At 40.7% G+C, this 72,089-nt stretch overlaps 1 protein-coding gene across 1 annotated transcript; it reads right to left on the bottom strand.

Moving 5' to 3' along the window:
• Positions 1-18,573: 18,573 nt before the first annotated feature.
• Positions 18,574-55,797, bottom strand: LOC124595614. The gene is made up of 4 exons (XM_047134432.1): positions 55,549-55,797; positions 54,793-55,260; positions 45,200-45,343; positions 18,574-18,731 (listed from the first exon to the last, which is right to left on the bottom strand). Exons 1-4 carry the CDS (start codon positions 55,640-55,642, stop codon positions 18,652-18,654), a joined length of 786 nt encoding a protein of 261 aa, XP_046990388.1. The 5' UTR covers positions 55,643-55,797; the 3' UTR covers positions 18,574-18,651.
• Positions 55,798-72,089: the final 16,292 nt, after the last annotated feature.

The raw sequence follows: 72,089 nt of genomic DNA, 5'->3' as shown, positions 1-72,089 counted from the left end.
TTGTTTAAGCACGGGGGCCTCGTCCCAGGGGGTGGGGGCACGTTTGTTCCAGATACAAGAAGAAGAAGGAAAAACAGTACCCAAAGTCACCAGCTTTGCCAGCAGAACTTTATCAGAGGCAAAAAGATCATATTCCGTATCAGAACTGGAAAGTTTAGCAGTAATTTGGGCATTTAAAAAATTCGAGTATTTTCTTTGGGGTAAAAACATTAAAGTCTATTGTGACCCCCAATCGTTATCTTTTCTCTTAACATGTAAGCTGTTACACCGAGGACTAGTGAGGTGGTGTTTGTACCCGCAGGAATTCAATTTTGAAATAATATACATAAAAGGCAGTCAGAATATTATCTTAGATGCACTATCCAGATTGCCGCAGGGACTAGACGAGTTAAGTGAACTGTCTGACCACGATTCAGAAATGCAAACATTATTGATGCAAAGTAATACACAAAAATCAGACTACAAAAATTTTGTAAACAGATGGGAATGATACAACATCAAGACAATAGGTGGAAAAAGGTAATACAAAATCTTAACCAGAATACAAACCATAAAGTAGGTAAATGGTATCAGGTGTTTTGTTTCACCGGAAGCACAAAAGTTCTAACCATTGGTGTGTATGCCTTCCAGAGGAATATATCGACAAATTTATCAAACATCCATATGAAGTATGAGGACACTACAGAGAAACAAAGTGTACAGACAAGATTTCCAAACTTTGTTACTTTTCTAATTTATGACGACATGTTTCACAAATATTAAGAAAGTGTGCTATTTGCCAAAGAACAAAACAATCTAATGTGTCAAAGTTTACAGAACTACACCCCATACTAACCAAAGCTCCACTGGAAATGGTTTCTCTGGATGTTGCAGGGCCACAGCCCAGAGCAAAAGGAGGCGTCAAATACATAATAGCTCTTTATGAGAGTTTCAAAAAATAACATCAAACTTTATGCTATCAAAACCACTACAGCCAGTAGCACCATAAGGAGCATTGAAGAGGATTACTTACGAAGAGTAGGGAAACCCAAAGTAACATTAACAGACAACGCAGTCTATTTCGTAGGAAGAAAATGGAAACAATTCATGAATACACAGGGTGTTAAACACATCTTGGTAAGTTTTTTCTACCCAGAAGCAAGTCCAGTGGAGAGGGTGTTTAAAGAATTCAATAGATTTATAAGGACATACGCTCATAATAACCCTTCACGATCGATTGAATACATGACTCCATTTATGCAAATAGCAAACAATCTCCCCCATTCTTCCACAGGTTTCACTCCTAATGAACTGATGTTCAACACAAAGCAAACTGGCGAATGGGAATCACCCATGCCAAAATTACCTATTAAAGAGTTAACTTTACGGGATAAAATCAAACAAGCGGTAATTATGCTAGAGAATAGAGCAGATTACGGAAAGAGAATATACAACAAAAAGTTAAAACAAGTTACACACTTTTTTTGAAGGGCAACGAGTCGTCTTGAGAACACATCCCAAATTATTAGTAAACTCTTCCGGGTTAAGTTGCCGTGGTCGATCTGTAGAACTTCTTCTCCCTGACGTTTCGTTCTCAACTGCGGAGAACATCTTCCGAGGTGAGTCACGACTCACCTCGGAAGATGTTCTCCGCAGTTGAGAACGAAACGTCAGGGAGAAGAAGTTCTACAGATCGACCACGGCAACTTAACCCGGAAGAGTTTACTGATAAAGACGCCGGCCGTGAAAGCCTACATGGAATGAACATCCCAAATTGACAAAGATCGGTAAGTTGAATAAAAAATGGCAATTACTATACTCAGGGCCATATACTATTGCAAAAATACCTTATCCTGGAATTTATAGGTTGGTATATGAAAGAACAGGGAGAGAAAAAGGTCTCCACCCTCACAAAGACTTAAAACCTTTTCACGAGTAGTGACCCAATATCACAGCAGTTCTCTTTTCAGAAACTACAGGGTGTTACAAAAAGGTACGGCCAAACTTTTAGGAAACATTCCTCACACACAAAGAAAGAAAATATGTTATGTGGACATGTGTCCGGAAACGCTTACTTTCCATGTTAGAGCTCATTTTATTACTTCTCTTCAAATCACATTAATCATGGAATGGAAACACACAGCAACAGAGCGTACCAGTGTGACTTCAAACACTTTGTTACAGGAAATGTTCAAAATGTCCTCCGTTAGCGAGGATACATGCATCCACCCTCCGTCGCATGGAATCCCTGATGCGCTGATGCAGCCCTGGAGAATGGCGTATTGTATCACAGCCGTCCACAATACGAGCACGATGAGTCTCTACATTTGGTACTGGGGTTGCATAGACAAGAGCTTTCAAACGCCCGCATAAATGAAAGTCAAGAGGGTTGAGGTCAGGAGAGCGTGGAGGCCATGGAATTGGTCTGCCTCTACCAATCCATCGGTCACCGAATCTGTTGTTGAGAAGCGTACGAACACTACGACTGAAATGTGCAGGAGCTCCATCGTGCATGAACCACATGTTGTGTCGTACTTGTAAAGGCACATGTTCTAGCAGCACAGGTAGAGTACCCTGTGTGAAATCATGATAACGTGCTCCATTGAGAGTAGGTGAAAGAACATGGGGCCCAATCAAGACATCACCAACAATGCCTGCCCAAACGTTCACAGAAAATCTGTGTTGATGACGTGATTGCACAATTGCGTGCGGATTCTCATCAGCCCACACATGTTGATTGTGAAAATTTACAATTTGATCACGTTGGAATGAAGCCTCACCCGTAAAGAGAACATTTGCACTGAAATGAGGATTGAGACATTGTTGGATGAACCATTTGCAGAAGTGTACCCGTGGAGGCCAATCAGCTGCTGATAGTGCCTGCACACGCTGTACATGGTACGGAAACAACTGGTTCTCCCGTAGCACTCTCCATACAGTGACGTGGTCAACGTTACCTTGTCAGCAGCAACTTCTCTGGCGCTGACATTAGGGTTATCGTCAACTGCACGAAGAATTGCCTTGTACATTGCAGGTGTCCTCGTCGTTCTAGGTCTTCCCCAGTCGTGAGTCATAGGCTGGAATGTTCCGTGCTCCCTAAGACGCTGATCAATTGCTTCGAATGTCTTCCTGTCGGGACATCTTCGTTCTGGAAATCTGTCTCGATAGAAATGAACTGCGCCACGGCTATTGCCCCATGCTAATCCATACATCAAATGGGCATCTGCAAACTCCGCATTTGTAAACATTGCACTGACTGCAAAACCACATTCGTGATGAACACTAACCTGTTGATGCTACGTGCTGATGTGCTTGATGCTAGTACTGTAGAGCAATGAGTTGCATGTCAACACAAGCACCGAAGTCAACATTACCTTCCTTCAATTGGGCCAACTGGCGGTGAATCGAGGAAGTACAGTACATACTGACGAAACTAAAATGAGCTCCAACATGGAAATTAAGCGTTTCCGGACACATGTCCGCATAACATCTTTTCTTTATTTGTGTGTGAGGAATGTTTCCTGAAAGTTTGGCCGTACCTTTTTGTAACACTCTGTATATTTATAACTAGTGTCAGTTTTATATGTAAAAAAATTTATTATGTGCATTTTTGAATGAAATTGTATAGACTTAAGTAATTTTCTTATTTTGTAAGCAAAGACAAACATTTGAAAAGAAGGACGTGTAAAAACACAGCTTCACGCTAAGTGAAATGCAAACTGGAGCAGCGCATGACCCAGCTGTGCGCCCTCAACAATGCATGATTACGTCAGTACTAGGGAAGAGATGTTGACCTTGCGCAAGCGCAACAGGCTAACTCGCGGTGTAACCAAATAGAAATAAATGGAAATGTCGTGTGGCTAGGGCCTCCCGTCGGGTAGACCGTTCGCCTTGTGCAGGTCTTTCGATTTGACGCCACTTTGGCGACCTGCGCGTCGATGGGAATGAAATGATGATGTTTAGGACAACACAACACCCAGTCCCTGAGCGGAGAAAATCTCCGACCCAGCCGGGAATCGAACCCGGGCCCTTAGGATTGACAGTCTGTCACGCTGACCACTCAGCTACCGGAGCGGACACCAAATAGAAATGCGAAGCTGGACAAGTATCAAACTCAATTTCAAAATAAGTAATAACATGTAACAACTTTATTTACTATCAGGGAACGAAAGAATATAATATTGTATCAGCATGCAAAGTTGCGTCAATACTGGGATATATACATTGTAACTAGAATTATAAGAAATCATTACAACGAAACATACAGTAAGTGTTAGCTAGCAAAAGATAAGATACCGTAGGAGATGTCAAAGTAACTTTCTTTGCAGGGTAAATGAATAAAAAGAATAAAAATACAAGTGAATACATATATAAACAAATAAGAATTAAATATGAAAAAGTCTGCGAACGAATGTGATGACCGAGTATGTGAGTGGCCTATGAGCTATGAAGCATAATTAGTTTTTAAGTCAGTAATAAACTTTTCTTTTATATATTGCAACGACCAGTGCACTGACATGGCGCAGAAGAAGAGATTTACGACGGGTGTTACAGGTGCCAAATGAAAAAATGGGCCACACCTCAAAGAAATGATTTAGTTATTAGTATATCTATGTGTATATCTTGGTCATCAAGTACAGGAAGAATAAGAATATAAATCTTCGCAGTGTGACTACAAAATATTTACCCGTAGCTACTGACTATGAAGCGCGCATAAACATGGAGGCATGTGACCTCAAATAAAACTAATCAATTCATATTGTGTGACATGTGAATATAAACGACAGCATTTCCATGTAATTGTAAAGAGATAAGCACGACGTAATGCAAAAACTTCTGCGTTATGAACACAAAACTACACATAAATAAATACAAGCAACACCATGGTATATAGTACATGGGTAAATCGTTAATATGTTTCGTTTCCATGAAAAATGAGTTTCCTGATAAGTGATTTAAGAAGAACAGCATTTCCTCAGTAATACATAAACCAGTAGAATAGTAATTCCTTATTCCCTCCCCAATGCAGGGGTGGCGCCAAAGCGTAGTTAAGCCAGCAACGCGTAATGTGGAATCCTGATGTAAATGTTTTTCTCTATTTCTCCCTAGGAAAATATTAAACTCTCATGACTGGAAAATAAGATGTGGATGCATTAAATGCATATATAGTAACACAATGTAATGAAATTTAAATAAGTTATTTGTATTTATGTACAAAGGATTTTTTTTTTTTGAGTTAACAAACTATAGAAACCAGTAACTGTAATTGAAGAAGGAATTTTGTAATGTTTTAGTATTTAAGAATTCTCTACGTTTGATACAAATAATGGGTGGAAAGTCAGCCTTAGATGTAAGCCATTGTAATATGTAAAAGATGAACTTGAAAAACTAACAAAAAAGGAAAAAAAACCCTCAAAGACTAAAATAATTCTCACGACAAAGTGTACAGCGAAACATATAGTGGTATCCAAAAACGTGTGCAATAGTGCTACGAATCAATTTTGGTAATGTTATGCTATGCAACATCTGATATATTAATCAGCAAACTACAGTTGTGCAAGTATCACTTACCTTGACGTTGGGTGTTGATGTGCAGTATTCACCCCACTGAAAATGTGGATACAACGGAAAAGATTTCTTCCTGGGCCGTATTAAAGGTGAATTATCTGCAACAGCATTGGTTCTTGAAGAGTAAACGCACATGCACTGCACTCACCATGGGTAACCATGCCACAGCAAATTATTCAATGAATAGTACGGCACACGGTGTGAAAATAACACTAAAAGTGCGAGTGGAAGCGCGAACGACCGTATACAGTAATACATGGAGCATTAACGGCTGTTGCACAGCCAACAAATATATTTTGTGTGCATGCCCACAGAGACTGACAATGTTGCCAAAAGGACAAGTAGCTGCTCTCGCAGCGCTCTCATGTAAATACTTACTGAATTATCATTCCGCATGTATGTTATGTATTTCCTGTAAGATAATGTGTAAGCAAGACAAGCTGACATCTCCAACTCAATATAAAAAGAAAAATACGCCAACAAATAAAGGTCATTGTACCCCTTTCGGCAAAATTTAAAGCTGTACGAGTGTACATAAAACACTGTGCGTCTCCATTGCATGTCACCACACAGTGTGGGGGCAATTGTATAGGTACATAGGGAAAAGCCCTGACACACACTACAATAAAAGTTATTACCAATGACAATAAACACTAGTGTGGCCACTGTAAGCGTCGGAAAAGATGCTATGCCGGAAGGCGAATGACAAATGATGGAAACTCCATTCAATTTTTTGTCAATTTATTAGTAGGCTCTGTCTTTAGTTCTTGTGGGGAGAAGACGTATTCTTGTGAGAAGTGTGTAATGTACATTGTGTTGTCTGAATAATAATTCTTACGGAAGTATGAAGTGTGAGAGTTCCTTTTTAGTGCAAAACCACGAAAGTTTTCTCTTCTTCTGAGCATTATGCTAATGTCATGTCACTATAGCTTCCTGCATCTGAAGAGGAAGTCCAATTAAAATCAGTATTGTACTCACAATCTTTAATGAGAACTAATTATGGCGGAAGAAGAAGCATATAACCAAACTGCGTAAATCTCAACAGCATAGAGAATACAGGAATCGATGTAAGTTAAAAGTGAAAGACAATTCATTTGCTGAAAAATTCATAAAAATCAAATGTGTCAATAGAATAATTAATTTGTTTAATTACCATCGACACAGCATCACCACTGAATTCCCAGCCACGCGGCTGGACCAAACGCTGGGGCTACCCCTCAAGCTCAGCTAACGTTCGGCACCACGTGGTTGCTGCTGGGCCACGGCCCGCCGAGAGGCCCCCATGCGGCCACGCCTGCTCCAAACTTAGAATATTTCCAGGGCGCCACAACTCGCCCATTACCTCACGACCTAGGCTGCTTTCTAAAATCTGGATGAGTCCCTGTAGACTACTCCAATCAGTAACATGATCAGTGTTAGTGTATGTCATATAGGTTGTAAATATTTTCTAATCTTTAAATTTATGTCATCTGTACAAATGCAAATACTGTAAACTGTAGTCATGAAGATGGCACAAAATGTGTAATTATTATTCTGCTTTTTTTAAATTAATAAGAGTAATTGTTGTTAATTCCTAAGAAAAGTGTCATGATTTAATGTAAATTTGTTTTAAAAAAAGGGTAAGCTATGATCAACACAATGATGTAGCAATCCTCTTGCTTTTTAACTAGAAAACTGATGTAAGTTGTTGAGAAGAGCATGAAGACAGTAATCTGTACGTACACATATTTCTTACAGTTTTATGTATGTAAACTTATTTATATTGTAGCAGATATACAATTCATAATCATCACATAAATTCATGTTGTCTCATCATCTCGCAAAAATTGACTTGTCCAGTATCAATTTGTAACTATGCACAAAAATGATGAAACGGACCAATAAAACAATCAATCAATTAATCATGTGACAAGTCTTGGTGTTACCATTCAGTCTTTCCACGAAACAACAAAGAGCTGAAATTCACATTAAGGTTCAATGCTTTCATGATGTAACCGTCACTTAAGTCAATGTATCAACAAAAATAAATTTTTGAAAATAAACAGAGGGTTCGAGTCCCACTCGGCACAAATTTTCATTGTCGTCATTCCATTCTACAGCTGATGGTTGTCATTATTCGCAAGAGCGAATACGTTTAATGTATTATAATTAAAGTTACAGTTTCAGAATGCTGTAGAAAGAGAACCACTGTTCACAATGATGTCAAGTTAGAACAGCATATTATTGACACATGGGGAAACATCATGGGGGGGAAAAAAAAACTGAAAATTTCACCAATAGAACACGACTGTTTCTACAAAGGATCGTATGCTGCTGGTAAAGCTCTTTTCAAGACAGGTGTGTGTTCCAGTAGCCCTGCATAAGTGCCAGACACTCTAGGGTTTGTGTCCGATGTCTGCTAAGGATGTGGACAAAATGATTACAAAATTCACAAAAACAAGTTCTTTTGAAGTGCAATGCGGAACAGGGAGGAAAGCAGTTGATCCGATATCTGTTGAAAGTGTGGCCACAGCACTGCAGAAAGGGTCAAGCAGTGGCGTGATAACATGCAGTGCACAGAGAATTGCCTGAATGTTAGGCATACGTGTGAGCACACTGCATAAAATCCTATGAAACATCCTGAATTGTTATCCTACATCATCATCCATGTTCCGGAGTTGCTTCCTGCTGACCTGCCAGCAAAACAAACATTTGTTCTGGAATTTCTTTCTTGCATGGAAGTGGACAATGAGTGACCGTGGAAGTAGGATTGTTCCCTGCAGAAAGTTAAACTGAATATTCACGTGTTTGGGACCTTACTCATGCACTCCACCAAGTAATTATGACTGTTTTATATGCATTTTGACACTATATTTTCTCTTTTCTAAGCAACTCTTCACAATGTATGTAAATGATCTGAAATCTTGAGAGGACCAACATGAATTCTACCCATTTTCAATACTGCCACACTCCCTCTCAACACACACTTGAGAGGCATTGTGTGGAGGAATGGAATGTCCTACCACAAGAACTAATTACAAACCTTGTGATCAGCATGTGAGAATGTTGCAGATCATGCACTGCCCCCTGTGTTGATCACAGCCCGTATTAAAAAAACATGTCTCACCTTTGTAAACTCCAGGGGACCATCACAAATTGCATTAAATGTATTCACAATTGCGAATAATGACAACCATCAGCTGTAGAATGAAATGACAACAATGAAAATTTGTGCTGAACCGGGACTCGAACCCAGATTTCCCACTTATCATCAGTGGGGGAAATCCGGGTACGAGTTCCAGTCCAACACAAACTTTCATTGTTGCCATGCCATTCTACAGCTGATGGTTCTCATTATTCGCAATTGCGAATGCATTTAATGTATTCGATAACGGTTGAAGTCGCTACAGTGCCTGTTCCTTTGGACGTGCATGCATGTCCAACAGAACTTTACATTGTAATCAGAATAACACAGGCACTGCAATATCGTATCACAAATTGTGGTGACAACAGTGTAATTATTGCCTTTGAATAAAAGTGTCATTTCTGTTTGTCTCATTGTGTATTTCTTCCATTTACCTTCTGTACTTCACTCCAACAGTTCTTTCTATGCATGGTCCAAGTTTCATCGAGTTATATTACTTGGGGAAAGTTACTTTTGTCCTTAAGTTTTGCATGCCACTATACATTGGTTCTGACCAATTATTGCTACTGGCCATTAAAGCTGTAAACTATGAAGGCAATATGCAACAAACCTGGCAATGGCGAGAAATGCCGTACTGGCTTGGATATGCAAATGATTGGCATATTAGCACGGCTAGACAAAGTGAGGAGAAGTAACACAATCAATATGCTACACGTAAGGAAATATTACACAGTGAGTTTCTCATTCATAAGTCACATCTGAGTTATTTATTTGTGAGAGGGTCATGTTATTCCTCAAATAAGAAGGAAAAAAGGCTATCAGTACATGTCTAAAATTTTTGTTTGTTTCCTTTTATTTGGCTACCAGAATTTGTACTCTGTTTCTCTATATATGTCAGAATTTGACAGCGGGAGAATTGTGGACTACTGAGACTGTGATTATTGTACCATGATGTTGCACGCTCAAGTTGCTCGGGAGCCCTTGCTTGGGATCCCACGACTGTTACACAAATATGGAATTGATTGTGTCAGGAGGGCCATACACAATCCGCTGCAGGATCTGAATGGTCCCAAGCGTACCGCTCCTTAGAGGAGAGGCATACTGTTCACTTGCCTGCATAGGATCGTACAATGTATCTCGAGTTAGGAAATGGATTTGTAAGCAGATAGATGGACTGTCGGTACGGTGACCACAGTTGCGACTTCTCTTGATGCAGCAGTAGAGGAGACATGCCGACAATGGATTTCCCAGTGAATGGATTTCCCAGTGATGACACTGGACACAGGAGTGAGTGGTATCACACTGATTTGCAGGTGAGCCCCCATCCTGCATACAGTTTGCAATGGAAATCCCAATGTGTGGCGCTTTCAAGGAGAAAGAATGTCACCAGATTGTATTCGGTCATACGTCCCCAACACCTGGTGTGCCATCAAATACAAAACACAATCCCCTAGTTCATACAGCTATTAATTTGAACAGAAGGCATTGCATTTCTGTGAGGTCTCCATGACATTATCTTTCGAGAAGATAAAACAAGACTGCGTGTCGCCTGGGCTGTCCTGAGTTTGACTTGTCCTGGAAAGCACATTCTCCAAATCTCTCACCTCCTGAAAACCCCCACTAATTTAATCAAGTATTCTTCCGTACTTTCCCCACGCACTGAGGACCTTGCCGAGGTGGGGTGGCTTGCGTGCCCCAGTGATACAGATAGCTGTACCATAGATGCGACCACACTGAAGGGGTAAATGTGGATAGGCCAGAAAACCATGTGTTTCCTGAAGAGGGGCAGCAGCCCTTCCAGTAGTTGCAGGAGCAGCAGTCTGGATGATCGAATGGTCTGGCACAGTAACACGGCCATGCTGTGCTGGTACTGCAAATGGCTGAAAGCAAGGGGAAATTACAGCTGTTACTTTGGGAGGCATGCAGCTCTACCGCACGGTTAACACTTTCGCTGCGGCATCGGTGCAGATGCGCAACTCTCCAGTGCGGCCCGGCAACTTGCGAGTGCGGCGGCAGTGCAGGCCGGTAACACTCAGAAACTGCAAGCACCGCTCGGAGCTGAGGCTCCAAAGCACACCTGAGCTACAGGCTGACGTCAACACCTTGTAAGATCTGTAGGAGCATGTTCTATACTGACTTAATGATGACACCTTAGATGCATTACTTCAAATAAGCTTCGACTGTATTGTGGTCATGTTTTAAAGTCTGTTTGCTGTCTGACACCTGTAGGGGTTACAGGCGTCATTTAAATGTTCGTGATTTGTTGATAATGTAACAAAAAATACAATTCAAACAAGCAACAAATCCACTGCATTCAGGGAAAATTTTGATTCCATGTATATCTTAATGCCATATTTATTGCGTTTGCTTTTTATGTATTGTCTAAATGACAATCTTCCCCTCCAAAGAATCACTGATTCATCTATTGATAAATCTCTTCCCGGGTAATACACTTGAGACATTCTCGTGTTAAAATAATGCAATATAGGTCGTATCTCATATATACGATCGTGTGGTTTCGGGTTTCCTGGAAATGGATTTTTTGCAAAACGCAGAGAGCGTAATATGATCAAATACCGGTCTCTTCTTATACTCATCGCTATTCCTCTATTCTCAGACAGCAGTTCTTTCTTCCGGTAGTCTTGAAATCGTGGATATTTAACATTACCCATATGTAACGAAACACCCAGGAAAACTAATAATTCGCTTATACTTAGAGGTTTCCATTTACAGTTCCTAGATACCTCTATTGTATTTTAGCTCAGCAATATGTTGATTGCGTTATTGTTTGTTTCGTCAACTACAAGTTCCAAAACATCGTCTGTTACCCATAATCTTAAGAAATCCATAGGAGAATTACCAGCAGGATGAATTTTCAAAACTTTTTCCTTCGTAAATGGGTAATACTGCATATTATGTGGTTCTTCATGCCAGGACTCACCTGGATTCTCTCCAAGTGACAGGTCGGGCTCTGTTTCGTCGTCGATTTCCACACAATCGTCGTGATCCGTATCGTCAGATTCGGAACTGTCACGAAACAGATTCGAAAGCTGTGCTTCCACGCTATCATCACTTCGCAATTCTTCAGCAGCCTCTAAATCACCTTCTCCGTGGTATGCCTTGTCCTCACTACACAGAAAATCACTGTCGTCTAGTACACTACGTAACTGTTCCTCTGTCAATTTAACACTTTTCCTGCTCCTTTGCACATTGGAAGGTCCAGGTGTTGGTTCATTAGCCGCCATTACAGATAATATAAGTTCGATAACTAACCACACAAAACAAAAGTTTACACGCTTTGATGCTAGCTTAGACACTGCAACTAGACTGAGTAATCCGATAGTGAGCGCGGACGCTTATAAGCGTCAGCCGCACTGGCTCATGGCTTCTTGTGACGCTTATAAGCGTCAGCCGCAGCGAAAGCATGACGGTATATCCTCAGGTAAAATAATATGAAGGTTTAGATCTCTGTACAGTGACCCTCCGGGGGATGTGTAGAAATCAGAAAAGCAAGACTGGCTTTCTACAGGTCAGAGCATGGGATGTTAGATCCCTTAATTGGCCTAGTAGATTAGAGAGTTTAAAAAGGGAAATGGATAGGTCAAAGTTTAGATATAATGGGAATAGTGAAGTTCAATGGCTGGGTGAATGGGACTTCTGGGCTGGTGAGTACAGGATTATAAATGCAAAATCAAATAGGAGTACTGCAGAAGCAGGTCTAATAATGAATAACAAAATAAGAATGCGGCTAACCTACTATGAATGGCATTCTGAACACATTCTCAGAGCAAAGAAAGACACCAGCTAACACACACCATAGTACAAGTTTAGATGTCTACTGGCTCCGCAGATGACGAACAGACTGAAAGAATGTATGATGCAGTGCAAGAAATTATTATGATAATTAATGGAGATAAACATAGGAAAAATAATAGGAGAATATGAACTGGGGAAAAGAAATGAAAGAGGAAGTCGCCTGGCAGAATTTTGCACAGAGCATAACTTAATCATTGCCGACACTTGGTTTAATAACCACGAAAGAAGTTTATATATATGAAAGAGACCTGGAGACACTGGGTTTCAGATTGATTACATAATGGCAATCCAGAGATTTCAGAACCATATTCTAAACTGTAAGGCATTTCAAGGGGCAGATGTGGGCACTGACTGAAATGAGAAAGCAATACAGTAGAATATGAAAGAGTAGCTTTGAGAGATGAAATAGGAAGATCACAGAGGATCGAACAGGTAAAGAGAGAAGGCCTAGAAGAACTCCTTGGATACCACAGGAGACACTGAATTTAATTGAAGAAAAGAAACCTTATAAAATGCAGGAAATGAAGTAGGCAAAAGGGATCAGACGTCTAGAAAATGAGACTGACAGAATGCGCAGAAAGGCTAGAGGACAAACCCAAGTGTATAGGAGCATGTATCAATAGGGGAAAGATGGATACCACCTATAGGAAAATTAAGCTTCTCGTGCACAGTGTCCACTTCAGCGGATAGCAACTTTTCTGTTTTGTACACCCCTGCTGTTCCTCCCTCTAAGAGCTCTGTTGCAAACAGTCCCTGGGTGCAGACATTAGCTACTCAGTGGTGCTGCCTTGTGGGCAGTGATATTTTTACTTTGCTTCATTGTGGAGAATGAATTTTAAATGTGTGTCCACTAAAGTTCATGTGTGTTGTGATTGCAGTAACTTGTGAAAAATCACAAGTTGACATTTACCTCTACTTCAGGACATACTGGAGCATCTACCACAGGACTCTTGACTATTTGATGGCTGCTGATAGTAATGCAGATGAGGTCTCAGACATCTGCCATAACAGGCAAACAATGTAATTGTTCCAGAAACTTGTTCTAGCTCAGACGAACCTGAAGCAGTGGCTGAATTTCCTGCTGTTCTTACGCGTTTTGTGACCACTACCCCAGCCCAAAGAAGAAACGGGAAAGTGAATAGAACATAGTGTGTGGCAGAAAGTGATTTTTCCATATATGTTTCTCCACTTTTAGGGGAGCACAAAATAAAAACAGATCACAAGGCAACTGTTGATGTTTTCAATTCTCTGTTTTCTTTTGCTTTGATGAAAACCATTGTTTGCCAAATTAATCTGTATGCAACATAAAATCTGAAGACAAAACTGTCTGTCTGTGCCACAGTTGCAGAAGTTCTTGGGTATATATTTAATTGTGTTGTAAGCTCTCTCACCTTGCAGTTTTAAGTGATCTGCCTGTGATCCTAATGGTTCGCTATCGGAGTAAAGGGTGAGAGATTTAAATCAGCTGTAAGAGAAAAAAACTTAACTGTAGCCTAACTGTACTTGGTATAATGGTAATTATTTACTACGAAATTAGCCACAAGGGCTGGTCAGGTTCCTCTTCAATAAAAAATGACGCCCTTTGGATTGATTTATTCACCTACAGGCAATGTAAAACATGCCTAATTATTTCAAACTCATTGCTTTGAGGATTCTGACAAATTCTGCTCTCCATGCCCTTCAAATAACTTACAGACAATTTAACATTCCTATTCCAACAAATTATGTCCCTCAAATGCATTACTGAACACTTCACAATTCAACTTCACATATTTCCAGCTCACAACTTGTGATAAAGCAGGTGGTTTCTTTCCATCTATTATGTTTTTCTACTCTGAAAAATAACCAAAATCTTGTTACCAATTTTTGTCTTGTTTAGACCAAATTTAACTATAACGTGTTATTTAGGTTCTCACTTCCAGTGTTCCAATTCCATTTGTGAAACTAATTTTCATTAATTTTTCTGTGCCATATGACATAGAGCTCTGATTAATTAACTTACTAATTAATAATTTCATGAAATTCAGTTTGATTTGCAATATTGCACTTATTCAAGTAAACGATATGAATCACAACGTAGAAGAAAAATAGTGTTTACATATTTTTATAAATTGGTGGCCAGCAACATTTTCCTTAATCTAAAATTCTATTAATTTTTGTAGTCCATCAAAAACATTAAATTACAACCAGGCTATATTTCAAAGCACAATGTATGAGCTGCATCTAGAGATGGCATGAGTATTCAGATAGGAATGCGCATGCGCGTGTGTAGAAAGAAGGTATGTGGGGAAAATGTAGTATAGTTTCAGTCTTGTGACTGCACTGGTTACCACTTAGTGCTATGATAAAATGGCTGCTCTGAGACTGTCTCCCATCAACTGCGAGGTTCACGCGCAGTTATGAGATTTTTGCATGCTCAGAAGCAATTTCCAGCAGAGGTCCACCACCAATTGTGCCATGTGTATGGACACGACATTACGACAGTAAGGTCAGACAATGGTGCAGGCAATCCACTGAGGGACGAACCAATATTCATGACAAAGACTTTAGAGGCTGACCATCTCTGGTGACACCAGAACTGGTGCAAATTTTGCGCAGCTAGCACATGACAATTTCAGAGGCATTACACTTGTGCATGACAATGCAAGACCTCATACAGCAAATGCCACACGAAATGTGTTGAATCGGTTTGGATGGGAGATCTTCAACCATCCACCCTACAGCCCCGACTGCACCCCAAGTGACTTTCATTTCATCCACCTCATGAAGCGTCTTCTGGCAGGAGAACATTTCCAGAACAATGCTGAGGTGCAGACTCAAGTGACTTCATGGCCTCGGACATTGGCGACAGACGCCTATGACATGGGCATACGATTGATGGTGCACTGTTACGATAAATACCTTGACAATGATGGTGACTATGTTGAGAAATAGCAATGAATCTATTGTCATCCAAACTTACTTTCTGAATTCAAGTTTTCAAAACAGTTTGTTCTTATGTTTCTCTATAAGAAATTGGACATCACACAAATATTCATTCTACAGTTTGGAGTTTGGGAGCCAGTGAAACACCATTCTGGATGTTCACTTGTTATTTGTCTCAGATTTATATTATGCACATACCGCATGCAAGAATACACGTCCTGCAAACTGTGAAACTCACTAAGTTTAATTGTGAATTCAGTATGTACAATCAACATTATTCTTCTCAACTGTGTTGGTATTGTAAAAAGTATATAATGTTATTGTCATCAAAACTAGCTATTGTTGGATTCTGTGATGGACTCATTTAAATAAAGCACTGAATTGTAACCCTCTTTAACAAATTGCTAAAGGTCTGTGCTAAATACTGTCCCTCTTCATGCTCATTATGTGCCCATAACACTGCATTACTTTATGACACTGGTAACAGGAACCGCGATAACAACTACTTTTCTATTCACCTCGGTTCTAATTTTGTCCTTTCTAGTTGTTTGATTCACAGTTCCAATGAATCTCATTTCTGTTGCCTGAATTCTGCTCAGGTCTTTCTTTATTAGGGTACATGTTTCTAAACCACATGTAAGGACTGGTACGAAATAGGTGTGGTACATGGTCGCTTTCGCATTTCGTGGCATTTTATGGTCCCAGAGAAGATTTCTGATTTGACTGTAGAAATTGGATGCTTTCTGTATCCTGCTGAGTACTTCCTGCCTAATGCTGTTGCCTTTCGAGATCATGCTTCCTAGGTACTTGAAGTGGAAAACCAATTCTACTTTGACTCCTCCTAGAAATATATCTGAGGTAGTTTCTTGCCTGTTGATGGTCATTTCTATTGTCTTTGTTTTGCTTATTTTTAGTCCAACATTTTTGGATGTGTTGTTCCAATCATTAAGTTTCTTTTGAGCTTCAGCTTCTGTCTCTGTAATTTCTAAATTTTCATTGATTGCCCTTTTTGAACAGAGGGACGATGACTCCTTTACTCTAATCTTCTGGAATTTTGATTTCTTCCCAAATAACTTTTCTCTATATAGCCAATTTAAGCCTAATATTCCTGCTGCCTTTATCATGTCTGAGCTGAGACCATCAAAGCATGTCAACTTTCCATTCCGCATGCTCTTTAATGCTGTTTCTAGCTCAACATTTTATTGGGTGTCCGTTGGTTTGGACTTCATTAATTACTCTACAGTCATTGATGGTTGTGTTGCCCTCATCTCCATTTAGCAGCACCCTAATTGCTTCCTTTGCTCGCATTAAATTGTCATCTGTTTCCAGCACAAGGATATTTACATATTCATTTTGTTTAGTTTTTAGTACTTTGTATAATAATTTCCTACTTCACTGATAGTCTTCCTCTATTCTTGTAGTGAATCCTCAAGCACTTTTCTTCCTTGGTCAGTCTTTTTGCAGCTAGTTTCTTTTCCATTATTCCTGTGCTAGATGTTCAACTGCTAATTCATTTAGTCTTATTATCTGCTTTCCATTTTTCATGGTCTAATTTTCTTTTCAGTGAATTCGTCACTTTCACTGCTGTCTTCACCTGATCATCCCATCAGGGTGCTTCCTTCTCCTTTGGTGTAGCACTTGTTTTACCACAGATACCTGTGGCTTCTTTAACAAGGGTTTCTTTGAATAAAGACCATTCTTCTTCTATTCCCCCTTTCTCAGTTTTCGGGCATTTGGCTGTTATTCGTGCCTCATAGTTCCATTTACTTTCCATGTCCTTCAACAGTCAAGTCTTAATCTTTGGCATTCTCTTTTGTTCAAATTTTTGTACTTTAACATCTTTTAGGTCAGAAATTAATAGCCAGTGGTCACTATCTAGGCACTCACTGGGTAAGACTAACATCTGTAACATTTTCTATCAGTGATGACAAAGTCTCTCGTAGTCTTAATCTCACCATCCCAGCTGTATCTCGTTATTTTATGACTTTCCCCCTCTTCTGAGACCACGTGTTCTGTATGGTTGTTTCGCACGTGGAAATCAATTAGGTTCTCTCCTGGGTTTCTGTTCCCATAACCATGAGAACCGATGATGTCTTCACATCCCAGTCTTTCTTTACCAACTTGAGCATTCAGATCGCCCATAATGATGGCGTTCCGTTATTTGTTCTTCAAGTTCATTAAGGAAATGCTGATTCTCCTCAGTGGTACATCCTGTCTGTGGTGCATATACCAGCAAAACAGTATGCTGTGTATAGCCAGCTCTTAGTCTCATCTGGATGATCTTGTCACTCACATATGCCTATATCTTTATAGAGGACAAGGCCAACTCCATTTTTGGATTCACTATTGTTACCACATATAGCACATATCCATTTCTCAGTGATTTCTTCCCACAGCTTTTCCACTTTGTCTCACCCAACCCCAATACATTGAGCTTACACCTGTCCATAAGTTCTACTAGTTCTTCATATTTCTTTTTGAGAGGGGGCTTGCGTCTTCTCAGCATCTTTCATGAGCACCATCAGGCATTTGCTCATCACTATTTCGAGTGGTACTAGAAGAACTGTCATTTCTTGTGTTTAATTTATTCTTACATCCGATGCTTGGTTTAGATTTGGAAGCAGTATATACAGACTTACTAGGCCTGATACAGATGAGGATTAGCCTTTGAAGATCTCTCTTCTCCACAAGGCAGTGGTGTCCTCTTCTAATTGTCCCCAGGGAAGATGGGTTGCCTCCTCCACCATCTCTACCGTTTTGAAGGTCTCCTTCTGTGCTGAAGCTGCCATTAAGGTCTTTGCCCATAACCCCGGGCATAGGTTTCACGTTATACCCCGTAAAGTGTGAGTGAGTGAGTGAGAGTGTCTATATATAAATAAATAAAAGAAATAGGTACCTAACATGCCCGTATCAGAAAGCAATTACGTGTCAAAATTGCAAGGCAATTGGTCAAGAACTTTCTGAGATACATGTTCTTGAACAATCTAACACTTACACTTTTATTTATATAGATTAAGTGGGACAAAAGGTAAGTTCACAACCTGTAGGCCTAATTGTAAATACTTTATTATCACAAACAGCTTACATAATTAAAAAAACACTGTACATGCACTACATTATAGTTCATCTGTCAACTGTTTACAAATTTACACATGTTTAAGAATTTTTTTTTTTTTTTTTTTTTGTTGGGATTACTAAAAGCTACTAATTCAATTTAATATTAAGGTTTTTAAAAGACTTCACCACTCCAAGTCTGCCAAAGGGACATCATCAATGAGTGGCTCTGGGTAGCAAGGGTCATCCACTTCAAAAAGTTCATCTGCAAAATAAAATCTTACTTCAGAATTTTTTATTATCTCTTTGTATTGTTGTGCCTTTTTTTCCATCTGCAAATGAGACCCCCCCCCCCCCCCCAATTTGAGAACACATTTCAATAAGATTGCTCTGGTAAGCATTTGAGCATATTTCAATGAGAAATTTAACATCAAAAAGAGATTTTTATCTGAGAGAGACATGGTTAAGATTGAAGAGGAATGGGGATGCGTTTAATAGCTGGCACAACCATTCTGTGGGCTTTTTGCTATGGTCTTCTCATGTTCTTTCGCAATGGTCTGTTACTGGAGCAATCTGTGCAGTTTTAGGCAACAATGACAATTTTTCAGTACAAGTGTTCCAACATTTAGCAAGTGACTGTTTTGATGCAGCAATGGGGATTTAGGCTTACTTGAGGCCAGTTACACGAAGACTTTAAAATTAAGCATTTCCACGACTGACGATTGACTTGGGGGGATGCTTTTTGGACTTATTTGCAGTTATTATGACGAATAAAATTTAACACAAGTTGCAGGTCTCTGATGTTAACCATATTTACTGTGAATATTTTTTAATTGTAAAGCCACCACCTGTCAATGTGGGAATGAACAGAATGGAATCTTTATTGTCACATGACATTTTATATACAATCATATGATTGAAACATTGGTGACTCGTCAATGGATAATTCTACGCCTACCTAAGTATACCTCAAACCAAGATGCGCTAAAAGGAAGCACATGGATGCTCCCGGACACACATTACAACATAAAATGATAAATACACGTTAGATTTCTTACCGTTTCTTAAAATTTTCCTCGGTCGCTTAAAATCTTTCTTTTTGAGTATTTTTCATGTTTGTATCTCAAATTTATTGACTATGGACATACTTAATAAGTGCACATACTTCCATGAAAGGAGTATATGTGTATACATCTAGATATTTATATATAAAAACAAAGATGAGGTGACTTACCGAACAAAAGCGCTGGCAGGTCGATAGACACACAAACAAACACAAACATACACACAAAATTCAAGCTTTCGCAACAAACTGTTGCCTCATCAGGAAAGAGGGAAGGAGAGGGGAAGACGAAAGGAAATGGGTTTTAAGGGAGAGGGTAAGGAGTCATTCCAATCCCGGGAGCGGAAAGACTTACCTTAGGGGGAAAAAAGGACAGGTATACACTCGCACACACGCACATATCCATCCACACATACAGACATAAAAAGGACAGGTATACACTCGCACACACGCACATATCCATCCACACATACAGACATATGTCTGTATGTGTGGATGGATATGTGCGTGTGTGCGAGTGTATACCTGTCCTTTTTTCCCCCTAAGGTAAGTCTTTCCGCTCCCGGGATTGGAATGACTCCTTACCCTCTCCCTTAAAACCCATTTCCTTTCGTCTTCCCCTCTCCTTCCCTCTTTCCTGATGAGGCAACAGTTTGTTGCGAAAGCTTGAATTTTGTGTGTATGTTTGTGTTTGTTTGTGTGTCTATCGACCTGCCAGCAGTTTTGTTCGGTAAGTCACCTCATCTTTGTTTTTATATATAATTTTTCCCACGTGGAATGTTTCCTTCCATTATATTGATATCATCTAGATATTTAGATACACAGTTTACACAATACAAGTATGGACCCACCATAAAAAAAAAAAACATATACCTCCATTAAAAGAGAACGTAAGCATACACATAGAACATAATGTAGGCAAACAAAGCAAATGTTTTACCTCTTACTTGTCTTCCTCGTTTATAAAATCGTCCCCATTGGAGTAACATTTGCTTTTTAAACAGTTTTCAATGTTTGCACGTTTCTAGCTTGCAGTCCTAGAATTTTGAACAAATTTTATTGCTAAGCTTCAAAGCCATGTAATCTTGTTTGTGCCTTGTTTCATAAGCAGGTGTGAACAAATTTCCTTAAAAAATGTGTGTGTGTTTTTTTAGCTCAAGAGAAGTGTTTCAAATACAAACATAGATAGGATTATCAGTAAGTCAAGGCCTGCAAATAAAGGTTTGCATGATCGTCTACCGTTTGTTCCAGTCATAGCTCTGATAATTTTTTTCCTGTTGCTTGAACACTTTAAGGATGCTTCCTTTTTCAACACCCCAAAAACTTCTGCTGTATCTTATAACTGATATAAAATAGACATGATACACAATTTACACAACAGCAAAGTCAGTTACTTTATTTAGAACCCCCATTGCATAAACAGAACTATTTAACTACTTCAGTAGGCAATCCACTTGATCAGTCCATAACAAGTTTTTGTTTATGGTCACTAAGAAATTTAACAGAGTCTGCAGTGATCAGTTCTCTGCTTTCATAACTCAACTGTGTTAAGTTTGTTTGGTCCTGAAGTGACAGTTTGTGTCTTTGTTAGGTTTAGTTTCATAGCATTGTTATTTATTCAATTTTCTAGTTCTTGAAGAGTTTGTTTCGTTTTCAGTGATAATTCTTCAGTGTTTTTACAGCAGACTACTACTGTTGAATCATCTGCATACAGAATTACATCTGAAGTTACCTTACCTGGTATGTCATTTATATAATATAGAAATAGTAATGGGCCTAGTATGGACCCCTGGGGTACACCTGCTTGTATTTCCTTCCAACTAGAGCAAGATTTCTCACCCCTCTATTGAGTAACTACCCTATTCTTCCTATTTTTGAGATAATATGTGAACCAACTTAAAAAAAATTTCATGGAAGCCATAAGAAGCTAATTTGAGGAGCAGCTGCTTATGGTTTACCATTACAAATGCCTCACTGAGGTCACAGAAGATACTGGACACTCTCCTTGTTATTGAGGCATTTGCTTAATTTTAGTGATTAGTTCATTAATAGCACACTCAGTGCTTCAGCCCTTCCTAAATCCATACTGATTATTGAGAATAATGTTATATTTTTTGTTGTATTCTTCTAATTGGTTACACACTATTTGATCAAATATTTTAGAAAAAATTTGTAGTAATGATACTGGGTAAATATCTCCTATCTCCCCTTGTCGTTCTTTTTGTGGATAGGTTGAATTTCCGCATACTTCAGCCCGTCCGGAATAGCAGCCCTCATCAGATGATTGATTTATTATGTGACAGAGTTGGGGTGCAACATTATCACATCTTGCCTTTATTATTTTTGTCCGAATTTCCTCCCAGCCCACAGGCTTGAGATTTTTTAGGGATGTTAGCCACTTCATAATGGGAAGTAAATTTGAATACTCCTAATCTGTGTTACATTATATTGGGACTTACCCGTGGAGGAGGGAGATTATCAATTTTGTTGTTGTTATGGTCTTCAGTCCTGAGACTGGTTTGATGCAGCTCTCCATGCTACTCTATCCTGTGCAAGCTTCTTCATCTCCCAGTACCTACTGCAACCTACATCCTTCTGAATCTGCTTAGTGTATTCATCTCTTGGTCTCCCTCTACGATTTTTACCCTCCAGTGCTATAGATCATGCCCTACCAACCAGTCCCTTCTTGTCAAGTTGTGCCACAAACTCCTCTTCTCCCCAATTCTATTCAATAGCTCCTCATTACTTATGTGATCTACCCATCTAATCTTCAGCATTCTTCTGTAGCACCACATTTCGAAAGCTTCTATTCTTTTCTTGTCCAGACTAGTTATCGTCCATGTTTCACTTCCATACATGGCTACTCTCCATACAAATAATTTCAGAAACGACTTCCTGACACATCTATACTCGATGTTAACAAATTTCTCTTCTTCAGAAACGCTTTCCTTGCCATTGCCAGTCTACATTATATATCCTCTCTACTATGACCATCACAAGTTATTTTACTCCCCTAATAGCAAAACTCCTTTACTACTTTAAGTGTCTCATTTCCTAATCCAGTTCCCTCAGCATCACCCGGCTAAATTCAACTACATTCCATTATCCTCATTTTGCTTTTGTTGATGTTCATCTTATATCCTCCTTTCAAGACACTATCCATTCTGTTCAACTGCTCTTCCAAGTCCTTTGCTGTCTCCGACAGAATTACAATGTCATCGGCAAACCTCAAAGTTTTTATTTCTTCTCCATGGATTTTAATTCCTACTCCGAATTTTTCTTTTGTTTCCTTTACTGCTTGCTCAATATACAGATTAAATAACATCGGGGAGAGGCTACAACCCTGTCTCGCTCCCTTCCCAACCACTGCTTCCCTTTCATGCCCCTCGACTCATAACTGCCATCTGGTTTCTGTACAAATTGTAAATAGCCTCTCGCTCCCTGTATTTTACCCCTGCCACCTTCAGAATTTGAAAGAGAGTATTCCAGTCAACATTGTCAAAAGCTTTTTCTAAGTCTACAAATGCTAGAAATGTGGGTTTGCCTTTCCTTAATCTTTCTTCCAAGGTAAGTCGTAAGGTCAGTATTGCCTCACGTGTTACAACATTTCTACGGAATCCAAACTGATCTTCCCCGAGGTCGGCTTCTACCAGTTTTTCCATTCGTCTGTAAATAATTCATGTCAGTATTTTGCAGCTGTGACTTATTAAACTGAAAGTTTGATAATTTTCACATCTGTCAACACCTGCTATCTTTGGGATTGGATTTATTATATTCTTCTTGAAGTCTGAGGGTATTTCGCCTGTCTCATACATCTTGCTCACCAGATGGTAGAGTTTTGTCAGGACTGGCTCTCCCAAGGCCGTCAGTAGTTCCAATGGAATGTTGTCTATTCCCGGGGCCTTGTTTCGACTTAGGTCTTTCAGTGCTCTGTCAAACTCTTCACACAGTATTGTATCTCCCACTTCATCTTCATCTACATCTTCTTCCATTTCCATAATATTGTCCTCAAGTACATCGCCCTTGTATAGACCCTCTATATACTCCTTCCACCTTTCTGCTTTCCCTTCTTTGCTTAGAACTGGGTTTCCATCTGAGCTCTTGCTATTCGTACAAGTGGTTCTCTTTTCTCCAAAGGTCTCTTTAATTTTCATGTAGGCAGTATCGATCTTACCCCTAGTGAGATAAGCCTCTACATCCTTGCATTTGTCCTCTAGTGATCCCTGCTTAGCCATTTTGCACTTCCTGTCGATCTCATTTTTGAGACGTTTGTATTTCTTTTTGCCTGCTTCATTTACTGCATTTTTATATTTTCTCCTTTAATCAATTAAATTCAATATATCTTCTCTTACCCAAGGATTTATACTAGCCCTCGTCTTTTTACCTACTTGATCCTCTGCTGCCTTCACTACTTCATCCCTCAGAGCTACCCATTCTTCTTCTACTGTATTTCTTTCCCCCATTCGCGACAATTGTTGTTCCCTTATGCTCTCTCTTAAACGATGTGCAACCTCTGGTTTAGTCAGTTTATCCAGGTAATATCTCCTTAAATTCCCATCTTTTTGCAGTTTCTTCAGTTTTAATCTACAGTTCATAACCAATAGATTGTGGTCAGAGTCCACATCTGCCCCTGGAAATGTCTTACAATTTAATACCTGGTTCCTAAATCTCTATCTTCTAGTATATCCAGGATTCTTCCACGTGTACAACCTTCTTTTATGATTCTTGAACCATGTGTTAGCTATGATTAAGTTATGCTCTGTGTAAAATTCTACCAGATGGCTTCCTCTTTCATTTCTTTCCCCCCAATCCATATTCACCTACTATGTTTCCTTCTCTCCCTTTTCCTACTCTCGAATTCCAGTCACCCATGACTATTAAATTTTCGTCTCCCTTCACTACCTGAATAATTTCTTTTATCTCATCATACATTTCATCAATTTCATCATCATCTGCAGAGCTAGTTGGCATATGAACTTGTACCACTGTAGTAGGTGTGGGCTTCGTGTCTATCTTGGCCAAAATAATTTTGTTAGAATTTCTAAAATCCTATTGAATTCTTCACATGTATGTCTGGAGTTTGTAAACATTTCCCCATCTATTTCTAATTTAGGGTTCACCTATTTTAGTCTTGACAATCTGCCATACCATTTTTGGTTTATTTGTGGCATCTAATATGTGTTTACTGTTTGTCATTTGCCTTTGCCTGTTGAACTACTTTGTCAAATATTCTTTTGTATTTGCTTACATAGCCGACAAACTTTGCATCATGGTTGTTCTTTGCTTCCATGTGCAGTTTCCTCTTTCTAACACTGGAGATCCTGATGCCTTCAGTTATCCCGAGTTTTTATACAGTTTTTGTCATGTGCTGTTATGAAGGGGAACATTCATTGAAAACACTCAAGCATTCTGATACAAAAGCATAGTAGTTAGTGTCTACTGAGTAGTGCTTGCTGAGCAACTGGGAAGTTCCATTTAGTCTTGAGACAAGTGTATTCACATTTTGTTGGCTGACATTTCTGACTCCATTTCACTGTTAAAGTTTTATCTAAATTTAACACTGACATAAAAAGGGCTGAATATTCAGATATCCCTAACTCTAAGATGAACTTCTCTGTAGCACCATAGTTGATACTGCTCACTACATTATCTATACCTGTACTTGCTGAAGTTTAATGTTAAGCCATTTGTAAATAACATGTCCTTCAGAGAAATGGCAAATCCATCATCAGCTCTTACACTCATGTTGAAGTCAGCACAAATGATGACCTTTTTACATAAATTTTCTACCTGCAACCTACACAGCAAAGTTTCAAATCAACCTACACAGCAATGTTTCAAATTTGTCTTGAAACGCACATGTAGCTGAATAGTCAGGGATATGATATATGATAATAATTGAACAATGCCTTCCAAAAGTTCAATGCACCAGCTTTCAAATAATAGTTCATTGTTCAAGCAATTAAAAGTCTGCCTGACTTAAAAGCTTGGTGATTCTGCTACTTGAATGCACGACCTTCCAAAAACCATTTTTCTACAAAAACTCACTGATGAATTGTAACCGGAAAGTGAATTTATCAAGTTTATATTTTCACTTTTAAGCCAGCGTTTGTTTAAGCATATAACTTTTACAGAACTTGGGTTCCCCAGAAATACTTCTAGTTCATTCAATTTGTTGGTATTCCTACTGACAGACCCCCTATATTAAAATGCATTATGGAACTATTATGAACTAAATCCAACACAGAATCATTTAACTGATCATCCGCATGAATATAATTCTAAATTGCATTCTGTTATTTTGTTTCTCGTGGACCAAATTCCATGGGAATTGGTCCACTCCATTAGTTTCCCTGTGAAGACACACCCAGCACAATAAATGACTTATTTCTACTTTTTTTTGACCAGAGAGATATCTTCAAGAGCATCGTGTATGTTAGAAGCTGGCCTCCTTTTACCATATTTGTTGAGATACATTCCATGGTTCGTGTGAAACAGTTTCTTTCATAATTACTAATGTCTGTCACCTTAAAATTCACCAACTTGGCACTGAAGCTTCTCAGCTTCATGTTAGTAAGTCTAATTTCATTGTTAACGCATGATCAGTCTGGTAAGTCATACCTTAGTGGCAATGTTGTTACGATGACACTAGTGAAATGCAGGAACTGCAGCAATTTAAGTAGCTTCTTAATCAAGGCACTAGCTTTGTTCCTACAGAAGTTATTAGCACCCCCTATGAGCACAGCACAATCAGTCTTTGAGAAATCAGAGCATTCTTCGTTAACACTCACCGTTATACTATAGAAATTTGCTCCAGGTTTTACACCGCCAGAAACTTTAACACTGTCTTCCACATTGTTTATCAATCATTCCTGCATGTTTCACTGCCAAAGAACCCACAAATTGTCAGACAACAATACAGTATTTCTGTTCAACAATAATGTTGCTATCCCATGCTGGGCTTACACTGTGAGTATTTCAGTTAAATATGGATAGGTTAATTATTATCCTCAAGCCCAACTAGTGAAACAACCAATGCCGGGGAGTAGGAGGCCAAGAAGAAGAAGTAGTTCAATGGCAATATAGTGATAATTATTTATCTTAAGTTTTTTTTTGGTGTGTGTGTGTGTGTGTGTGTGTGTGTGTGTGTGTGACTAACTCATTACTGAAATATTCAACTCCAGAATTTATATTTACTTGCTGATGCACGTCACTAATAATTACATTTCATACGGTCTGAATGTTCCTGAATCATTTCTTCTGAGATCATAAACAGGAGATATTCATTCAATTAATGCCTGTGTTTTCTTTCACACATTCTGTTACATACGCAATAGAAAACACACATAATTGCAAAATTATAAAGCTTTAAATAAAACTACTACAAGTTCAAGTTTGTAACCCAGTATGTAGTTAACTCTTTCCAAATTCTCACTTTGTCATTGATTTAATTGTGAACACTTTATGAAAAAATAAATAAAAACTGAATTGCACACAGAACATTACGTACCATTTCTACATAAAAATGTTATCTGGAGGAAGTCTAACACACCTTTTTTGAAAATTCTCATTATTTTCTTTTAAGCAAACATTTTGTCAGCAAATTTATTAGTTTAGACGTTATCAGTATTCACAAATTTCTAACTTTAAAATGTAATTACTTTGAAAATCCCTTATTAAGAGGGCTTGCTGAAAACTATTATCTGTATTTTTAAGTAAAACTCTTTAAGCTTTTTAAAACAAAGATTATTAATATTCTACATCTTAATTCTTCAAGTTTACATATATATTTCTGTACATACACACCCTGGCAATTAACACACTACTCCCAACAAGAGACCAGTTTGTTGATATCGCAACTGTGGACCTATTGATGGAGCCACAACTTCACCTCTGCTTGCACTGCTTCATATATATCAAAAGTGAAGTCCTCAAAGGTGTTCTTCAAGTTTTGGAACAGATAAAAATTAGATGTGACAAAGTCAGGATTGTACGGAGGATGATCAATGACAGTGAACCGATGTCATCAGATTGTTGGAGATGTTGCACCACTTTTAAGTGTTCTGGCATTGTCAGACAGAAGGAGAGCGTGTTCTATCTGTGGACGAATTCTTTGAATCTAAAACTATTACAGTAGACTGTTTCTCAGACACCACCACAGTTACATTACACACTACCATCTTGCATGCTACAATTCTCAGGCCTCTATTGGTGGAGGTCTGCAAATATGTAGACATGAAGAATAATGATATAGAATGTTAATAAAAATTTTTGTAGAACGTTAATAATGTTTGTTTTATTTAAAAAGCTTTACGGGTTTTCAAACAACAAATTCAGAGACATTACTTTTCTGCAAGCCCTAGTACAATTTAATTGTCCTGATATTTCCGTTCATTAAAGTGTGCTTTTTGTTAAAATTCATCTTTTGTTTATGAAGCTAAGGTTTTGTTTCCAGAACAATCACATGTTACAAAGGTAGGTTATAAACACAGGCAAGGTATGCCAATAGTGGATTTCAGTTTCAGTACCTCAGTTGTTCTCATTATTAGTATTTTACCCACGAGTTCAACCTGGTCTGAAGCCATTTAAATTTCGTTATGTGGGAATGAATTTTTAAATTTTGTGAAGATTAGAAGCAGAAAGATGGAAGAAAATAAATGGCAATACGAAATGCGCAAACAAATGTTTCATCTGCGAACATTAAGGTCTGGAGCTATTTTGACGGCACCAGCAGGAAACTGTAGACTGCACAATAAGCTACGTAGAATAGCTTAAAATTCCGTTTCCTAATGAATTTATGAAGTAATTTTCTTACTAGAAGCACACTTTTACTGCCTGAGATTAATGCAACTTGCGAAATAAACATTGCAAGTTACTAGACTTGTCTGAATCAGTACAAACGTTTTTTCATGTTCAAGATGAAATGTATTGGTTGTTACGGCCACACAAATGTTCTGCGAACAGTACATTCCAACAAATTTCCACATTCCACTAGATCAATATCTTCATGGCAATGAATCCAACGTTAAGATTCAGTTCACACAGAGAAGATACAACATGTTGCAATGAAGGCCACATGATGCTTCCTGATGCGACACTTATGTTCCCACTGAGATGACACTACATGTGATACAGCTCGCCACATGACGAGCACCAAGACAGCATAAATCCTGTTTCTGTCTCAGTTACTATCTTGGGCTCTTCTGTGAGGACACTGTGGAGTATCATTATTTATAGCCCAAAAAACTGGGCAAGAAAAGGAAGTGTTGGGTGTAACTATACAATGCTATACATATAAAAAATATGTTTGATTGTAGTTTCTTGTGAGGTCCCTCCAACACAAAACAATTCCTCCAATTCTGCAGAATGACTTAAGACAGTTTCCACTTTTTGGAGCAAATAGGATCAGCTACTCTGACAAGGGAGGACATAAATTTCCGACTTGCTATTTCTCCTGCTGAGGAGCTTCTCATTGCAATAAGGTAAGTTGGTGAAAAAGAGGGAATAATGTTAAAAATGCCACCACGAAAAGTTAATATTTTGTAAGACCACCTAGTATGATACTTCATTCAATTCAGTACATATATAACATGCCGTCCTCAGCTTCACACAGCTGCTCATTCAGAAGTAACTCAAATTAAGTTTCAGATCTCTTTTACAACTGTCACAAAGTTTTCTGAAATCAGGGAACAGACTGAAAGAAATTCCAGTCAGTATCATCAGCTGATGATTCCTGGGATGTTTTACTTTCAATAAGTTTTTTCATTTTGGGCTTCGACTTGCATCGGAGGCTTACAAAAATGAGGAACACGAGCCAGCTCCGCACTTCACATACTAGGAGGCAAAGAGCCTCGTGTGTGACGCATAACTACCAACCAAACGAAAACCAGTTTATTATCGAGCTGTGATCTTTAACTGTAAGAGGCACAAATTTTTTATATTTTTTTATTTTAAGAATAGTTTTCTCAAAACCAAACAAGAAAGACTTCATAGGGGAAAACGTGTGGTACCAACCAAACAATGGTTTTTAATTTTTACATGAAAAGTAAAAGTTTAACTGACAAAATTAACTACAGAAACAGATGTAACTTGGCTTCATATACATAAAACAGTTTTCATTCGAGCCACATAATATGACTTGAAATTTCCCGTCTCCATGTATTGTACGACCCAAGTTGCTTGTGTGACCAGCACTTCGTACTGTGCTGGGCGACATGACAGATAGGTACTGGGGTCGTATTTCTGCAATCAGACTATTAATCAGAGAAGTAGTTTCAACTGTTCCTACGGGCTCCACCATTGCTGGCTGCTTCTGCACAGTATCGCGACTCATATCGCCTCAGAGTGGAAACTGTGCCTTACAGTTACCTGAATGTTGTTTACAAAAATTGACGTGATCGTTATTTTTATGGAAAATTTTGTTTATCAACTTTTATTTTTTACAAACCATGGGTAATTTCATTATTGCTCCTTGTTTTATTGATGGGACTAAAAACGTCCTAAGCAGCTATAGTTACTAACATATATACTGCCGCAGTTACTGGAAGACGTCACACTGAACTTAAAGCAATCTATGTGGTAGCAATGTTTGGTTTTGGTTTTGTTCTGCTTTAGGACACAAAAAACAACTGGGCCCAAGTCAAACCTATAGAACACGAAGAAAGAGAGGAGTTAAAAATCGACTATAAGTCAGTCCCTACTGGCATAATGCAAGACAGCTAAAAACAGGTAAAGGGCTATAAAATACACCATACAAAAATGGAGGCCCAAAACTAAAAAGTAAATGGCCTTCGCCATATTGCTTTGGTGGATAAAAAGTAAAACGCGGTCGACAGTCCGTGCGTCATTTGTTAAAATGGCCAATAAATCTGACGGCAAACCCAAGCAGGAACATAAACAGTTACAAAATGGACATTCCATCAAGAAGTGGCGGACAGTTAAAACTTGGGTGCAATGTGTAAAAAGTGGTGGGGTAGTGCCACTTAGCAAATGACGATGGCTAAAAAGGCAGTGCCCAATATGCAGCCTAGTTAAAATGACCTCCCCCGGCGGGAGGGCCAAGAGGAGGTTGTCCAAGCCTTGGCAGCAGCACACGTGCCCTCGTCTCGTTTCCTCGCAGACCGACATGACCAGGAACTCACAGGAGCACCACACTGGCTCCACCAAGAGTGAGCAAGTGACAGTTTTCCTGGACCCGCTGCACTATGGGATGGGAGGTGTACAGCACACACAGACTTTGAAGGACACTGAGTGAGTCTGAGCAAAGGACACAATTGAAAAGGCTGTATCGCCAGATGTACTCCGTGGCCCGATACAAGACAATGAGTTCGCCTGTAAATACTGAGCGATGTGCTGAGAGCGAAAGACACGGGTGCCAATGACGAAGGCACACCCGACCTCACAGTTGGTTGGTTTGTTTGTGGGGGCTGAAGGGACCAGACTACAAAGGCCATCGGTCCCTTTTTCCACAACCATGAAAACCCACAAGGAATATAAACATCAACAGAGGTAACAAGGGACGACACAGAACAAGAAATCCAGAAAACAAGGAATTAAAAGCACACTGAGTTTTACAGTGGTTGGCAGACCATGGAAACAAAAAAGGAAAGGCCAACCACCAAGAGAGACACTAAAAACCCCAATCTAAAACTGTAGGCCAAAGGCCAGATGCAGCACACAAAAGGGACAAACCCTCACACTGAACGATAAAAGCCCCCTGCTCAAATAAAACTCAAAACTACGGTTGCCACTGCAGTGTCATCTGTTGAAAGTGCAGGGAGCGTATCAGGCAGTGCAAATGTCTGCCTGAGTGCAGTTAAAAGTGGACAGGCCAAAAAAATGTGGACCACTGTCAACGCCGATCCACAGCGACATGGAGGTGCGTTCTTGAGGTGCAATAAATGAGCATGCATCAGCCAGGTGTGGCCAACGCGCAGGCGGCAGAGAACAACAGAGTCCTTGCAAGAGGCTCACAAGGAGGAGTGCCATACACCAGTAGTCTGCTTGATGACCCAAAATTTGTTGGGGGGAAGGCATGGTGCGCCATTCAGCACCCCAAGCACCAAGGACTTTTTGCCACAATACCGACTGGAGATCACATTCCGGAAGGCCAATCTCCAGGACCGGAGCACTGAAAGCCTGTTCGGCCAGCGTGTCAACATGTTCATTACCCAGGATGCCGACATGACCCGGGATCCACACAAAAACCACAGAGCGGCCGCAATAGGCAAGAATATGGATGGACTCCTGGATAGCCATCACCAGACGAGAGTGAGGAAAACACTGGTCGAGGGCTCGTAAACCGCTCAGGGAGTCACTACGGATAACAAAGGTCTCACCTGAGCGGGAGCGGATGTACTTTAGGATGAGAGAGATGGTGACAAGCTGTGCTGTGAAACGCAGCAAGGATGGAAAGAAAGCGGCGGTGGAGGGTCTCAGGAGGGGCCGAGTCCTTCAGTCCGTGCCTAATCCACCTGAAGGCATGGGCAAGGCACACACCACGGGGTATACGTATATGGGCCCGGAAAAGGGGTGAAGAGGGAAAAACTCAAGCCCAGAGAGAAGAGCCTGGACGTGAACCGCGATTGTACACCCTGACTGGGGCCATCGTTCTGGATGATGGACGACCGAGTTGGGGAACAGGAGGCGGTAATTTGGATGCCTGCGCAAACTACAAACATGTGTAGCATAAACTGCCAGTAGGTGTTGGCACCGGATTCGCAATGAAGGGACACCAGCCTCCACAAATACGCTGTTTACAGGGCTTGTGCGGAAAGCTCCAGTCGCGTGCACTGAAGTATGGGGTCAAGCAACCGCAACGCGGAAGGCGATGTCAAACTGTAAGCCAGGCTCCCATAATCAAGACAGGACTGAATCAACTCCTGATACAATCATTGAAGGGTAGACCAATCGACACTCCAGCTGGTGTGACACAAGCAACAAGGACTGTTAAGATGGCGCCAGCACGTTTGTTTAAGCTGCCGAATATGAGGGAGCCAAGTCAACCAGGCATTAAAAAGCAATCCCAAAAACCGATGCACCAACACCACAGCAAGAGGTTCACCATCAAGATAAAGCCGTGGCTCAGGGTGAACAGTGCGACGCTGGCAGAAATGCATGATGCAAGTCTCGGCGGCCAAAAACTGGAAGCCGCACTCTACGGCCCAAGACCGCACCTTGCTAATAGCGCCCTGCAGATGCCGTTCAGCAACCGCAATGCCAGTGGAGCTATAGTACAGGCAAAAGTCATCAGCATACGAAGACGCCAATACGGATGTTCCCACAGCTGCAGCAAGACCATTGATAACAAGTAAAAAGAGGCAGACACTCAAGACAGAGCTTTGTGGGACCCCGTTCTAATGGACTAGGGTAGAACTATGGGAGGGACCAACTTGCACGCGGAAGGAATGAAGGGACACAAAATTCTGAAGAAAAATCGGGAGCGGGCCCCTATGACCCACCCATGAAGCGTGGTGAGGATGTGATGTCACCATGTTATATCATATGCCTTCCACATGTCAATAGTCAGCAACCAGATGCTGTCGGTGAGCAAATGCCATATGGATGGCAGACTCCAGGCAGACCAGATTATCGGTGGCAGAGCGGCCCTTACGGAACCCACCATGGGACGGAGCCAGAAGGCCCAGAGACTCGAGGAGCCAACTCAACCTCCGGCTCACCATGTGTTCCGAGCAACTTACACAGAACGTTGGTGAGGCTAATGGGGCGGTAGCTGTCCCACTCCAGTGGGTTCTTTCCAGGTTTCAACATGGAGATGACGATGCTTTCCCGCCACTGTGATGGGAACTCACCCTCAACCCAGATACAGTTGAAAAGGTCGAGGAAGCATTTCTGGCAGTTTACCGAGAGGTGTTTGAACATCCGATAGTTGATGCGATCCGGCCCGGGAGCCATATCAGGGCAAGCGACTAGGGCACTTTGGAATTCCCACTCACTGAATGGAGCATTGTATGATTCGGGGTGGTGCATACGGAATAAAAGGCTTCGACATTCCAACTGCTGTTTCAGGGAGTGGAAGGCGTGGGTAATTTGTAAAAGCGCAACTCTGAGCATACTGCTCGGCTAAGAGTTCTGCAATCGTATCAGAGTCAGTACAGACTGCTCCACCCAGGGAAAGACCAGATACACTGACGGGAGTCCGATAGCCATAGAGTCGCCTAATCTTTGCCCAAACCTGTGACGGAGAGGTACGGACGCCAATGGTGGTACTTTTCCCAGCACTCCTGCTTCCGTCGGCGAATAAGGTGTTGGGCTCGGGCACGGAGCCACTTAAAGGTAATGAGGTGGTCCAGTGACCATTGGAGGGCCCACCTGCGATCCCAAATCGCCTCAGCAACCTCTGGTGACCACCAAGGCACAGTCCTCAGCCAAGGGGACCCTTAACAACAGGAAATTGCAGATTCCGCTTCAGAAGCTATGCCCGTGGTGACCGTGCGAACCACCACATCGATGGCATCATGAGAAAGAGGCTCAATAGTGGCAATGGAGGCGAACGAGTTCCAATCAGCTTTATTCAAAGCCCAGCCGGGGAGGCGCCTAGAAGAGTGACACTGTGGCAGTGATAGAAAGATTGGAAAGTGGTCACTACCGCGCAAGTCGTCATGCACATGCCAGTGGACAGATGGTAAAAGGCCAGGGCTGCAGACCGAAAGGTCGATGGCCTCACGGTCAGTCCGAGAGCCATCAGCATATACAAAGGTACTATTGCAAAGTTTCATGTGAAGGTCGTGAAACTGAAGGCGGCAGACCGAGGCTGGAGTATTGTCTTTAGGAAGTGAATGAAGGCAAACGTTAACATGGGCCATTTCATGAAGCCAAGGTGGTGAAGGGTTCACACCCACCGGAAAAGTTGCAGGTAATGTGAAGTTAAGCCACCGTAGAAAGTGCCGAAAGCAGACTCCAGAAGGTAACAGAAGAGGGACGTGCCCCATACTGATGATCAAAGGAAGCATCAACGAAGGAGGCATAGGCTGGATGGTCACGAATGGCAGACAAACGGCATGTGTCCCTACTGAGGAGAAAGTCAGGACGGTAGGACAGTGGTAGTTCAGCAGCTTTAGCACACAGACTCTCAACCGGGCTAGTGTAAAAGACGCCCGTGGCCAAAGAGATTCCGTGACGGTGGACAGTGTTGAGACGGCGTAAGAGGGATGGGCGTACAGATGCATAAACAAAGCACCCACAGTTGAGTTTTGAATGGACAAGGGACTGGTACAAACAGGAGGAGGTTGGTTCGATTGGCACCCCAGTAAGTACTATTGAGGACACGTAGAAGATGGAGGAACCGCGTACAGCGGGCTGTCAGGTAAGACACATGGGAGGGCCAAGAGTGTCTCCTATCAAGCATGATCCCCAGAAATCTTGTAGTTTTGATGAACGGAAGGGCAACAAGAAAAGATGGTGGGAGAAACCACTTGTGTTGTTAGAAATTCATAGACAGTTTTGTCAGTGGAAAAGTAAAAGCCATTGCCGATGATCCAGGAGCAAAGACGTTCAAGACATCGCTGAAGACGCGCTCAATGAGACAGGTCCGTAGAGAACTGCAACAGATGGCAATATCATCAACAAAAAGGGATCCGGACTGCAGGGAAGAGTAAAGCTGCCAGTCAGCCATAGAAAGCTGCCACTTGGGCGTACACGTGGATGAGGTAGGAGTCAGCAAATGGATAGCACATGGGAAATGGTCACTCGAGTAGGTGTCAGAAAGAACGGACCCCTCAAGACGAGGGGCAAGCTGGGTAGTGCAGAAGGATAGGTCCAAATTGGAATAGCTGTGCGAGGAGTCTGAAAGGAAAGTGGGAGCTCCAGTGTTAAGGCAGAAGAGGTTAAGTTGGTTAAGAAGGTCAGCCAAGATGGCATCTCACTGGTAGGTCCTGGCAGAAACCCAAAGGGGATGATGCACATTAAAGTCACCGAGTAGCAAAGATGTGGGAGATAGCTGCCCAATTGGCTGAAGTAAGTCTGCCCTGGTGACATCAATGATGGAGGGAGGTAAATGGTACAGAGGGAAAAAGTCAGGTGGGGAAGGAGGAAAAGGCAAACGGCAACATCTTGAAGATGGGTAGTCAGGGAGATGGGTTGACTATGAATGTCATCCCGTATGAGCAGCACGATGCCCCCATGAGATGGAATGCCGACCTCAGGGGGAAGTTCAAAACCGATCGGTAAGTAATGTGAAAACTCAAAGCGGTTGTGAGGATGCACTTTCGTTTCCTGAAGGCAGAGTACAAGGGGATGCTGTGATGCTAAAAGCAGCCGTAAATCCTCATTGTGGGACCGAAGGCCATTAACGTTCCACTGGAGTGTAGTCCGAGGATCATGCTCCATGGGGTCCACAGAAGCATTGGATTGCTTGTGCGGTCAGCCTGTGGAGTCCAATGCTGAAAACCGATTGGTGGTGTGTACCGGCAACATGGCAGCCGGGCGGGCTAAGGTACCACATGGCGGCACCGTCGAAGAGGATCTTCGATTTGGTGAAAGAGAAGACCGTTTGCCTTTGGTGGACTTGGTTGAGCCTTTCCGGGTAGAGGAAGGCTCAGGTGTTGTTTGGCTGGAGGGACGGAGGATGTCTACACGGGAGTACTCTCTCTGTCCTTTCCGGCCCACCGGTTGTGTAGCTGGTGGCTTAGCCTCTTGAGGTGAGAGTTTGACAGTTTGTTGCACAGCTGGATGAGGGGATGGCGATGCTACCTTGACACTGGGCGATTTCACAACCTCAGAGCTGAATTTGAGGTAGCATGTCTGTGTGTCCATGCCCTTCATGGAGCGAGGGGTAACAAGAATAGAACTACAGGTGCCAGATGGGAGAACACAGGGTTTGCGACTAGCCAGTAACTTGCGAGTGACTGGGTATGGCACTTTACTTTTTCCGTTACCCGGATCTCTTTGACAGCCTACTCATCAAGATACACAGGAAAATCATGAGAGGAGGTGGCATGGCCGCCACTGCAGTTGATACAGCAGGGAGGAGGAGGCAGACAACTGCCTTCGTGTGCATTCCTACAACAGGTTACACATTTGGCTGGGTGTCGACAAGACGTTCTAGAGTGGTTAAAATGATGACACTGGTAGCAGCACACTGGGTTCAGAATGTACGGCCAGACTGTGATAACTTCATAGCCTACTTTGATCTTGGGTGGCAGCATCTCTCTATCAAAGGTGAGGAAAAGAGTACGGGTGGGCACTAAGGTGGAATCTACCTTTCTAATGGACAGCAATGACACCCTGATCAGAGAGGTAATATTGGATTTTGGCCTCGGTTAGACCGTCGGACAGCCTGGTGTAAATTACACTACGGGAAGAATTCAAAGTTCTATGGGCCTCAACACAAACAGGGTGCCCATGGAGAAGCGAGGCAGCAATCGGTTGTTGTGCTCGAAGATCAGAAGTGGTCTCCAAAAGCAAAGTGTCATTCTGTAAACAAGAGCAGGATTTCACAGTGCCAGCAATTGCATCAACACCTTTCTGAATAATACACAGATATACCGTAGTGAAGGATTGATTGTCTTCAGTACGTGAGACTACGAGGAACTGTGGTGCAGCGGGAAGGGCCTTCGAATCACTAGCCTCATTATGTTGAGGTTTCGTAGACGTTGGTTGGGAAGATTGACTCAATGTGAGAAAATCCCCACGATTGCCAGCATCTCCGATGGCATGCTAATTTTAACTGGGGGCTCCCTTCACAAGGGGGCGCACCTGCCTTATGTGATTGTTCACACCTCAGGTCACACCTCCCGAACACCTGACAGAGGGACCAAACAGCAATTTGGGAAGGTTGCAGCTCAGGCAATCACCCCTCCCTTGGCCTGGTCTGTACAAGGGGGTACGTGCGAACCCTACCTGTCAACCCGGGGCTGGGAATTATGCATTACCCAGTGACCTGTTATGAGTCAGATGCATGGAATGGCCTTCAAGAGCACACAGGGAGGAAGAAGAAAAAGAGGAACCTCTAAAGGTGAAGTGGAGGAACGAGAGATTGGAAACAAAGAAAGGGCAAGTGAGCGAAAGCAAAGGTAAGGTGAGACTGTTCTTACATCAGGAACAGACAATACAGAACATTCCCAATAACATCCCAGACATGTTCCCCAAGGGAGGGGAAAAAGAATAGTGAGAGGATAGACATTCAGCACGAAAGAGGAAAAAATGCTTCAAAGGCTGGGGTCCCATGGTAGCTAAGCACGAACCTGTCCTGGGAGGAGGAGGGGGTGGGGGGTGAGCGATGTGCTTGGTATCATACCCATTCTGCACTATAATTACACAACTTGAAGAGGACATCTGAGGAGTATTTCCTAAAAACCATGCAATGACCAGGCCTGCTTGCACACCAGGAGAAAAAATATGCCATGCCATATTCCACGGGTGCATTCTGCATTAAGCCCATATATCATTGAATTTTCTCTTTTGTCTGTCCTGAGTTGCTTCATAGCTCAAGGTCAACATTTTAAAACTGGGTATGAGACTCAAAATAAGCCCACTGACCATATCCAAGTTGTTTGATGTTGAAACGCTGAACTTTGTGGGACTACTACTCTGATTTGCACGACAATGTTTTGTTGAAATGTTATCTTGGCACTATTTGATCAAAGTCAACTTATCTCATGGTCTAAATGCATGAAAAAGGTATAAGGTTCCATAAAATATTATGTCAGTATCATAATTTGACAGCTATTAACATTAAAAATTATTTATGGTCATCAGAAACTTGGCTACAGTGATCGCTACAATTTAGTGCAAAACACATCTCAATAACTTATTTGTTGTGGATATATTTTGGGTGGTCTTTATGAGCTGCCTACCCCTGTCTACAGGGCTTACTTCAAAGGCACCAGTCGCAAATCAGATCCTCCAGTGGTTCAGTAGCTGCAATGGTGATGGGGCCACTGATCCGTAAGCCGTATTCCTTTCGTTGAGTCTATACAGGATGAGGGCTTTGAGGAGGTCCAAGAGAGTGGAGGGGCCTGCTTCTCAGGAGGTGCAATTGTTGTAACTATGGGGAGAAGATGGCATCATAGTTCCTGATAATTAACAATGAGCAGAAAGGGGTGGGCATCCCACAATAATAACTTTTCTTTCCTCTTGGCTAAGATAGTTTGAATGAAGTTTTAAATATTGATAATTTATGTGGAATAATATTCATGTGATTAACATACTTTGAAATATTAAGCATTTTAAAATTTGTGATTTGTAAAACTCAATAAAATCAAATTCTAATGCCAGGTTAAAAAACACAGAATTCCTTGACATGTTCCTGATTCTTCAATGTGAAATGTAATTCCCTGAGAATTCCAGGTTTTCTAGAAGAATAACCACCCTAGCAGTTCAGTCTGAAGTTAAAGTTCTGGGTGTGGATAAATAGTTTTACATCAGCAGAATTGCATAATACACATGGAAATTGAGAACTGCAAGCCATAGGTGTGGGCCTAGACTGTACTTCCTTTATGACACCTTGAGTGAGTTCAGAAACACAGATCAATGGATTAATATCTTCCATGTTATTGATTTTAGTCTGAGTCATTTCTCAATGCTAGTCAATCCTGTGTAAAACCTCTTCACCTCTAAATAGCTACTGCACACTACATCCATTCGCACCTGATTATTGTACAGCACCACACTTCACACAGTCCTTTTCACTTCTTACCTCAATTGCTTATTGTCCACATTTCAATTTTGTACAGAGCTATATTCAAGAAAATATGCCCTAACATTGAAATTCTTACAACGTGTTAAATTCCTCCTTTTCAGAAATGCTTTTCTTGTTCACCTTTCCAATTTGGCCAGGCCATCAGTTATTTTAATGCCCAAATAGAAAACAACTTTTAGTGTCTCATTTCCCAACCTTATTCCCTTTGCATCATTTCTATTACATTCCATTACCTTGTTTTACTTTTGTTGACATTCATCTTATAACCTCTTTTCAAGACATTATCCATTTCTTTCAACTGATCTTCCAAGTCCTTTACTGTCTCTGACAGAATTACAATCAGAAAAGCTCAAAGTTTTTATTGTTTCCTCCTCGAGTTTTACTTCCCATTCTAAATGCCTCCTTGTTTCTCTTAGGCATGGTTCACACTGAAATGATATGACATGTTGCAATAAGGGTCGCTTATTGGTGCGACTCGCCATACGACATGCAACAACACAGCACAAACCACATTTCAGTTTCAGTTGCATCGTGAGCTCTTCTGAAGAGGATGTTATTGTGGCTTGTTATTTAAAGCTCAAAAAATTGAGAGTGAAAAGGAATTCCTGGATGCACCTGTAAAACGCTGTTGTGGTTGTTGTTGTGGTCTTCAGTCCCGAGACTGGTTTGATGCAGCTCTCCATGCTACTCTATCCTGTGCAAGCTTCATCATCTCCCAGTACCTACTGCAACCTACATCCTTCTGAACCTGCTTAGTGTATTCATCTCTGTCTCCCTCTACGACTTTTACCCTCCAATGCTAAATTTGTGATCCCTTGATGCCTCAAAACATGTCCTACCAACCGATCCCTTCTTCTAGTCAAGTTGTGCCACAAACTTCTCTTCTCCCCAATCCTATTCAATACCTCCTCATTACTTATGTGATCTACCCATCTAATCTTCAGCATTCTTCTGTAGCACCACATTTCGAAGGCTTCTATTCTCTTCTTGTCCAAACTATTTATCGTTCATGTTTCACTTCCATACATGGCTACACTCCACACATGTACTTTCAGAAACGACTTCCTGACACTTAAACCTATACTCTATGTTAACAAATTTCTCTTCTTCAGAAATGCTTTCCTTGCCATTGCCAGTCTACATTTTATATCCTCTCTACTTCGACCATCATCAGTTATTTTGCTCCCCAAATAGCAAAACTCCTTTACTAAATAAGCGTCTCATTTCCTAATCTAATTCCCTCAGCATCACCCGACTTAACTCGACTACATTCCATTATCCTTGTTTTGCTTTTGTTGATGTTCATCTTATATGCTCCTCTCAAGACACTATCCATTCTGTTCAACTGCTCTTCCAAGTCCTTTGTTGTCTCTGACAGAATTACAATGTCATCGGCGAACCTTAAAGTTTTTATTTCTTCTCCATGGATTTTAATATCTACTCCGAACTTTTCTTTTGTTTCCTTTACTGCTTGCTCAATATACAGATGTAAAACGCTATAAATATAAAACACAGTTCACCTGTGGTTTTCCTCAAGAGCTATCCCAAAACAAAAACAAACTGCACAAATTCTAGAGAATGAGTGCAGTCAATTTCCACTATTTGGAATAATTAGTATCAGCTAACTTGACAAAGCAGGAGACAAGTTTCTGATTTGCTACTTCTCCTGATAGACTACACATTGCAATAAAGTTAAGCTGGTGAAAGTGTTTTCATGACATTAAAAACTCTGCTACGAAAGGTTTATTTTTAGTACAACCACCTAGTATAGTACTTCATTAAATGTGGTACACAGATAAACAATGGTCACAAATTAATAAAGCCATGACAATGTTTCTACAATTGTTCAATTACGCTAAGTGCAGTACGATTCAGGTTGAGGAGTATTTAGAAGAAACAATTCTGGATCTGAAGGGAGATCAGTCATCAGAAATGATGTAGCAGTGGGTGGCAAATGTTGCATATCTGCAGAAACAGAAGAAGCCAATGATAAGGAAATTTCCGATTTATTCTCAGTTTGTCCAGCTGCTCATTCAGAAGTAACAGGAATTTAGCTTTTAGACCTGTTTTACACCTATCACAAAGTTCCTGACGCCAGGGAGTGCAGACTGGAAAGTATCCTGCCAGCACTATCAGCTGATAAGTGCCAGTGGATTTTCATTTCAGTAAGTGTTTTCACATCAAGCTTCACCTTCTATTGGCAGCATACAAAAAAGAGAAACACGAGACAGTTCCACACACTACATAGCAGGCAGCAATAGGCTGGCATGTGGTGCCTAGCTGCCAACCTCGTACGAGGCAATCTCCAATGTATTTCATGGACTAGGCACATCCAGAAAGTGAGTTTCCCTATTTTTTTAAAACAAAGGCAACACAGTCACATGAAAAACTTTATTGGCAAGCAACATTTGAGCTATTTTTTGACACAGACACCAGAAGAACAGACACTTTTCATATTGTGGGATCAACATTTGTAATCCTGTGCCGTAGAAGTCTGCTGCCTATGAATGTGACCAGCGTGTCTGGAGGCATGATGTATGCTGGATGATCAAACAGCTCTCAGCTGAACTTCTGTAAAACAGTGGCTGTGTGCCGAGTCGCACTGGAACTAGCATTGTCACTGAGCAGCACAACACCTGCAGTAAGCATTCCACACCTCTTGTTCTGAATGGCACATTGCAGTTTTTGCAGTTTCACAGAAACAGTCGTGTTCACTGTTTCACCTCTGGATAGGAAGTCAATGAGCAGAGTGCGCTTCCTGTCTCACAACACCATGCACATTACTTTCTGCACCGACATGGTCTGTTTAAATTTTGTCTTGACCGGAGATCCACTGTGACGCCAATGCATTGACTGCTGCTCTGTTTCCAGGGTCAAGTGAAAAAGCCACGTCTCATCGCCCGTGACACTCCTGTGGAGGAACTCGCTGGAGAGATGCCAGACCTGTTTCATAGTGTTTTGCTTTGTGCTTGGGTGTCAGGTTTTTCGGAAGCCACCTGACACGCAATTTCTTGAACAGCATGTGCTTAGTGAATTTCATACACCAAAGATCACGATATCCATGGAAAGTGGCTGGCAGTGCCCATCAGCTTTGGTTACACTGAAGGTCATCAACAGAAGTAAGAGAAAAGATTTAGCAGCAGACACATCCAATTAAACTAAAATACTGCGACTGATATTTTCACCTAATGGAGTGGTAGGAGCCACTTGCCTGCCAATCCTAGTCCTTTCTCGAGTGCCACATGGTAATCCTAGTCCTTTCTCGAGTGCCACATGCTCACTGTCTAGCCCATTTTGTACATACATGCAGAGCCTTGCCTAACATGGCAGTTGTCACAAAGTTATTTCAATAGGAGTATTTAATGGTAAGGCAACCAACTCATTCTACAGGAAACTCTTGCTAAAACTGAGGCTCAGATGCCACAGTGATGAACAGAATGCAGTCATATATGATGACCAAGAACCCTTTATGAGTTCTGTAGGGAAACATTATTTTTCTCTTCTGAAGCACATTCTGGATGAAATTTCAAAATACGGACACTATGTGAGCAATGATCTCTTGGATACATGTTTTCCGAAGTGTACCTCAGTATAATGAATGGCAATAAATCAGCAGCAGAGTACTTGTAACACCACAGATATGGTATGGAGACCATTGAATGATGCAGTCATCTTCACCATAAACAACAGAATCCTTCCAGCAGCACTGAATCCAAAGAGTGGCACATAGCGAATGAAAGAGTGATTGCATGTACTAGAGAAACAGATGCTTAGGTTGAGGTTTCATATCTAAATCATCGTTATCAGATAACATTAAACAACTTTATCATCAGAAAAAAAAACATCTCACCAAAACTAGGATAAATTTAGGACATGCAGAAGAAATATATAGACAAATCATTAGCACTCCTCGAATAACAGAGATCCTTCAACAGTATCTACTGTCACACATGGACCTGTATTATAAAATAATGGGAAGTCCAGGATGGACTACAGCAATTGGCTGCTGTAGCCGGACTGAATTGTGACAGCATTTGATGGGAGCAGCAATCTGATGATGGGATATGGAGGAGGTATGGAGTGGGGAAGGGAAGGCGGAAATAACAGAAGGGGTGGGGGCAGGGGTTTGAGGGAAGGTGTACTGCTACTTGTGAGAGAGTGCAGAAATGGTAGGGAGACAGGGTAGTGCTGCAAGCTGTAATTGGGAGGTTTGTGGGATGGGGTATCAAGAAATGAGAGAAGTAAAGAAGGAGAAAAGGACTAGTGGGTGCATAGGTGAAATTGAAGGCTTTGTTGTACTGGAGTGGGAGCAGGGAAGGTGATAGGTAAGCAAAGGACATGGACTACTAAAGATTGAGACCATAGGGGTTACGGGAACATATGATATACAGCAATTCAGAAAAGCTGGTGGTGTTAGGAAAGATCCAGATGGTGCAGGTGTGGTGTGATGCAGCCATTGAAGTGGGGCACATTGTGTTGGGCAGCATGTTTAGTAACTGGATGGTCCAGCTGTCTCTTGGGCACTCTGTCAGTGGCTGTTCACATGAACAGACAGCTTCCTGGCTGTCTTGCCCACATAGAACACAGAACAGTGATGCAGCACAGTTTGTACATCACATAACTGCTTTCACAGATAGCCCTGCCTTTGATGGAATACGAGATGCCTGTAAAGGGACTGAAGTAGCACAAGCTCGAATTAGGAAAGGACAGGAAGGAAATCGGTTGAACTGTTTCAAAGGAACCATCCCAGGTTTTGCCTGAAGTGATTTAGGGAAATCACGGAAAACCTAAATCAGGATGGCTGGATGCTCTGGCATCTAGGTCTATTGCAGGGATTTCCACGGGGCAAGGGGTTGGGGCAGGAGTGGAGGAGGGACAGACAAGGGTACTGAGTAGGTTTGGTGAGCAGCAGAACACTGCTTTGGAAGGGTGAAAAGGACAGTGTGTAGGATATTTCTCGTTTCCAGGCATGCCACGAGGTATTCGAAAAACTGTTGGAGAATGTGTTTCACCCACTCCAGTGCTGGGTGGAACTGAGTCACAAGGAGAGTACTCCTTTGTGGATGGAGGGTGGGTACATGAGAGGTGGTAGGTGACTAGAGAGGCTAAGAATGGCAGACATTTTTCTAAACACGGCTGGATGAGAAATTTTGGACTATGAAGGCCCCAGTGACACCCTGGGTGCATTTAGAGAGGGACTGCTCATCACTGCAGATGCAACAGCCATGGGTGGCCAGGCTGTATGGAATAGGTGGCCACTGTCTACATGGAGTTATTGCTAGCCCATGAATAGATTAGCATAAGATGGTGCCAGGTGGGTGTCTATTGCTGTACCATGGATTTGTTTGGTGGTGTTGCCTTCAAAGAAGTAATTGTGGACAAGGATATAGTTGGTCATGTTGACCAGAAAAGGCAATGTAGGTTTGGAGCGTCGGGTGTTGGTGGAAGGTAGTGTTCAACAGAGACAAGGCCATGGGCATTATGGATGTTAGCATAGAGGGAGATGGCAACAATAGCGATGAGCAGGGTGCTGTGTGGTAAAGGAACAGTAATTGTTAAAGAGTCACACCTACTAGTCCTTGCCCCCCCCCCCCCCCAAAAAACCCAAACCTCACCAACTGCACCCAGAAACCCTACGCTGCCCCACCACGTCCCTACACGCTCGCACTAGCAGCATTACAACTCCCCCACCCTGCTATTTCCCCCTCTCCCCACCCCATGCCGCCGCCTTATCTGACACCACTGGACTGCTGCTTCCATCAGGTGCAATTGCAACTAAGTCCGGCTGCAGTGGAAATGGACAGCAGTTGTATGTGAGAGTTGAGCTTGTATGAATACGTGTGTTTAAATTTTAGAAGAAGGCCTTTTGGTGAAAGCTAAAATTTATAGCAGTCTTTTTGTCATGCCTTTATGCAACCTAACATCCCCTTTGTATGGTGAGTAGCACTCTTATCTTTTTCTTAATATTGCTGGGTCATAAAATAATTTTACATATGAATGTATAACTTACCAAAATTATTTTCATCTGTTGGATTTTGTGCACTGAAATGTTCAACACCTGGAAAGTCTGGTTCTATCTCAGGGCTTGGTTCCAGATTAATTATCCTAGCAAGGTCGTCTTTATTATCCCACAAAGGTTCCAGCAACCAACCACCTACAAAATACATAAAAAGCATAATTACAGGAGCAAATAAAATAACTGTGTTACCCTTTGGCAAATGAGCAATATCATTTTCTTACACCTTTAAAACATTGCATGTGGTGGTTCACGGACAGCTTACTGCAACAATACCAGTCTAAGGTACTCTTGAGTGACACTGACAGCTTTCTTTTGCTGCCAACGTAGTCAAGAGTTTATTAGCAGGCAGCACTAATATTACAATGTTAGCTACTTTTATACACGAAAGCAAATGTCAATCACAGAGTTAATGACGTACGAAATAAAACTTGGTTCAGTGAAGAAGACAACTGTGGTAACAACAACAAGAACAACATATACTGCTCTTAAGCAGTTTCTTCCTTACTCCTGAATTTTCATGTGTCTAAAATTCCTTCATTTTCAAGTTATTAATGAAAGTTTATACTCTAGCTGTTTGGAACTCATCAATACACAAACTCAAAAAGTGATCGACACGTCCTCCTCTTGCTTCTGAACACATGGGCACTCATCGAATCATGGATTGTAATACCCTTTCCAATCCTCCCTGCCAGTTTCGAACAGTTTCGCAGGCTTCAACGACACGTCGACGAAGGGTTCCTGCATCCAGGTTGTCTGCTGCACAGACCAATTGTTTAAGGTGTTCCCAGAGATAAGAATCCAAAGGACTGAGGTTGGACGGAACATGCAGGCCACAGAACTGGTCCTCCTCTACCTGTCTGTCTATCATGGTAGACACCAGCCAGTGCATCCCGAACATTGGGGATGAAATGTGGAGCAGCTACAGCATGCACAAACTGCATGTTTCTTCTTATTTGCAGAGGTTCGTCACCTAGCAGGTCTTTGACGGTGTTATGAATAAAGACCCTGTAGACAACACCTGTAAGATGTGCTGGGAGAATGTATGGCTCTACTAGACAGTCACCTACAATTCCAGCCGGCCCATTAAACTGGTACAGATGTCTGATCTGTCTTGTAGCAAGAGGACTGTGATCGGCCTGTTAAGTGTTGGCTCCATGCTGAACATGAAGATGTATTACATACCAGGGCACTTGTATTGCACCGATATGGGGCTCTTCTTTGACAGCCTGTAGAATATGCTCTTCCTCGTCAGGCATATGAGTAACATGTGATCTTCCTCCATAAATGCCAGTGGTGTAATGACCCTTTATCTCAGCAACTTGACTATACGTACCACCAAAGATCGGATGACACTGTTGCCTTCAGTTTGGAAATGCTGTCTAATATAGTTGCACTTTCAGTTAACGCACTACCTTCAGTACACACAACAATGGAAATGTTGATGACAGATGTACGTAAACAAGTTTCCCCAGCAATACAACACCATCTAGGTTACAATGAGTCGAACTAGTGCAATGATAAATGAAGTTGTTTGGTTGTAACTGGAAGGCCGTTTGAGGTAAACTTTCATTAATAATTCAAAACTGAAGATTTTTGAACATATGTTTATATGAACTTCTTCCCTTTGTTTTGTTGTAAGGAACCCGTCCCTAAAGTTTGTGAATTTCTTTTGAAAACCCTGCACCCAAATTCCAGGGAGGTGCAAGTGTCCCCTTTTGCAGATGCCTATGAAAGGCTACAGGTGTTGGTAATTTCCAAGCAAGTTTGCCTATCGAAGCGGCAAGCTTAAAACAATGGATACCGAATGTGCGATTCTAAATCGATCATGCGACTGTGGTGGCAGGTGTCATGGAGCGTGTTTATAGTGGTCACTACAGCAACGACAAAAGAGCGTTTCAATTACAAAGGAAACGGCTTACCTCACTTGTTGCCAATGTTGTCTTTATGAGAAAGTCCATTTGATGTGTACACTATGGGAAGCATTCCCTTTTTGTCATAACCTGCATAGACTCTGGCAATGTCACGCAAAAATATGCGTAGTGTGTCACTTTTTCAACAAAAATTCAAACAATTTTCTACATTGCATAAGCATGGAATTAGATTCCTCCACTTGAGGCAATCGGCCGAAGAAACGTCTACAATACCAGGCATCCCACTCACTACCATCGTAAGTCATTTGGGTTATGCTAGCATCTCACAAATAATTTATCATAATGGCAGCCACCACAGTCACGTGATCAATTTAGAACTGCATGTTCGATATATTTCGTTTGCACCCTGCGGCTTCAATTGGCAAACATTCTTGGAATTTACCTCGCTGTTTCTGGACAGAATTATTGTGGCATATTGTCTGAACATTATTTGCACACTGGCAAATAGGCATTAAATGCAAAACATTTGCAGTCCATCCTTACTGTATGCAAAAATCTCCGATATGGAATGAGGTGCACTGCTCTGCAGCATAAGCTTTTACAAAGCTGCAGCCAATGTGTATTTGCTCACCTCAGTTACTTGCTACAAAACATTCAATGTCATGATAACTCTTGCTTTGAGACCCTGTAATCATTGGGAGGGGAAGGGCATGACAAAACTTCTCATAAGGAGAAAAAAAAATTTAAGGTTTACAACTGTGTCATTGGTGTGGTCTTCAGTCGTAAGGCTGGTTTGATGCAGCTCTCCAACCTACTCTATCCTGAGCAAGCCCGGTATGTGGAACTATACCCTTTTGAACCCACTCACTATATTCATTTCCGTGTCTCTCTTTACAAATTCTATGCTTTACACGTTTCCCCAGGAGTAAATTAGTGATCCCTTGGTGTCTCAGTATTTGTCTCTATTAATACATCCATTCTTTTAGTCAACTTTTCCCACAAATTTCTTTGCTCCCAGTTCTATTCAGTACCTCCTCACTTGTTACATGATCTGCCTACCTCATCTTCAGCATTCTTCTGTAGCATCACATTTCCCCAACTTTTATTCTTTTCTTGCCTGAACTGTTTATCGTCAATGTTTCACTTCCATACGAGAATACACTCCAGACAAATACCTTCACAACAGGCTACCTAACACTTAAATATACGTAATATGTTAACAAATTTCTCTTCTTAAAAAAAGACACCTTTCTTTCCACTGACAGTTTACATTTTATACCCCTCTCTACTTTGGCTATCATTAGTTACTTTACTATCCAAACAGTGAAATTCATCTACTACTTATAGTGTTTCATTTCCTTATCTAATTCCCTCGGCATCACTTGATTTAATTTGACTACATATAATTAACCTTGTGTTGCTTTTGTTGGTGTTCGTCTTATAACCTCTTTTCAAGGCAAAGTACATTCTGTGCATCTGCTCTTCCAAGCCCTTTACTGTCTCTGGCAATTACAATGTAATCGACAAACCTCAAAGTTTTTATTTCTTTGCCCTGAACATTTAATTCCTTCAGCAAATTTTTCTTTGGCTTCCTTTACTGCTTGCTCAATGTACAAATTGAATAACACAGGGGATCAGCTACAACCCTGTCTCATTCCCTTTCCAACCACTGCTTTCCTTTCATGCCCCTTGAAATGTGTACCTGCCATCTGTTGTCTGTACGAATTTTAAATAGTCTTTTGCTCCCTGTATTTTACCTGCCCCTGTCACCTTCTGAATTTCAAAGAGGGTTTTCCAGTCAACTCTGTCAAAAGCTTTGTCCAAGTCTACAAATTCTATAACAGTAGTAGATTTGCCTTTCCCTAACCTATCATTAGAACAGAAGTTCTAGAGTCAGGAATGGCTCATGTGTCCCTACATTTCTCTGGAAACCATACAAATCTTCCCTGTGTTCAGCTTCTACCAATTTTTCCATTCTTCTGTAAAGAATATGTGTTCGTATTTTGCAACCATGACTTATTAAACAGATAGTTCAGCAATATTCACACATGTCAACACCTGCTTTCCTTGGAACTGGAAGTATCACACTATTCTTGAAGTCTGGGATATTTCACCTGTCTCCTACATTTGTAAACCAGATGGAATACACTAAATTCTCACTAATCTGGTCCTAAGTAGTCCAGCCCCTAGTCCGTCAAGCAGAAATGACGCGTACAACAATGCCATTAATTAATTATAATGTTACACATCCCACAAGGAGACATTAATGAGGAATATGTTGCTAAGTGGTTGAATGGGGGAAACTGTCAGGTAAACAGATGAAGAAATAATAACTGAAAGTGCGTAGAAAATTGATGATAAAAGGGGAGAGACGAAAAAAGGAGGAAATAGCATGAAAATGTCACACACCACTGATGCTGAAGCTGTGGACGTTTTCCTGGAGTACACTACGCAACTAACACACATGCATTACTGATGTGATGTAATGCTTGTAAAGCAGTTGCATGCCAGCATCACGTCATTGATGCGACAACTAAAAGATTTTGGGCAAGTTTAATGGTGAGTGATACTACTGTATACATGCACACTCAAGAACTAAGTTTTCTATGAAAATGACTGTATCTTTGGATTTAATGAAGTCTAGTCGCTATGCAATTAAATTTTAGACACACTTAATAATTCAGCACCCATATTTGAATGGAATGGACAGTTTAGCGTAGTTTTATCATGGTTGGCTTTCTCCAGGCTCTCAGTAGTTCCGATGGAATGCAGTCTACTCCAGGGGCCTAGTTTTGCCTTAGGTCTTTCAGTGCTCTGTCCAATTCTTCTCATACCTATTTCATATTCATCTATGTCCCTTTCCCTTCCTATAATACGACCTGCAAGTTCGTCTCCCTTGTATAGGAGCTTTACATATTCTTCCACCTTTACCTTCTTTGGTTGGTACTAATTTTCCATCTAAGCCCTTGACACTCATAAAACTGCTTCTCTTTTCTCCAAAGCCCTCTTTTAATTTTCCTACAGGAGTTATCTATTTTGCTTCCAATTCCTTACATCTGTCCTCTAACCATTCCTGCTTAGCCATCCTGAATTTCCTCTCCATCTCATTTTTAAACATTTGTATTCTCTTTCGCCTGCTTTATCAGCTGCATTTTTATATTTTCTTTTTTCATCGGTTATGTTCATTATCTCGTGTGATAACCATGGATGTCTGCCTCATTATTTCACCTAAGTGATCCCCTGCTGCCATCACAATTTTGTCTCTCAAAAATGCCCATTCGTCTTCTACTGTATTTCTTTAACATGTTCTAGTCAATCTTTGGCTAATGCTCCCTCTGAAACACTCACCCTCTGGTTCTTTCAAGCTATCCAGGTCCATTTATTTAGTTTTAATCTACAGTTCATAACCAATAAATTGAGGCGAGAGTCAACATTTGATTCAGGCAATATCTTCAGACCCAGACTTACCATTATATAATTAATCCGAAACTTTCTGGTGTCTCCAAGTACACAACCTCCTTTCATGGTTCCGAAACCAAGCATTAGCAATGATTGAATTATGTTCTGTGGAAAATTCTACCACGTGGCTTCTTCTTTTATTCCTTTCCCCGGGCCATATTCAGTTGCTACTTTTCTCTCTCTTCTTTTCCCTTCTACACCCCCCCCCCCCCCCCACAATTAAATTTTTGTCTCCGTCAACTATCTGAAGTATTTCGTTTATCTCACCATTCATATTTTTTCAATCTCTTCATGACACACATTTTTAGTTGACAATCTTGTACTACTGCGGTGGGTGTTAGCTTCACGTCTATGTGGCTATGACAATGTGTTTGCAATGCTGTTCATAGTAGCTTACCTTTATTCCTATTTTCTTAATCATCAGTAGACCTACACCTGCATTACCCCAATTGGATTTTGTATTTGTAACCCTGCACTCACCTGATCGGAAGTCGTGTTCCTCCTGCAACTGAACTTCACTAATTCCAACTATATCTAATCTACACTTATCCACATCCCTTAATAAATTTTCTAGCCTTGCTGGTTGATTAAGGGATTAATATTCCATGCTCCAACCCATGGAACGCCAGATTAGTTTTTATGATGACATCTGAGAGAATAGTGCCCACCTGGAGATCTGACTGGGGAATTTTCTTCCTCCAAAATATTTTACTCAAGAGAATGACATCATCATTTAACCATACAGTAGAGTTGCATGCCCTTAGGAAAAATAGCTGCTGTAGCTTTCCCTTGGTTTCAATCGTTGGCTGTGTCAGCTCAGTAAGGCCATGTTGTTGGATATTGCAAGACCAGGACTATCAGTCAACCAGACTGTTACCCTGCAACACTGAAAAGAGTGTCCCTCTCCAGGAACCATATGTTTGCTGGCCTCTCAACAGATACCTATGGTTACTAAAAAAAAAAAAAAAAAAAAAAGTTTTGCAAGGACATTCTGTATTGAAAATAAGGAGACAAGTGCTTTGCCACAAACTCACCAGTTTTTTTTTTTTTTTTTTTTTTTTTTTTTTTTTTTTTTTTTTTTTTAAAAAAAGCCTGGTCAAAGTTGAGGTGAAAAACAATATTTCCAATCCTGTACCTCAAAAGACCGTCTAAATACAATCTTTTTATTAATATAACATGGGGTGTAACGTTAATAATGCTCGATGTTTTCATGCTGTAGCCTGTGTACTAGTCATGAAATGCAAGGTTGGCAGTCGAGCAGTGTAGGCATTAGGTTATCAAACGGCTGCTCCGTGTTTGATTCTTGGTTGTGGTGTTTCTCTAGACCTAATCCCCCCCCAAACGTGTTTGATAATATTCTGATAATGCGAACACCGTTCTTACCTTTGGAAGTAAAACATATCAGGAGGTGTGATTATAGTGATACCACTGAAATGCACCTACCTTTGTCAACCTGAGACATTTACTTTCTCCGAGAGGTAAAAAATTTCATCGTATGACTCGAAAATCATGAGAAATCACAGCGGAGCACAGAATTACGAGACAGGGCTATCGAAATGCGTGCATTGACCCACAAACAGTTTGACACCTGTCTTTCATCATATGGTTTTATAAAAAAGTATTTAGATTATCAGAATACCATCAGACAATGTCATGACTAAGAATGAAGCATGTTGGTTGTCTAATGCCTTGAGTGCTCAATCACCAACCTGCTTCTGCTAAACACGATGATTTAAGGCTATCCAAGCTACACACAAAAATGTTAGTAACTCCAACATTATTAAGTTTGGACCCAGTATTATATTAATGAAAATGTTTAAAATGACCTTTCAATGTATAGCGGAGAAAATATGATTTTCTGTCATCAACTTTGACCTTAATCTTTCCCAAAAACTAGGGAGTGTCTAGCAAAAAGCCGAAATGTTTGTCTTTATTTTCAATATACAGCATCCTTGCAAAACTTAATCAATCTGTGACCCTCACGTCTGAAACTCTCCACGTAAGGTTAGCAACAAAACGAACACATAACTGCCGATTTTTATTCACTGCACCTAAGAATAAACAGTATACTTAGAAAACAGCAATCTCTCTCTAGGGGCAATGACTCACTGTAATTAATGTTCACATAAAAGAAGCACAGGATACACACAAACTGATTGACTATTATTTGTACCACTTGTGGTACCCTTAGGTGCAGTGAATCAAATTATGGGCAACGTGTGACTGTTTTATCTAAATACTTCACATATTTTTATTTAACCTGATCAGCTTAGGGCCTTTATGCCCTCTTTTTACACTGGACCAGGTTTTCACACAGTAGTTTTCAAACCATTATTACCTGAGAAATAACAATAATTTTAATATGATAAATATATTAACAGAATTAAAAATGATATGAGTACCAACAGTGTTAGTATTACTGCTACCAATGCTGCCGCTGCCGATTTGTGGCAAAGCTTATCCTTAGCTCATGCATTTTTCCATTTATACAATAAAATGTGAATTGAAGTGTCTTAGCACTCAAGCGATTTCTGCATGGTGCATTTCTTACCAATGCTTCATAACAGATGTTACACATATACCACACAGTAAAGAATGTCTGTAGTTTTATTAAAATGTATGCTGTATCAGTAAAACACAAACAAGCAACAATTTATCTGTAATTAACATGCATAAAACATATTGCAGGTAATATCTCTATGGGGAATGTGAGGCTAAATTGCATGAACAACCGATTACAGTGTCTTGCTAATGCCAAAAGGAGCAACAGGTTCAATGAAGTACTCCGACTTCAATTGTACTACTGCTTGAATAAAATGTATACCAAGGGCATCAGTAGCTCTTAAAATGAGTCGCAGATTTGAATTATACATATTTCAGCCCAAGTGAAAGGGTGCAAACAGGCAACAGGCTGCAAAGAATCATTCAGCAATCTTTTTGAGAATGTCGCCTTCCAAATGTCAAAAGGTCAAAGATAGGCTATGGTCATGTAACAAATTTGCCTATGACAATCCCAAATGCATAATACCAGTATCAATCCTAAGAGATTTAGGGGATAGTCAATGGATGATTCCAGCTCTACTCCACCCAAATTGCACTTCCATGTCTTAACCATTGCACTGCCTTGCACCACCTGGTTTAAGATTTTTCATCAACGTTGGCACTTTTGACATAGGCCTACTAGTTACAATAACTGAATGTTAGACGATGAAATCGAATATTTAGCCTGCATGGACATGAATTACTTATGAACATAAGTACAGGCAACGGAAAAGTAGAAAACTTTATGATAAATTTCAAGGGTCACACAGCAAAAATTCATTGACTTGTCCATAATTTTAGGCAACCTGTCAGTGTTACAGTGTACACTGAAAAAGTGACAGTATGAACAAGAAACCCAGTTTTATATCGCTCCACCTGGCAACATAAACCATTATTTCAAAAGGTACCAAGTATACTCGCTAAAAATGAGCTGCTCAATCAGAGCAGTTCTTGTGTTGTATGGGATGGGGTTTTTGGGAAAAATGGGAGGGACAGAACTATCCTAACCTCCCCACCAGTGATCACATAATAATCATAATGTGTGTGCCACAAATAAATTCAACACACTAAACAGATAGCACAACATTCTGAACATAGAAGAAAAAAACTAAATTCTGAGTAATTAGCAAGCTTTTAAATATTTAAGACATTATTTTCGGTGTAGGCTATAATAAGTTTTATATTGTTTCCAGCAGAGTGTACACTAGTGGCTCGTACATTAGTGAGTCCAGCAGTATATTTCAGTTACTTCCTGTTCCTTGCATTTTTACTTTCAATTTCTTTTCATTTATTAACTTGTTATGCACTCCAATCACAATGTGGACAATATATATTGGTATTCTCCTAATCATGCACCATGCAACGTGGCTACTCCTGTCTTAAATGTTCTGGACTCGCATTTGGGAGGACTGAGGTCTGGTTCCCATCTAACTACTCTGACTTGGGTTTTCCACAGTTTCCCCTTGTCAGAAAGGTGTGTTTTACTGATACAGCATACATTTTAATAGAACTACAGACATTCTTTGCTGTGTGGTATATGTGTAACATCCGTTATGAAGCATTGATAAGAAATGCCCCATGTAGAAATCAAAAGATTATTTTGACAAATACGCTTAAAGTAAAATTAAAGGGTAGTATAGATACATAGCAATGTGACAATCAACAAAGAAACATTTGTATCAAAAGAAATATTACTAAGAAGCCAGCACATACCAGCACTATCATCTGGTGTCTCACATCCTTCACAGCACCCATAGATCTTCTGTGGCGATACGTCCAGGTCACAAGTATCCAATTCATTCTGACTGGGAAGAAATACTTCATCTAATTCGGGATCTGATGGTTCCTGACAACCATCATTCCAAGTATCTACAAATATTGAAACTTTTGTTGCCCCAAGAGTTGAACTCTTGGCTGTTGGCTTTGGTGTGAACTGGGTCTTTACTTTCTTAGGAGACTTGTCCCTTCTACTGATTTGAATACCAGATTCCTTCGCTGAATGGCCACCATGGATAAGACCTTCAGAAAACAAAGTTTTCTTTATTGATTTGTTAGGTGACAGGGAACGCAGATGGGACTGAGTATCTGCTGTAAGCGTATTTTTCACTTTGTTGCTGACATCGCCAAGAACTATTTTGCTGCTTCCTAAACTCAGAGGTCTCAATTTCTGATTTAGCTCACCTGAAAATACGTAAAAACCATGACTGAAAAAAATGATAGGTGTCAAATAGCTGCTATTAAGATATAACGCAACCACAAGTAATTTCCACAAACAGCAGCGTGAATAAATTAGCATTATGAATAATACAATACCGTACTTCACAGAAGTAGTTTGTAGGGGACCCTTAACTCTTATATCACAGTGGAATTTATGTAACGCGATGTACAAATGAACAATAAAAATTTATCATTTGAAGCGAACAACAGTACACGAACAGCAATTATTAGTTAAATCGTATTACGGTTTACCTTTGATAGGTATAGAACTGCTAAGATGCGGCTTCGGAATACTATTATTCTTACGAACAGTTACTGCTTCCCCGTTTCCAAAAATCTCGTACATATTTTACGTTTGCGGATAAACAGTAAGTAACGACCAACCAAGATGCAAAGATTAGATCAATAATAACAATTAACTCATCAACACAAAACTGCATACATAGAGCAAACACACATCAGTTTAAATTCGTAATTCCGCTCGATCTATGGGCTGCCAACATGACAAAACAAAGATCGTTGGAGATATAAAATATCGATTCTCTCTATCTCGTGCTATATACCACAGTCTAGTTAGACTGTGCTATGTACTACATGAAATTGTACGTTAATAATAATAATAATAATTTTATTGTCATTAACCATTACGGCAATGGATAACGTCAAACAAATAATACTACACAGTTGATAATTTAAAAGAAAAAAGAGGCTAGTTACAGTTACATGTTACAGTTGATTAATTTCGTTATATTGTAGAATGCGTTTGCTACAAATCAACCTGGCAGTGTTTTTTGAGGCCTGCTTGTACAATCACAAGCTAAATACGGGGATAGCTAACCGAGAAAATTCCCCAGGTAGAATAGTGAAAATGTCCAGTTAAGTTGGCAGCAACTGAAGAGCACTCTGGGTATTTTGTCGTACATCATTTTATATTTACACATTCGTCGTCTGCAGAAATAGCGTGTTAAGCACATGATAAGTGTTCCCCGTCGCAAAACTATTCACTTGCAGATACTTCGAGGCTGGTAGATACATGTGGGGGTCCCACAAGGTTCCATTTTAGGGCCCTTACTTTTTCTTGTGACCTTTCATCAGTAACATTACCAGACGCCAATTTCGCTTTTCTTCCCGATGATACAAACATTGCAATAAATAGCAAATCAAGTGTAGTCTTAGAAAGATCAGCTCATGAAATATTTGTGGACATTAATAAACAGTTCCTAGCCAATTCTTTGTCACTAAACTTTGAAAAAAAAACACATTACATGCAGTTCAGAACTTGTAAGAGGTGTCCCACGAGTATATGCCTAACATACAATGACAAGAAGATAGAAGAAGTGGACAGTGTTACATTCTTGGGATTACAGCTTGATACTAAATTCAACTGGGAGGAGCACACCATAGAACTGCTAAAGCATCTTAACAGATCTCTTACTTTCATTCTGTAATGTCATATGGGATTATTTTTTGGGGTAATTCATCAAGCCAAGCCAAAGTTTTCAGGGCACAAAAACGTGCAGTAAGAGTTATACGTGGTGTGAACTCAAGAACATCCTGCAGCAGTTTGTTTAGGGGACTAGGAATTCTAACTACTGCTTCCCAATATATTTATTCCTTAATGAAATTTGTCATTAAAAATATATCACTTTTTGAAACCAACAGCTCAATTCATGGAATCAGTACCAGAAATAAGAATAATCTTCACAAGGATTTAAAGTCACTTACTCTTGTACAAAAAGGTGTGTATTATTCAGGAACACACAATTTCAATAACTTGCCAGCAGCCATAAAAAGCTTAACAACGAATGAAATTCAGTTTAAGAGAAGCCTAAAGGATTTATTGGTGGCCAACTCCTTCTACTCCATTGATGAATGCTCAGTAGAACCAACAGGGTGGTCCATTGATGGTGACCGAGCCAAATATCTCACGAAATAAGCGCCAAACGAAAAAACTACAAAGAACGAAACTTGTCTAGCTCGAAGGGGGAAACCAGATGGCGCTATGGTTGGCCCACTAGATGGCGCTACCATGGGTCAAACGGATATTAACTGCGTTTTTTAAAACAGGAACCCCCATTTTTATTACATATTCATATAGTACGTAAAGAAATATGAATGTTTTAGTTGGACCACTTTTTTCGCTTTGTGATAGATGGCGCTGGAATAGTCACAAACATATGGCTCCCAATTTTAGATGAACAGTTGGTAACAGGTAGGTTTTTTAAATTAAAATACATAACTTAGGTATGTTTGAACATTTTATTTCGGTTGTTCCAACGTGATGAATGTACCTTTGTGAACTTGTCATTTCTGAGAAGGCATGCTGTTACAGCGTGATTACCTGTAAATACCACACTAATGCAATAAATGTTCAAAATGATGTCCGTCAACTGCAATGCATTTGGTAATACGTGTAACGACATTCCTCTCAACAGTGAGTAGTTCGCCTACCATAATGTTTGCACGTGCATTGACAATGCTCTGACGCATGTTGTCAGGCATTGTCGGTGGATCACGATGGCAAATATCCTTCAACTTTCCCTACAGAAAGAAATCCGGGGACGTCAGATCCGATGAACATTCGGGGCATGGTATGGTGCTTCACGACCAATCCACCTGTCATGAAATATGCTATTCAGTACCGCTTCAACCACAGGTGAGCTATGTGCCGGACATCCATCATGTTGGAAGTACAGTCATGCTCAACAGTATCCGAACGACCTGAATTGCATTTCGCATGATTCGCATGCAACCCACATAACGCAGCTGTCTATCAGGTCCTCTAATCTCTCCTTGGTACAGTCGTTTAACTACTGAAAATGGCTCCAACAAGTCACCACTTGAAAACACTGCTCTGTATCGCAATAACTCAAGATGTAAAGTAATACCACGATACTGGAAATATCACAGACAAGACTGTCCTTAAGGCTTGTAAGCTCACATTTATTGCAATAAAAGACACACCTGAAATGTTATCACTCTCATTATTATGTCAGATAGGTAATACACGTAGTAAGTTCGTCATATTCATGGTTTCCTCTTCAAAGTAACATACCGTACTTGTCATTTAACACAAAATGACATTAAAAATTTAAGTTATTCACGAGCAACTACTTGAGAATATGTATGAACTTCAAATGAGACGACGAACTGTCTCGTTCTGCATATGGATTCAAACCCAGGTCATGCAGACTAAGATTTCCTGACTGACGGAAACTAACAGTCATTTCTGACTAGGCATACACAAAGTAATATACCTCGATTTTAGACAGGATAAGTTAGCAAATATCAACTTTAAATTACATAACGTAAACATTTTAACGGACGCGAATTCCTACCCAGCAACTATTGTCCCTGTTAACGAACTACGAGAGATGTTAAATATTGCTTCTTCACAAGTAACTTACTTGAAATGCCGTGAGGTAAGGCTTTGTGTTGGACAGGGATTCGAACCCAGAACCTAATCGGATTGTTATCGAAGCACAATCAACCGTGACATATCGGATTTTCTCGGCAGTAGCTAGATGTTTTAACTGAAATGACGAGATAAAACATTAATTTTTTCCTTCCTGGGACTCCAACCCGGCCTCTATCGCTGTTATATTCTAAAGAAAACGAACGTTAAATATGGGTTTGTTACACCAGCAGCAACATGTGAGCATGTTTGAACTAGAAATAATATGACGAAGAGTTCAGTGCTGACTGGGAATCGATCCCAAACACATATCGTTGTTGACTACACACAAACAGACGTCAGCTAACGAATTTTTCTCCACCAGCAGCTCGGAATAACATCCTTGAACTTACAGTGATCTTGCAAATAGTTATATGTCTCACTGGGAGTCGAAAACGTCAGATATCGTTAGTGTTGACAACAAATGAAAATGCATTAAAAATCAAAATTATTATCCACCAGCAGATAGGTGTTCTCATGCTAGAGCTTGATAATTCATGACTTAAACCTTAGTGCCGGGCCAGGATTCGAACCCATTCACGCGCAATATGTGGAGATGTTGAGGAATCTGCAGTTTTGAACAAACTACAAATTGTAGTCGAGCTGTAATGTCACGAAGGGGTCAAATTCCGTGTGAAGGGCGGTCTGAGTTGCGTTTCCTGTTCAGAACCAATTTTATCGGCATACAGAATCTCTAATAAAAGATGAAATAAGAGTTCTGTGATCCTACGTAGCGTTTGTTTCGTTACTAGAGATAAATAACTAATATTAGAAAGGATACTGGTGATAGAGTTCCTACATGTCGCCACTCCTGACTTTATTGTGTTTAAGCCTAACGCCTACTTGGTAGAGAAGGAATATCATGTTTAATGTGAATTTCAAACCACAATGCCATTATACCTTCTTCACTTGGGGTAACCAGAAGCGAATAGAATCTGTCTCTCCCTATCAAAAGGCATCGGCAGAAGTTGGAATCGAACCTAGACTGTCATTTTACGAACCTATCATCAACCCGACAGACCACCAAATCCTCTTCTCTGTGATTCATTTTTCTATCATAACACTGATGCGGCACACCCAATGAGAATTCTGACACTCAGGCTCCCTGTAGTGGCTTGCAACATGTTCAGTACATTCATTTGCTTGGTTGACCGAATCACCATGAACTAGCTGCCTCGGCTATCCAGTGCATACATTCGACTCTATTTTGTAATCACCGAAATAAAATAACGCAACTGCCACCTACACAGAACTGCCAACAGTGTAGGATGCTGAAATTTAAATAGGAAGTGTTCCTTTCCATTTTAGCTACTCTATTGCGCTATCTCTTTGTTGAAACCGCCGTGCAGTGCAAAAGAAAAGCTGTAACTGTCTGTCTCTCAGAAGTCTAGATCCGGTCATATGCATTATCTCACAGCACTGTGGAATGCGGAAGTTCTGGAGGAAGTGTTGTTGACTTCTGGAGCTGCTAGCTAGTAGCATAACGGTAAGCCCCGCGAGTTCTATTACATTCACTGCTACATTATTTAAAACACAATTCTGCAGTCTGCTGAAGTTATCAATTTCATGGAACTTTGAAAATAATTCCCTTTTCAACCCAAAATAGTCGCATGTGGAAAAAAGGCTAACTTCTGCGACATTTTGTTCTTTTCAGGTTTAATAGACGGACAGGCAGCAGATGCATCTCGAAGCTTTTGTATTATGTATGGGGAGAGCGCATTGTGCCAAAATAGTCAGAAAAGTATTTTCTACATTAGCTGTCGTCTAGTAGTGGCACTTTATTCTTCTTCAAACCTTGTTTGTCAGCTTCAACTCAGAACAAGTTTTCTACATGCATGTAATCAATAAACTACATGTGCATTGTCAGACTATTATAGATAACATCAGAGAATTCGCATATATCGTTGATGATTAATTTCACCTCATGTTTAGTATTGTTTTAACAACACTAGAAGAAACCTTACGAAAATATTACACTGTATTATAGGAAATGAAATAAAACTACCCACGACAACCTGATGACGAAAATCTGTTTTAATAAAACTGAGTATCTGTACACAAGCGTGCCTCTTTCGGCACGAATTTGTAAAATACTACTCACTTGGATTTCGATTGGATCTTTGTTTAATTGGTATGCCATGTCATACTGAACAGATGTGCAAATGTGGCATTTCATAAATAAAGTTATGTCTTCTTAGAAACTCTAAATTTGCTTATCAGCAGCAGAAAGAGGCGTTACCTGTTGTGCAGCACAGTAAGGTTCTCACCATTGCACTATGAGCTGAAAGTATTCTCTTGCGATTTGCTTATCAATTCATTTCTTTCATACTTATCACCCTGGCATGTGAGTCTTAAGTGGAGAACAATATTGAACGTCGTATCGTTGATGGTCACTTCGAATTTCTTCAGAGACTCTTGTATTGTGAAGCAGCTTGGCAGTCCGAAAGCCGAGATCTATGACCATTAACCCAACTTACTGAGTCGAGCTGCCAAGAAGATTTGATGTGTGAAGGTTTTCTTCTGATTTCGTTACAGAATTTTTTCTGGAAATTCGCAGCTCCATAAAATAAACCACATAAAAAACCTCGCACACGCTGGCCCCTACCCCAGTTAGAACTGACCACTGCTTGAACCGTTGCAACACGAGACACGGGCAGTACCGCGGGGCTACGCACACACTGCTACTGGCATGACACTCTCATCGTAGTATTGGTGGCTCAGCCTTATAACTCATCGTGAAAGATAATAAAAGTTGTCACTTACGTGAAGAATAGCATTTCTTTAGCCAAGACATTGAATTTTCTGCCTCATTGTCTTAGTTTATATGAGGATTATATAGCACGAATCATTCAAATGGAAAGGGAATATCAAGTGAATTTAGCGAGTTAGTTCAATACCATACGCGGAAGTGATTGCACTGTCACAGTGTTGCCAAATGTTTGTGACGATGTTGCCAATTCTCAGCTGTGCTAGGAACAGCTCTGTAGCGTTATGGGACGAGAATCCCATGCTCATGTCATAGGAGGATACGGAGAGGAGGTACGGGGTTTGGTTAATGTGCAGCGTTTTCTCCTACCAGTTGTGTCAAACATTCAGGTGTATAATCTTCCATCACGGTTACAGTTTCCCACAAAATATATACGAATAAAACACTTACCTTGTTACTTTGTGACAAAAGTTTATTTCAGTACAATAGAAAGACTTTGGAAATCAACTTCGCCCACCTGTCACGAAAAGTAAGATAACAAACACTTTGCACCTCGAAATCGATTGCATGCAGTCTTGTGATCATACAAGTAGAATTTCATGAATTGCACGAGAATGTAGATAAAAGTTGGTGCGAATGGAAGCTGTTCGAAACACAGTTAACTAATTATTCTGTACCAGGTAAAAATCAATTCACTTGAAAATTCAGAAGAGAAGAAACTAAAAATTATGCCCATTAAGACAGAAACTGAAGTGCAGATGCGGGCACTGTGCACATCTGCGCTTTTTCATCTTCAGATCTATACAAATAATGTATACTAACCAGCGTATTCATTGCTTTCGTAATGTTTCCCTCTTGTTTAGTCTTCTAATGATGAACTGGATCCACACCCATAAGTCTGATTGTTTCTTTGTATCCTTCCATCTACTATCTTTCAAAAAGCAAAATATTATACCTGCTCCCATGAGGTATTAAAACGAGGTCGCAAGAAGGCTAATGAATTATAATCAAAATACAGTGAGACGCCAATTTGTCTGTCGTTATGGTGTTAAGTCGACAGAAATAGTTGGGTGTTACTGCCTGCATCACCGGCATCCCGTTGTCGTCGTCTCTTATTGAGATTTTAATATTAACCTGAACACAAGACGCCGAGATAAATATGTATATTCTCCGTGACGAAACATCCCACATTCCATTCATCCTGATCCATTCGTCATGTGCATCGGCGGCAATGAGTGATAGGAAAGCTGTTGTGAGGTGACGAATAACAATAACAATGGTAGTAATAACAAATCAATAATCAAGGATGTTTACTGGACTACAGACTATTGACAAAATAACGAAGAAAGCCTGAGTGTTTAATTGGCGCACTGTGTAGGTGTTCTTACCACTTTGTTACTGAATTCTGTTCTGGTTGTTTGCAGAGAGAAAAGAAAGAACCCTGTAGCCATACATATCGCTAGTACAACGAGATATTACCTATCAACTATCCTTGCTTTACGAGGTGCATTCAAGTTCTAAGGCCTCCGATTTTTTTTCTCTGGACTGGAAAGAGATAGAAAGATGCGCATTGTTTTAAAATGAGGCCACGTTCATTGTCAATACGTCCCAGAGATGGCAGCACCGTATGGCAGATGGAATTTTACCGCCAGCAGCGAGAATGAGAACTGTTTTAAATACTTGAAATGGCGACGTTTTCCTTACTTGAACAGCGTGCAATCATTCGTTTTCTGAATTTGCGTGGTGTGAAACCAACTGAAATTCGTCGACAGTTGAAGGATACATGTGGTGATGGAGTTATGGATGTGTCGAAAATGCGTTCATGTGTGCGACAGTTTAATGAAGGAAGAACATCGTGTGACAACAAACCGAAACAACCTCGGGCTCGCACAAGCTGGTCTGACGACATGATTGAGAAAGTGGAGAGAATTATTTTGGGGGATCGCCGAATGACTGTTGAACAGATCGCCTCCAGAGTTGGATTTCTGCGGGTTCTGTGCACACAATCCTGCATGACGACCTGAAAGTGCGAAAAGTGTCATCCAGGTGGGTGCCACGAATGCTGACGGACGACCACATGGCTGCCTGTGTGGCATGTTGCCAAGCAATGTTGACGCGCAACGACAGCATGAATGGGACTTTCTTTTCGTCGGTTGTGACAATGGATGAGACGTGGATGCCATTTTTCAATCCAGAAACAAAGCGCCAGTCAGCTCAATGGAAGCACACAGATTCACCGCCACAAAAAAAATTTTGGGTAACCGCCAGTGCTGAAAAAATGATGGTGTCCATGTTCTGGGACAGCGAGGGCGTAATCCTTACCCATTGCGTTCCAAAGGGCACTACGGTAACAGGTGCATCCTACGAAAATCTTTTGAAGAACAAATTACTTCCTGCACTGCAACAAAAACGTTCGGGAAGGGCCGCACGTGTGCTGTTTCACAAAGACAACGCACCCGCACATCGAGCTAACGTTAGGCAACAGTTTCTTCGTGATAACAACTTTGAAGTGATTCCTCATGCTCCCTACTCAGGCCGGCCGGAGTGGCCGTGCGGTTCTGGGCGCTACAGTCTGGAACCGAGCGACCGCTACGGTCGCAGGTTCGAATCCTGCCTCGGGCATGGATGTGTGTGATGTCCTTGGGTTAGTTAGGTTTGATTAGTTCTAAGTTCTAGGCGACTGATGACCTTAGAAGTTAAGTCGCATAGTGCTCAGAGCCATTTGAACTCCCTACTCACCTGACCTGGCTCCTAGTGACTTTTGGCTTTTTCCAACAATGAAAGACACTCTCCGTGGCCGCACATTCACCAGCCGTGCTGCTATTGCCTCAGCGATTTTCCAGTGGTCAAAACAGACTCCTAAAGAAGCCTTCGCCGCTGCCATGGAATCATGGCGTCAGCGTTGTGAAAAATGTGTACGTTTGCAGGGCGATTACGTCGAGAAGTAACGCCAGTTTCATCGATTTCGGGTGAGTAGTTAATTAGAAAAAAAATCGGAGGCCTTAGAACTTGAATGCACCTCGTACATCTTGAGACCAACATGGCGTCACTGAGCTGATATTTGAAATACATTTCTGTTTTCTCTCTCTGTCTCCCCCTCTCTTTTTATTTTTATTTTTATTTTTTGAGGAAAGCATCGAGAAGCGCGAATAATAAGCAAGTAGGCATATAACCTGGTTACAATTATTTTCATCGGGACACATAATGCAAAAACACAACTTTTAAGTGTATTATTGCGTAATTCCAGTTGTTCACAGTCTATTCATGAGCTTACTGGCATTCAGTGGGTGAAACCTACCACAGAAGCAAGCAAAACACAAATATTTCTTGCACCATGCACAACACACACAAACTAAATCTGGCTGCACTGATGTATTGTCGCCGGCCGGTGTGGCCGAGCGGTTCTAGGCGCTTCAGTCTGGAAGGGCGCGACCGCTTCGGTCGCAGGTTCGAATCCTGCCTCGGGCTTGGATACGTGTGCCGCCCTTAGATTTAGTTAGGTTTAAGTTGTTCTAAGTTCTAGGGGACTGATGACCTCAGACGTTAAGTCCCATAGTGCTCAGAGCCATTTGAACCATTAAATGCTCAGAGCCATTTTTTGACGTATTGTCTGATATATTGCACGGAAAACATATCTGATTCATGCTGCTAAATACAGCTCTATCAGACATCAATTTGGATGCGTTCCAAGTGTATAAAAGTATATCTTGAAACACGCAGAAAGGCACATAGAGGTATTCAACTGAAACATAGCCATGACCAAGATTGTAACTGGGGTCGACAGCATCGTCGTCTACCACCTTGACAACTCGAACGGTGACAGTGCTCGGCCGGTTACTTACGTTTACTGGTATCAAAGCTACAGCATGAAAACACAAAAATGTTAATAACCCGAAGATCATTAGTTTTGGAACCCATAGAAAGTAAAGCAGTCATCAGTTGGAACAGTGGTTTTAACACGACAGTGCTTTAATGGCACTGGAGGTGGTATGCCGTTGCTTTCCTCCGACCTTTGACTTACCTAGCCAGTTAATAGGGGAGCCTACAGTTTAACGTGCCTTTCGGGCCACAGTGCAACTCGGCATTTTTCACATCAACAAACACTGCCCGAGGGGAAATAAGTGTAAAATGGCACATATCTATCGTGGGATTGACGAGGGATCGAACCTGGGACCTTCATAACCGTAGTCGTGCTCTTTATCAACTTGCCACCATGCAGTCAACTCTGTACTTTCTGCTTGGATTTAAAATTAGGATCTCTCGTTTGTGCCTGCGTCGTCACTTGCGTGTCCCTAAGGAGACCTTATCTTTGGGATTACCCTCGTATACGTGTGTGTAAACGCCTTCCAATGCCCACTCAAGGAAGACAAGGATACACGGTCTAGCTTCAATATTACAAATACTCCTCAGTTTCTGGATGAACGCAGACATAGGTTCGTAATAATTTTGAATATTTAGCAGTACTGTACCCATTGGTGTTAAACACGTTTTCAACCAATGATTCCCACAGCTACAGGAACACTACTTGTGATACCTCTTAGACAAAATACTTTCGCAGTGCTATCAGACGAAAAGATCAACCTGACACAAACTGCGGGAAGTTTGTTTTAAAACCTTCGTACCTGGATAAAGAGCTTTCCCTATTTGAGATCTCTGTAAACGTTGCTGCATGAGAGGATTTAAGAAGAAACTAAATTCCTTCAGCTACTCAGTGTTTAAAGAAATCGCCTTAACGGCACTAAATCGTGGTTTGTGAATCGTTTACCGGCCGTACTCTGCCGCATTTTGCTGGTTGGAAGGCAAAAAGCTTACTGACAAATTTCACAGAAGGAAAAGGGGGACGTAATGTCTCCCACTGGAAGGTCATGTTGTTTTATTTAAATGATTACAAAATCAGGTAAAACGAACAGTGAGGTTGTCAGTATAAGCACATTACTGTTGTCAGTATGATGTTGCACCGCCCAGGGCGTGTAATGATAAAGGGCCCGTTTAGGTCAGGCATATTGTATACAGAAATGGAAGAGAGAGCACCACTAACTTCTACAATCCGTATGCATTGCATACAAACAGAAATTACTGTTACAGTGTACTTATGGAACCGAATGAGTGAAATGCGTATTTTCCGGTGAGAAAGAGCACTGGCAAACAGTGTTCACTAAATTAGGTTACTTAAACTGGTGTCACTCTGAGCTAGTCCGCAGCTCGTGGTCGTGCGGTAGCGTTCTCGCTTCCCACGCCCGGGTTCCCGGGTTCGATTCCCGGAGGGGTCAGGGATTTTCTCTGCCTCGTGATGACTGGGTGTTGGGTGCTGTCCTTAGGTTAGTTAGGTTTAAGTAGTTCTAAGTTCTAGGGGACTGGTGACCATAGCTGTTAAGTCCCATAGTGCTCAGAGCCATTTGAACCATTTTTTGAACTCTGAGCTAGAATTTATGGTCAGTGACTAAGTGTAAGGACAATGAGTCGGATGCGGGTTTTGCAACTGTGAAATACTTTCCTACATTATAGAAGCAAATATTAAATTTGAACTTATATTGCGAAAATATTGGACTTGGATAGCTTAGAATGAAAATCTTTCTTTTTATAGCAAAGGAAAACAATTGACTTTCTAAAACATTCTCTGTCATACACAACTTGACACAGGTCACGTCGACCAAATCATATGGAAGAACTGACAGCGTCGTATATCGGAAGTTTGGCAGTATTCGACAGCGCTTTCTAGGCGCAAATAAATGAAGAAAGGCAGCGCGCTTTTGTTATCAAGTAACGTCTTCATCAATTACTTTAGTTTTAATGTGATCTACGAGTAATTGTTGATGTTTGATATTATCATGAAAAGGATTCTGTAGACAGGGAAAGAACCCGTTCTAGGGCACCTACTTCTATAATGACCAAAAGGCCTTAAATGATCTTCAAGCACATGTGTTCCAGCAGAGGTATGAAGAAAATGATAGTAATAATGACGGTAACAATCGAATTATCAAGTAACTTCACACTTCACATTGGATTTTCACGAACTAAGAAATTTGCTGAATTAGGGAAAACTTCAAAATGGCTTCACATCGAGGATATGATGCCTATAAGAGTCTTTATATCCTGCTGACATGAGAATAGCATAATCTCCACGTCAGAAGCTTGCTTCTACTTACCCATTTAATACTCTCGCATTTTTTGCAACGTGACTAATTTTGTAAGCTAAGCACATCATCCGTTACAGCACACTCCTGGGGCTGGTAAATGTGGCCACAATGGTCTGGTGGGACGAACTATCACAAGTGCAATGCGTGGGTTCAGGCATTTACTTTTAAGAGGCACAAACACATTTACTTTACCTCTGGTAACCTCAAGAGAAAGATGTTATAATCCAGAATCCACATTAAACATCACGTCCCTTCATTCCCAACTGGGCAGAGCCGGTTTACGTTGGGAAATGACATAGGTGGAGGTCATGGTAAACAGAAATACTGTCGCCAGTAAACTTACTTACATTAGAAAATTTTATTTTATTTGGTGAACCAATAGCCATTTGAAGGAACAGGGCTCTTATTTTACTTGTACTTGATTGAACTAGAGACGTTAAAAAATTTGGTGCTGGACTGTGATTCGAATTCGTATCTCCTCTTTCGAGGATCTGAATCTCTCGGAACAGTATAGTTCAATCATTTCGCTCCTTTCTCCAAAACTGCAATCTTCTCTAGGTCTTCTCCAAAAGTAACTATGTGGGTCCGAATCCTGATCTAGTACAAAAATATTCATAATTTCATTTCAAGCCCTATCACGTGCACACCGGCCTGCTAGTGAAAATTAACGTTCATTTTTCGTGCCTGTTCATGTGTTGCCAACAATTTCTGGTCAAACACGCACACATCTTACTGTTGGTGCGTAAGCAATTGATACTTAAGCTATATTCGTGGACGATAAAGAAGAACGATAGGAGTGCGGTTCGATTGTCGCTCAGGCACAAAAATTTGTAAATTTATTTTAGATTCAAACACCTAGCAGTTGGTAATAAAAACCGATACGTAACATTTCATTTTACTTAGTTAACAATCCGATTACGTGCTGGGTTCGTATCTCCGTCACAGAGCTTCGCATCAAGCGCTTCATCTTTAAATGCATACACACTTTGTTACTTCTGAGTTGAGGTATGTCAGACATCTTTCGTGGTTAGTTAACAGGGATGAAAGGGTCTTGATAGGAGTCCCGGCTTATTACAGAAACTGTCGTCTTTTATTTTCAAGTTTAGATTTGGTTACTGATATTGGCGAAATTTTCGGTAATTCATGACCCTTCATGGCTAGTCAGCAATATGATAAGATTAGATTAGATTAAATTAGATTAATACTTGTTCCATAGATCATGAAAACATTTCGTAATGGTGTGGAACGTGTCATTTTAATGAAAGATCTCTTTACATACCAGTATTCAATTTCTTTGTAACAGTTTTTTACTCTTCTCTCTCATTCTTTTTTATTTTTATCTCTCTCTCTCTCTCTCTCTCTCCCACACACACACACACACACACACACACACACACACACACACACATACACACACATTCTCTTTTTATTTTTATTTGTTTGTTGTGCTCGACTATTGGCGAGGCACTAAAACGTCCGTGAATGAGTTTCTTAGTTTTGAGTACAATTACGAAAGAAATATAAAAACAACTAAGAGAGTTACTGATTTATGATGCTTAGTTGGCAGTCAGTTCTGAGTATTATTAGTAACTACGCTCTAGTCCCTAAACCTAGTTACAGAAATGCGAATCAGACGCATTACGTATTCCAAGCCGTAGCAGCCGCGTCTTTGAGACGTCAGCTATGGTTACTTACCAGCCCGCTGTAGAATCACATCGGTTCGTCTTCTTCCTGCTAGTACTGTAACTGAGATTTGGCAAAAAGACAAGGTATGTTTGGAAACACTGTGATCGACGAGTTACTTCCTTGTGTGCGCGGAATTAAGCCTCATAGTTCACTTGATTTTTCCTGTCATTTCCATTGAATAATACGAGTTATTATCGCTTGAGGTGTAACAGAAGGTTTTAAATTTACGGTTTTCAGCCCAGGAAAGTCGTTGCACATGGAAATCGCACTAGTCTCGTCCTTTAAATAGCGGTTTACGAGTTCTAGCCACTATTGGCCTTGTAAGAGGAAGGCGCAAAACCTACCTATTCGCTAGCTATGTGGTGACGTGCTCACCTGTGAAAAAGCGTCTGTTTTGGTTCGCGGGGACAGTCTCACTGACTGTAACGTTTTTATCCCTTCTGTGAAAGAGCTACAAGTAGTCAGATGAAACATGAAACATCGATAAGCAAATCGCAAGAAGATACTTTCAGCTCACAGTGCAATTGTGAAAACCTTACAGTGCTGCACAACAGGTAACGCCTCTTTCCGCTGCTGACAAGCAAATTTTGGGTTTCTAGGAATACATAACTTTATTTATGAAATGCCACATTTGCATACCTGTTGAGTATAACACAGCATACCAATTAAACACAAACCCAATCGAAATCTAAGTGAGTAGTATTTTACAAATTCATGCTGAAAGAGGCACGCTAATGTACAGATACTCAGTTTTATTAAAACAGACTTTTGTTGTAAGGTTATCGTGGGTAGTTTTATTTCATTTCTTGTAATACAGTGCACAATTTTCGTAAGGTTTCTTTTAGTGTTGTTGAAACAATACTAAACATGAGAGAGAAATTAATCATCAACGATATATGCGAATTCTCTGATGTTATCTACAGGGTGTTACAAAAAGGTACTGCCAAACTTTCAGGAAACATTCCTCACACACAAAGAAAGAAAATATGTTATGTGGACATGTGTCCGGAAACGCTTACTTTCCATGTTAGAGCTCATTTTATTACTTCTCTTCAAATCACATTAATCATGGAATGGAAACACACAGCAACAGAACGTAACAGCGTGACTTCAAACATTTTGTTACAGAAAATGTTCAAAATGTCCTCCGTTAGCGAGGATACATACATCCACCCTCCTTCGCATGGAATCCCTGATGCGCTGATGCACCCCTGGAGAATGGCGTATTGTATCACAACCGTCCACAATACGAGCACGATGAGTCTCTACATTTGGTACTGGGGTTGCGTAGACAAGAGCTTTCAAATGCCCCCATAAATGAAAGTCAAGAGGGTTGAGGTCAGGAGAGCGTGGAGGCCATGGAATTGGTCCGCCTCTACCAATCCATCAGTCACCGAATCTGTTGTTGAGAAGCGTACGAACACTTCGACTGAAATGTGCTGGAGCTACATCGTGCATGAACCACATGTTGTGTCGTACTTGTAAAGGCACATGTTCTAGCATCACAGGTAGAGTATTCCGTATGAAATCATGATAACGTGCTCCATTGAGCATAGGTGGAAGAACAAACTAAAATCAGCTCTAACATGGAAATTAAGCGTTTCCGGACACATGTCCACATAACATCTTTTCGTTATTTGTGTGTGAGGAATGTTTCCTGAAAGTTTGGCCGTACGTTTTTGTAACACCCTGTATAACAGTCTGACAATGCACATACAGTTTATTGATTACATGCATGCAGAAAACTTGTTCTGAGTTAAAGCTGTCAAACAAGGTTTGAAGAAGAATAAAATGCCACTACTAGACGACAGATAATGTAGAAAATACTTTTTTGACTATTTTGGCATGATGCGCTCTTCCCATACATAATACAAAAGGTTTGAGATGCATCTGCTGCCTGTCCGTCTATTAAACCTGAAAAGAACAAAATGTCGCAGAAGTTAGCCTTTTTTCCACATGTGACTATTTTGAGTTGAGAAGGGAATTATGTTCAAAGTTCCATTAAATTGATAACTTCAGCAGACAGCAGAATTGCGTTTTAAAAAATGTAGCTGCGAATAGAATAGAACTCGCGGCACCTTATCTACAGTGTGCGACATTTACCGTTACGCTACTAGCTAGCAGCTCCAGAAGTCAACAACAATTCCTCTAGAACTTCTGCATTCCACAGTGCTGTGAGATAATGCATATGGCCGGATCTAGACTTCTGAGAGACAGACAGTTACAGCTTTTCTTTTGCACTGCACGACGGTTTCAACAAACAGATAGCGCAATAGAGTAGCTCAAATGGAAAGAAACACTTCCTATTTAAATTTATTTCAGCATCCTACACTGTTGGCAGTTCTGTGTAGGTGGCAGTTTCGTTATTTTATTTCGGTGATTACAAAATAGAGTCGAATGTATGCACTGGATAGCCGAGGCAGCTAGTTCATGGTGATTCGGTCAACCAAGTAAATGAATGTAGTGAACATGCTGCAAACCACTACAGGGAGCCTAAGTGTCGGAATTCTCATCGAGTGTGCCGCATCGGTGTTATGGTAGAAAAATGAGTCACAGAGAAGAGGTTTTGGTGGTCTGTTGGATTCATGATGGGTTCGATTCCAACTTCTGTCGATGCCTTTTGATAGGGAGAGACAGATTCTATTCGCTTCTGGTTACCCCAAGTGAAGAAGGTATAATGGCACTGTGGTTTGAAATTCACATTAAACATGATATTCCTTCTCTACCAAGTAGACGTTAGGCCGAAACACAATAAAGTCAGGAGTGGCGACATGTAGGAACTCTATCACCAGTATCCTTTCTAATACTA

Source organism: Schistocerca americana, chromosome 2 (assembly GCF_021461395.2).
Source record: "Schistocerca americana isolate TAMUIC-IGC-003095 chromosome 2, iqSchAmer2.1, whole genome shotgun sequence".
In the NCBI taxonomy this organism is placed as follows: Eukaryota; Metazoa; Arthropoda; class Insecta; order Orthoptera; family Acrididae; genus Schistocerca; species Schistocerca americana.
This window is presented reverse-complemented; position numbering and strand designations above follow the sequence as displayed.

Bases quoted from the DNA above. Each gene is read 5' to 3' on its own strand.
- LOC124595614 (XM_047134432.1), bottom strand. From the start codon at position 55,642: ATGTACGAGATTTTTGGAAACGGGGAAGCAGTAACTGTTCGTAAGAAT. The intron at 45,344-54,792 runs GTATGTGCTGGC...TGTATTTTGTAG, and splicing joins GACACCAGATGATAGTGCTG to GTGGTTGGTTGCTGGAACCT. The intron at 18,732-45,199 runs GTAAGTTATACA...TTTATTTTGCAG, and splicing joins AACAGATGAAAATAATTTTG to ATGAACTTTTTGAAGTGGAT.